Source organism: Garra rufa, chromosome 19, assembly GCF_049309525.1.
Source record: "Garra rufa chromosome 19, GarRuf1.0, whole genome shotgun sequence".
NCBI classification, from domain to species: domain Eukaryota; kingdom Metazoa; phylum Chordata; class Actinopteri; order Cypriniformes; family Cyprinidae; genus Garra; species Garra rufa.
The window spans coordinates 41,438,606-41,510,694 of NC_133379.1; the positions used below are offsets into that span (position 1 = coordinate 41,438,606).

Consider the following 72,089-nt stretch of genomic DNA (forward strand, 5'->3'; position numbering starts at 1 on the left):
ATTTCCAAAACACGAGTGAAGAAGAAACCGAAACAACAGATCCATGTAATCTAACACAATCGTCAGACATTAAACCATAGATTTGTAAAACTGTGTAACATTACGGGATTAAATGTCGACCCATGAAGAGGTAATAATGACTGTCAAGTAAGGATGCACCAAAATGAAAATTCCTGGCTGAAGCTGAAGCTTTTTGGTCATATAAAGTTCACATAAATACAACTTACAGATATACTTGTATAAAATACTATGCTATACTATAAACTAGTATAAAACTACAAAACTAGTTTACTGAGACTATACTTAAGTTTACTTTATACATAAAAAAGTATTTAATTAGTAAACTGTCAATATACCTATAAGTTCACTTTTAGTATACTTGCAGTATAAACTGAAAACTTAGACGTAAACTGTTGTACTCAAAGTTTACTATATTATACTTAAAATTAAAGTATAATTTTATGTATTAGAAAGTGGGCCAGTTAAGTCCCAAGGAGTATTGAAATATTATACTTAAAAGTATACTACTATACACTGATATTTGTATTTATACTACATGAAGTATACTTAAAATATACTTCACCTTTACTTAAGTATGCTTAATAAAATAAACTTGAAGTATAATTTTGGTCAGGGAAACAACAGAACTAAAGGTGATAGTAATATAAAGGTTCCTTCAAACAAAACATTTGTTTTCAATATGACTGAAATCTGAATCGGTTTAGTAATAAGTGAAACTAGAACTGCTTTTTGTGGAGTCTCTTAAAATATGTCAGTGCCATTGATTTGTCTTAAGATGACTTAGTAGAAACAATGAAGTTGTTAGAAAGACTTCCGGCCAAGGCTGTAACTGGTGAGATTTATGGGTCTTTTATTATGTAAAGGTACTCCACCTGTCTGTTTCACCTCAGTTGACTCTTGACTCTGACGTCAGAGTTCCCACGGTCCTGACATTTTCATTGCTGGTGGGCTGGAGATTTGGTCTTTCAAAGCGAATGAATAACCGCATGTTTACTTTTGGACTTTCCAAATGCTTGTTGACTAGTAAGACTAGTTGCTACATTATGAATTAGTTACACAGCTTTCTTTAAAAAAATAAACACTTAGCTCACAGAATATCCCACGGTCCTCGCTGATATGCGTCAACTCAATAACCACAACAAGAACAACTCTTTACTGCTCCAAAATGATAAAAACATAACGTCTCGGTTACGTATTGTAACCCTCGTTCCCTGAAGACCGACGAATTGGGATATCGCCTGGATAGACCAATCTACTTCGTGTGTATACAAACGAGCCAATGAATATTGGCATGCATGATTGCAGCCAGCTGCGGCTGATCACAGCGTGAGCATATAATGCGCAGCAGGTGCATGCATCATCAAGGTTTCGCTGAGGAGCTGGGACAGGCCCGGCCGTACAGCGGTGGTACAGGAGCCGCGGCGACGGGACGAGACGTCTCCGTTCCCTCCTTCAGGGAACGAGGGTTACAATATGTAACCGAGACGTTCCCTATCAGTCGGTCTCTTCGACGTCTCGTCGAGACCGACGAATTGGGATCCCTAACAAAGCGCCGTGGCTGCTGTCCCTTCCAGTGTCCTGAGCGGGCCCCCCTGGGTCCCGTTACTGGCTTTGGCCAGGGGCTCGCATCAAGGAGAGCCAGTCACTGTATAACTCAGCACCATCCATTTCAGTGAAACTGGAGCACTGGGAATATGCGGAGCTCACATCCTTCCGATAGGAGGTTCGGAGCAATACACATATAACTCAATTCAGGTTTATATGGAAGATTGGAGGTGATTGAACCCTCATATACTGGTAGAAGTACTACCGGGAAAACACACAGCCTCTGGGGCGCAATGTGGACTTTGTAAGAGATGCAATTAAGTCTCTACGTAGAGCCTAGCCCTCTACCGGTTCTGAAGGATTCATCGAGTGAGGGCCTGACGCCTGAGGTTCCGCTACGTCACCTGTCAAGCTCAGCGGAGAAGCTCGACAGAGCTACTCTTAGGTTACTCTGGAGCAGTATAGCAAGCCGACCCGAGGCCTCTCTGTGCCTACCCGTTTGAGGTGAGAACACAGGAGGAGACTGTGTCTACACGAAGGCTATAGAACCTCGTGAACGTGTTAGGGGTCGCCCAGCCCGCCGCTCTACAAATGTCATTTAGCGAGGCGCCGCGAGCCAGTGCCCAGGAGGATGCAACACTCCTAGTCGAGTGTGCTCTCAGCCTGAGGGGGCAGGGCACACCCTGAACCTGATAGGCCAGGGTAATGGCATCCACTATCCAGTGGGCCATCCTCTGCTTGGAGACGGCATTCCCCTTCTGCCTGCCTCCATGACACACAAAGAGCTGGTCTGAGGTCCTGAAGCTTTGTGTCCGGTCAACGTAGCATCTTAGTGCTCGAACGGGACAAAGCAAAGCCAGGGCTGGGTCTGCCTCCTCCGAGGGCAGCGCTTGCAGGCTCACCACTTGGTCCCGGAAGGGAGTCGTGGGAACCTTGGGCACATAACCAGGCCGGGGCCTCAGTGTTACCAGGGAATCCGCCGGGCCAAACTCTAGGCACGAATCGTCGACCGAAAATGCGTGCAGGTCTCCTACCCTCTTGATGGAAGCCATTGCAAGCAGGAGCAGAGTTTTCATTGAGAGAAACTTCAGCTCAACTGACTGCAAAGGCTCAAAGGGAGCCTGCTGCAGTGCTGTGAGCACTAGCGACAGGTCCCAAGAGGGCACGGAAGGGGGCCTAGTGGGATTCAACCTCCTGGCGCCCCTAAGAAACCTGGTGACCAGGTCGTGCTTCCCTACCGACCTTCCTTCTATGAGGTCATGGTTGGCAGCTATAGCAGCCACATAGACTTTAAGGGTTGAGGGGGACAGCCTACGCTCCAACCCTTGCTGCAAAAAGGAGAGCACGGCTCTGATCGGGCATCTTCGGGGGTCCTCTCCCCGGGAGGAACACCAATCAACGAACAGGTTCCATTTAAGGGCGTAGGCATGTCTAGTAGACTGCGCTCGCGCCGAAGTAATAGTGTCAACTACCCCTTGGGGTAGGTCACTTAGAACCTCCGCGTCCCGTCCAGGGACCAGACATGTAATTTCCAGAGGTCTGGACGCGGGTGCCATAAGGTGCCCCGTCTCTGAGTCAGAAGATCCTTCCTCAGAGGGATTTGCCAGGGAGGGGCTGTCGCGAGGAGCATGAGTTCGGGGAACCAGGTCCGAGTGGGCCAGTAAGGGGCTACCAGAAGGACCTGCTCCTCGTCCTCCCTGATCTTGCACAATGTCTGTGCGAGAAGGCTCACTGGGGGAAACGCATATTTGCGGAGGCCCCGCGGCCAGCTGCATGCCAGTGCGTCCGTGCCGAGTGTGCCCTCGGTCAGGGAGAAAAAGAGCTGGCAGTGGGCTGTCTCCGGGGAGGCGAACAGATCTACTTGAGCCTCGCCGAAGCGTCTCCAAATCAGCTGAACCGACTGGGGGTGGAGTCTCCACTCTCCGGGAAGCGCAGCTCGTGAGCGCTCGTCGGCCGCACGGTTGAGCAACCCGGGAATGTGAATGGCACGAAGCGACCTCAGATGCTTCTGACTCCACAAGAGGAGATGATGGGCGAGTTGCGACATGCGACGGGAGCGTAGACCGCCTTGCCGGTTGATGTACGCAACGGTCGCAATATTGTCCGTACGGACCAGCACGTGTTTGCCACGTAGGTGCCCCTTGAGGCGGAGCAGGGCGAGACGTACTGCAAGCAACTCGAGGCAGTTGATGTGCCAAGTCAGCTGGGGGCCCGTCCAAACCCCTGAAACTGCCTGTCCGTCGTACGTGGCTCCCCACCCGGTGGCGGAGGCATCTGTGTGTAGCACAGCATGCCTGGAGACCTGTTCCATGGGTACTCCTGCCCGTAGAAATGAGAGGTCTGACCACGGGGTGAAAGTCTGGCGGCAAGCCGGTGTTATTTGAACCCGGTGAGAGCCGCGAAGCCACGCTCTCCTCGGGACTCGGCCATGAAGCCAGTGTTGAAGCGGTCTCATATGGAGCAGCCCCAGCGGTGTAACCGCCGCTGCTGCTGCCATATGCCCCAGGAGCCTCTGAAATTGTTTCAGTGGGACCGCTGTCCTGCTCTTGAACGTGTCTAGGCAGTTCAACACTGACCGAGCACGTTCCTGCGTGAGGCGTGCTGTCTGGCTGTATAAAGTTTGAAATATATCAAACTTTAATATTTGATTAGTAATAAGCATTGCTAAGAACTTAATTCGGATTCGGATTTTCTCAATAGATAGATTTTTTTGCACCCTCAGATTTCAGATTTGTATATCTGGGCCAAATATTGTCCTATCCTAACAAATCATACATCAATGGAACGCTTATTTATTCAGCTTCCAGTTTCCAGAAATGGATCTATATGACTGGTTTTGTGGTCGAGGGTCACATGTGACATTCACTTATGACTGCCAAGATCATTTTTAGACACTGAAGCACATGTAGGTGAGTCCTTGTGAAAGTCTTGAGTGTTCATTTCTGTAATGCCTCTCGCAACTATAGCTTTAGATACATCTCCAGCAGTTTCTTATTAGACCTCTGCCCTTCACCTTTCACTCCTTTAAAGATGTTATTTCTCTTCCAGGTGTTGAGATCTGTATTTTTTGCAGGCATGAAGAGATGATCATGTACTATCCAGTACATCATCCTCATTGTAGTCAAACACCTGCACACTGTCCATGTGTCCTATATAGATTGATTGATCTACGGTTTGTCCTCTTTGATTGTCTGTGTATTAAACTATCAATGGGATGTTTAGGCCTACATCTTATATGACCTGATGAAATGTTCCTTTTAATATATTTCCCTTCCAAATGTGCATTTTGAATAAATAAATACATTTATTTCCCAGCTAACCTGCCACAATCAAGTTTTTCTCTTACTGATCAAATTTCATATTGGTTCACATTTTTTTTTTTATATTAATTTTACTGATAAACACCCTTACAAAAATGTATCATGATTTAACTACAGTAAATATGTAGTAGCCATGTTTTATTTTTGCTGATCTCCATTTATTGCCACAGTTACATACCATAGTTAAATGGATAGAAAGAAAGTGCAAGCGTTGCCTAAAAAGAAATGTAATAATGTTGAACATTTTGGCAAATGATCTTAAACATGTATAACATGTAGACAGTGTGACTTTAAATAGTAATTTATCATTTTGGCATAAATGAATTACATACAGTGAAATGACTGGCAATGAAAAATAACAGAATAACGACAATTTTTTACAGATTACTAAATTTGTTCATTCTGATCTTATTCATCAAGTCTCTTACACAATGCAGCATTGCAGTCTCTATTTAAATGAGCACTGACTTTCTTTGCACTTTCACTTTATAAAAACTTGGTCTGCACATCTTCAAGCTGTCTTCAGCAACATAGGACAATGATATGGGAGTTTTTCGAGTACGCATGCTCAATGCAGAGCTAGACAAGATGAGCATTTGAGGTTAAAAAGTATATAAATTGTATTTTTTTTAGAAAACAAATCAACCAAGTTTAGTGCCCTGAATTTAATCTGCATTTTGGAATTGCAAACTCATGTGTATACCATAGAACTCCACTATATGGAGAAAATTCCTGAAATGTTTTCTTCAAAACACAATTTCTTTATGACAAAAGAAAGAAAGAAATGAACAGCTTGCATGACAAGGGGGTGCATATTTTTTCTGTAAAATTGAGTTCCAGAAGTGAAGTACTCCTTTTAGAGGTTTATTTATTGCTGGTGTCGCTTTCTCATTTTCACTTTGTGTCACTGAGATCTACTGCTGGTATTTTAGATTCTTTTTGTCTCCAGTTTTGTTTGTGGTCATCCACCTTTCTTAGTCTATAGACTGATGTACTTGAATATAGGTTCTGCCATGCCTGACAAATACAACCACATCTTGGCCTTTGACAACAGTCTGCATGGAGGACCATGAACACTTATCCAGCATTGAATTAAATGTTTCACTGCCTCTTTTGATGAGTTTTGTGATGACAATACTTCTTGCACTGAAGTATGTGAAGTTGTCACTATACTCCCGGCTCAAACTTATGTTAGGTATGTCCAATCTTAACTGGAATGGTAACTTTTCTTTGTGGAGGGAACAACGTCACCGTCACCAAATCTGAAAGGTCTTGCACATTGTTTATTATCTATTTTCTGTAACCCACTCTGTGGCAGCTCACTTGTGTAAACCCCAAAAGAAGTCCAATCATGTTTTAAGGGGGGGGTCCCCTGTTACAAATTGTCTTCTGATAGGGATAAAATACACGTTTTTGGTGGGGTTGCCCTGCTTGCTAAATATTATGTCACTGGGGTCACTTCAAGCCGCTGTAATAGTGTTAAAGTAGCACAGACTTGGCAACACTGGCTTGTTGTGTGGTGTTTGCAGTGGTGTAACTTTTACTCCACTATATCTCCTAATTAAAATGTAGACTTTTACTCCAGTACATTTCCCCAAAGCATATTCATCACTTACCGCAAAATAGTCAGAATTTTCCACTCAAGTCGAGACTTGTATTGTAGACAGCAAAAAAATGCTTCTTTATGCTTTTTATATTTGTATAATTTAATATAATTCACTTTTTTAAAGGTTTTTCTGCAGAAGACATGTTATAACTATTTTATACAAGTTCAGTAAAGCAATATGTGACTTACATTTTAGACATAATGCTTGTTTTTGCTCAATTTTGCCTAAGAAAATAGTTTAAAAATTGTTTTTTTACGTCTCTGAGCAATGAAACAGTGTTTTATTTTATTAAATTAATCAGCTTTTTGAATTAATCGGTTGATAAAAATGATTCAGTGTTTCACTTATTAACAGTTAACTGCTTTGTTCCTGAATAAATCAGCGGTTTGAATTAATGGGTTGAATCTCAATGACTCACCAATTAACAGTCACTTGATGCCACTTACTGGCGTTATTTTTTTATTTCATTTCTTAAATTCTTTCAAAAATCAGTATTCAATGTTTTGTTAAAAACAACACATTAGGCCTATTTATGCATCTGCAACTGCAATTTAAATGGATCCATGTCCCCTCTGAGATACATTACAATATAAATAAAACTCAATGCCATTTAAGTTGCAGATTTCAGAAATGTACCAGATGAAGTGCTTCTTATGCTTTCCCAAAAATATAACACACACACTGTCAGGGGTGCGTGCAAGACGAGACGAGAGACGAGATTAACAAGATATTTAATATAATTCTTCAAGAGGAACAAGGCAGGAACAGGCAGGAACACTTACACACACAACGTTAAGGACCGACAATACACTGAACTCAAAGACAGACTTATAAAGGGTAACTCATGATTAAACACAGGTGACTGTGATTACACAAACGAGGACTAAACCAAATGATCACAAAATGACAGGGGGAAGACAAATGGGAAAAACCAATGACAAAACTGTGACACACACACACACACACACACACACACACACACACACACACACACACACACACACACACACACACACACACACACACACACACACACACACACACACACACACACACACACACACACACACACATACATACATACATACATAGATAGATGCTTCTTTTCCATTTTGCATTTACTTGTACTTTTACTTTCAATACTTAATTACGTTTAAGAGTAATTAAATAATTTTTTGTACACTCAAGTTCAATACATATCACATACTTTATGATTTTTACTCAAGTGAGATTTTAAGTCATTTTCTGGTAAGATATCTGTACTTTCAGGTACTTTATACAGCTCTGGGTGTTTGACTCATTTATTTCCCTGTTTGCCTGTGTGTCTCTTGTAGACAGTATCACTATCTGCGCTCTGTACTCTACTGTCGCCATCTTGTGGTGATATAACGTTATCTCCAAAAATTATTTTCAAAGCTGATTTCATATCAGTGCAAGAGAAGGCTAGAAATCGCTAATACAACCTTTAACAGTAAATGTATTAGGTAACAATGAACAATATATTTGTAACAGTATTAATTAATTTTGTTAATGTTAGTTTTGAAAAATTAACTTTATTTTAAATTGTTTTTCTGTGAAACTATAAAAATTTAAGTGCTGGCTAAGTCACATTATAAACAAAACACAAACAGCAAGAATAATTACATCTGGTATTCCTGCACAAAACTAATACAGTCTTGACTGAACACTTCACTATCATTTAGTAACATTACTATTTAATCTTCAAAATTAATTTGATGCGTTCATTTCCCAGTAGATGGCAGCACATTTTTTAAATTGAATTTCAATATTTACTGTATTTTGTATGTGTGTGTGTGTGTACCTGGTATTCATCACGTTGTGGGGACCAAATGTCCCCACAAGGATACCAGTAGATTTTGACCTTGTGGGGACATTTCTCAGGTCCCCATGAGGAAACAGGCTTATAAATCATGCACAATGAGTTTTTTTGAGGAAGTAAAAGTGTGCACAATCTCCTGTGAGGGCTAGGTTTAGGTGTAGGGTAGGTGTAGGGCAATAGAAAGTACGGTTTGTACAGTATAAAAACCATTACGCCTATGGAATGTCCCCATAAAACATGTAAACCAGTGTGTGTGTGTGTGTGTGTGTGTGTGTGTGTGTGTGTGTGTGTGTGTGTGTGTGTGTGTGTGTGTGTGTGTTTAAAGGCAATTCAAATGAACCATCACAAAGGACAGTAGCAGGCCAGCTACACTGAGATAATTCATGATAAGAGAACATCTTCACTATGATTTTGAGAGGTTTGTGTATTCCATATGGGGGTTTGTCTTTTACAAACGTGTAATTTCTTTTTTTTTTTTTCAGGGAACAAATCAGACCAGTTAAGCTCAAACTGGAATTTGTAACATTTTTTGAATATTTCCCTTTTGCTAACCCTCTTTCTCTAGTGATGCTTTCAAATTCTGGGTATTGTTGATCTTTATCTTTTTACAAACAGAACATTCCATTAATTTGGTTTCACTGGAATTTGCATTCCAGTGCATCCCGCTTTCGGTTTAACTGGTTACCGTGTTATCTGGTGACCAACTTCCTGGTTCCTTGTAAACACAGGTCACAAGTTAACACGGGCACATTTCTTTGATTTAGTCAGCTGCATATCACGCCGAGAGTAAAATTCTGATTTGTTTGCAACAATCAGAGACTGAATTAAAGTCGCTCCATAGCTCAGTGCTTTCATTGCTGTCACTTCACAATGCTACTATTTTTAGCGCGTGTTCGAAACCCGTGCCAAACAGACTTATTATTATTATTTTTATTATTATTTCAGCCGCTACGGGCGATCATATCAATAATTTGTCATCTTTACAAGAATATCAAAAACATCTAATGAGCAAGTGTGCGTTTATTAGACACGTCAATTTGTGCTTTCAGAATCGGCGAATCTGCAGCGTTCGGCCCATCACATCTGGCGCTGAGGACCTGAACCAGGAAGTTGGTCACCAGATAACACGGTAACCAGTAGTGATGGGAAAATGAAGCTTTTCGAAGGACCGAGGCTTTCCCATCAACTGTTTCATAAAAAGGTTCGTTACTCGAAGCTTTTCAACATGTTGCACACTAATGACATCTTGTGGACAAAGGTGGAAAAAGTTGCTTTCGCGTCCCAGATCTTAAAGCGATTTCGGACAGTTTCATCAAACACATCAATTTGTGCTATGTCAGAAAAACAGTAATTTTACTCGAATTGATCTGTAAATAAACGTTTTAATAAAATGATACAAGTATAAGCATGGTTCATGTAGGCATATATGTTCAAAGTAAATTAAGAATAATTTTGACTAATATTAGTATTAATTAGAAGTGCTTGTGAAGCAAGGATAACTACAAAATGAATATGCACAACACTACACATGTAGCCTACATATTTATTCGTATTATGATATATTCTTAACAAAAAGTGAATGACACTTGATACTTGCACAAGGGGTTCGCGTTATTTGAATCAGAATATGAAGCAGTCACGTGGTTGTGCGCGAAAACGAAGCTTCGGACGTCACAGGTCACGTGGTTATGGACAGAACGAATCAAGCTCCGGTACAGTGCTTCACTGTGAGATGTTTCGTTTTTTTGATACAAGCTTCGAAGCTTCGGTGTCAAATGTCACATCACTAGTAACCAGTTAAACCGTAACACCGGCAACAGCATGACACACTGTCTGCTGTGTTAACTCACGTTAGTTTTTTTTTTACTGAATTGTTAAAACACTAGAGAATTGTGTGGTGTTAATATTCATCTTTCAGCATAAACACACTCCATAGCTGCCTGGGACGCAAGCGGCGCGACCCGACGCAACAAATGACAAAAGAACCTATTATGCTGTCTACACTGGATGCGGCGCGACACGGCAAATCCCCGACAGTAATCTGCTGCCGCGTTCTATTTATGATGTGCTCACACAAAGTTTAAATGATTTGCAACGGTCGCCTTGTCGCGTCCAGTGTAGGTAGGCAGACTTTAGCCGTTGCGGCGCGGCAACTGTCGCGTCCTAAGTAGTTTAGAACGCAAGTTTATTTTGAAAAAATACCAAGATTTTGGCGTTCCCTCTACATACCTCATCCGGTATAATTGAAACGATTGGCTATGAGCTACGCACAGGCGCTTTTGATAGACATTCGTATCGCCCAATAAACGGCTCTGGGTATTCGTAAACCACGCCTTAAATACGAGAAAATGAACATGTGGTTCCCAGACCACGAATCATGACGAAGTCATAACGTGGTCTGGCGTTAGCCAGGCTATGTGTTTGGACTTAAAGGTCCACTGAAGTGCCTTGAAACACGCAGCGTTATTCTATGTGGTGACGTACTTTTAACTGAAACAAAAACATATCGCCCAGCCCCGCCCACTAATTTTGAATAGCCAATAGCGTTCCATTAATATCTGCTCGGGCCAAAGCCGTTGAGCTCGGTAAAGCCGCATTTGTAAGCTTATGACCGCCACAGACTAATAAATTACCCCACAGATTCAATATGAAACTTGCTAAAACGAAATAGTGATCATTATCATGCTGAGGCTGTGTAGTTTAATACATGCTGACCGCACATATGAGCGCTTATGATCTGCTCCGAGTCTCTGTGTAGGGGGCGGGACATTACGGACTCTAGAGAGCATTTGATTGGACAGAACGTTTGATGAGAAACTGAAGTGCACGGTGATATCATCCAAATCCTTGATTCATATTGGCGGAAGTGACGAGACTGTAAGTTTTGAATGCCCATATCTTGTAAACGCGAATTTTGTCGTTGTTTTGAAGCACACTAGACTATAGATAATCTTAAGGCTAATATATTCATACTAAAAGCCAAAAAACTTTAATTTTGATTTCAGGGGGACTTTAAAAAGCATGAAGTGCCCCAGAACTAGAATGACTGGTTTTGTTAAATCTAGTGCAAAAAATTTGGGATTTGTTCTGGATAGCAATTTAAAGCTGGACAGGCAAATTAATACTGTGCTGAGATCTGTTAGCTAAGACTAAACCATTTCTATCTAGTTCAGATTTTGAGAAAGCTATCACTGCTATTTTCTTTTCTCGAATGGATTACTGCAATTCCCTTTATTATGGTGTTGATGCTTGAGCAATTATACGTCTACAGAATTTTTTTTTTCTCTTTTATTAGTTTCATTAAAGTGGTTGCCAGTACGACTTGGAATAATTGATAAGATCCTCACACTTGTTTTTAAGGCCTTGCACAATCTGGCTCCTGTGTATTTATCCGGTGAGGTGCAATCTATACCCCCTCTAGATCTTTAAGATCAGGAAGTCAACATTTACTTTGTGCTACTAGGACGAAATACAAACATAGAGGTGAATAGATTGAGATATATATATATATATACACACACATACAGTCAAGTGAAAAAGTTAGGACATCCAACTGAATTCCATTGTTTTCTGTATGGGGATCTAATAAAACATCTTGTCCTTGGCAGGTCATACAAATATGAAAAATAAAACTTTACATGAACAATAACACATTGCATATTGCACTGTTTTATTATTTATTTAACAAAAATAAGGACAAAATGGAAAAGCCATGAGTGACAAGAGTGTAAGTAACAGTCAGTCACTGCTAATCAAATGCCATTTTTTAACTGATCATCAGCACCTCCATTAAAGCAGAAGTTTTGACATTTTGGCTGGTCTGGAGCGCTCATGTGTGTGTTAACACAATGCCAAGGAGGTAAGACATCAGCAATTGTTGCCGTCATTAATCTGGGAAGGGTAATACAGCCAACGTACCAGTCCCATCAAATTCTAACTGCAGGGCTGAAATCAGTCATGACTCATAACAAAATAGTTTTACAAAAGTAACAAAGCAGTTTGGCATGGCGAACTGATTTGAAAGCACAAACCAAATATTTTGCATACCAAACACACAACTAAACCCGCCCTCAAGTGGAGTGGAGTCTTTATATTCACTGGACGGATTCAATGTTGAAACACTCACACGTACTGGCAGCTTTCTTGGCAAAAGTCACTCCACCGCTGACTGAAATTTTCACTGTGGAGCTTTATTCCCCATTCACATTCTGGATATTTCCACATCTCTTTTCATCACAGGTCAGATACTTTTACTTTATTTCATGTACATTCCTGTAGTTCAAGCAGTGGAGCTAAAGGAACATCTGCACATCATTAGTGCTTGTGTTAATGAAGGCTTTCATTTCTAACTAACATAACGTAAAAACATCAACATGAGTGAATCACCTGGAAAGTATGTGATTTTTTGCTTTTAGGTTTGGTGGTGCCTGTAGTTGTGCACATGATCTAAATCTATAGGGCCTAGGCAATCATACTCATCACAAACACACAGTTTTATTTAGATTTACTATCTAAATAAATTTAAATTAATATAGCTTGACTTTAATGACTAATTAAACTGTCTGTGTGATTTAACAGATACAAATGGAGTACAGAAAGGAATAATGCAGACAAAAAACTGTTGGACCATTAGGAATAACAGACAAGCAAAAACCAACAGGACAGAGAGAAAAATGGAGGCCAGAAATGAGACACAAACTACTGGACCACAAGAGAAAAGCAGACAGAGGCTTGTTAGATGTGACAGTATGGAGAAAACAAAGCCAAATTGTAAGTGTTTGTTCATTATGAAACTTACTTTGATCCTACTTTTAGTATATATTTTAATCATTCTGGTCTTAAAGTGGCACATTCCGTCAGAATTATCAAACCTTTTGGAGTCACAGCAGATATATTATTGATTGAGAATTTGAAAATGTCATACATTCAAAGCAATGAGGATAATCTGATATGTATTTGTGATTTTTAGTCTCACATAATTCAGACGGGCCTGTGAACATCACTGAAGTCCAGCTACCAGATACCAAGACTAAACATCATCTTCATCATCATCTTCATCATCATCATCATCCAGACTACAGCCTGTTTGGCTCCTGAATTCTGTCAGCTTTTACTGACTCTTCCGAGCACAAAAAAACAGACTAATAAGCTGATTTTAGGGGTGTGCAATATCCTCTGTCCAAATTTCACATCAGAGTTAACCCAGCTGTGGAGTTACACTTACAGGACACTGCACTTATTCACAATCACAAAAGTGCATTATTTGCTTTAAAATCTTGGCGGTTAAACCTTTTATATGCGTGCTGCTCTGACATGAGCTTCTAAATTGCACGTGGGAAGTGTGCGCATACTAAAAGCCAAATGTCAAATAGCATCTAATAAACATTACTGTGAACTTAAAGGTTAAAAACTGTTAAAATGCTACAGTTAAAACCTGTGAAATAGTGATGGTAAGTTCCCCTTCTATATACAGTGAAAAACTGGACATTGCATGTAATTTTACAGTAGTATACCATTTTTTGAAGTAAAAAAAACCTGTAAATTGACATTTCCAGAATTCCCTGTGTTAAATTTTTTTATTTGATGTTTTTTTATTGAAATGACTTTTTCTTCTTATTTTTTTCTTTGCAGTTCTGTACATTAGGCTTGTATGTTACATCTAATGTTGTTAAATTAATGTTTTTCTTTTTGCAATATTTCGTGATGGTGTTTAGTGTTTGTGTGAATGACTCTGTGCACCTTCTATAAATGCCATTATTTAAAGTCTCCTTGTGATGGGCTTTGTTTCAACATGTTAAGGTCATCACCACCTGCTTTTGGTGGTTATCAGTGTATTACAAATGTACAAAACAGATTTCAGTACTTCAAATGGTTGATACATTATAATTATATCATTTAATGAAATTATGGTATTTGCCTGTAAATTTAAGTGAAAACTGTAAAAACCTTGCTTCCGTATTTTTAACATTAAAATTCTGGCAACCAAAGCTGCAATTTTAGGGTTAGGGTTTGGGTTAGGCAAGTTTTACGCCTTTTTTTTTTAAGTGTAAATTATGATTACAGAATTTTCATTTTTGGGTGAACTATTATTTTAATGTTAATAAAAAAAACTGAGGAAAATCACTCACTGCTCTTGACGGAAGAACTGTTGCTTTAATAAGAATCAGTATACAATTGATGTAAATAGTTTAAAAGTATATAGTGTTTTACTTTTTATATTAGTTAATTCAGTTTCTTGAATGCTGCTACATACATCCATACTGTACCTGAAAAATAAAGCACTTTTTAAAGCATTTTTATCTTTGCTCACTTTGGCCTAAATTTCTGACATTCTCTTTTATTTCATACTGTGTTACCTTAACAGGCTTTGGGTTTTTTTAAAAGTGGAAATTAGTTTGGCTGTTCTGCTCAGACAACTTGCTAAATAGTAAAACCAACATGACAAAGAATCGTGATCAAATCGTGATATTTCTGCCATTTGGTCCACCCCTATCTTTGTCTCAATACTGCACTGACACTGTGTCACTGCCAATCTGGGCCAAGATGCTCTTGTAAAAAGAGATTTTTAATCTCAGTGTGCTTTTCCTGGATACACGAAGCTAATGAACAAACATAGTAATGTAGCTTTGTAAAAAATCTTATTTCATGTGATTTATTTATTTTTATTATTATTATTATTATTATTTTTTTTTTTGCTCTTCAAACTGGTTGAACATTTAGAACCTCAGACTGGAGAAGGCTTACCTTCCAACAAAACTATGACCCTAATCACACCACTGAGACAATGCAAGAGTGGCTTATTGACAGCTCTGTGAATGTCCTCTAGTGGCCTGGGCTTCAACCAAATTGAAACATTTCTAAACAAATCTAAAATGTCTGTTGGCATCTAACCTGACAGAGCTTGACAAGTGAGGAGAAGAATTGGCAGATAATTGCCAAATACTGATGTGCAAAGCTTGTTGTATCATACCCAAAAAGACTTGTAAAGGTGCTTTGAACTATTTGTTTCAGTTTTGTTTTGTAAGGTCATTATGGTGTATGAAGTGCAGATTGATACTGTATATATTTGTTTACACATACTGTACATAACTCCATAGCAATGTTTAGTTTTGTCAAGAAAGGACTTTTAGGTATAAATAGGAAGACAGCACCAGTGGTTAGGTTATGGGTTTTGCTAGAGAGCAATGGTAACAGTCCGTTTACATCCAGTTTCACTTTGCATGTGGAACTGATCAAACATTCTCTCCATTTAAATGAGACACTCAGAACCGCATTATCATATATGCAAATACAATGTGGTTTTGCAGAAACCTCACACACAAAGGGGTTTATGCAAATTTTGAATTCAAGATGTTGAACTTTAAGTTTACATCACACTTTAAGTATACTACTATGTCCCCATTTAGGTATTAATTTTTATATATTTTGTTATATGAATATCTGAACATACAAAACATCAAAAGAAAGAACAGGGTATCTGCTTGTAAACAAAAAAAATATTTTAGCTTCATGTATTCTTGTTTATAAATACCTGAATGTGGGTAAGTTCCATAAGTAAAAAATAAAATAAACAACATTTTGAACCAAAACTAAAAAAGACTATTCATGTTAATCAAAATGTAGGCTACATGAGTTGATCAATACCCCAAAGCTTGGCAGTCATTATTACCTCTTCATGGGTCAACATTTTATTCCATAACGTTACACAGTTGTCCATATCTATGGTTTTGATGGTGTTTTATGTCTCACAATTGTGTTAGATTACATGTGGAAACATGTTATTCCAAGTACTGCTCACTGCAGAGCCATAGCTCCAGCTCCACCTCTGTGTGAACAAATGGGTGAAGTTATGTTTAGTTATAGAGTAAGGGGTAGGGTTAAAGTGTGGTTAGGTGTCTATCTCCACCCATTACCTCCAGCGAGGAGGAACTAGAGCTCCAGATCCTCCCATATGTCTCTGCACTTGTGTTTTGGAAATTCTGTCCAGAATATGAATAGCGCCCCCTAGCGTATAACAATGAAAACACGGATTCTCAGAGCTCAAATATACTGACACCGTGTCTACACCAGACTTGTCTTCTTCATGGGCAGATGTAATTTAAAAAAGACCATCAAGCCATTTGATATACTGGTCCAGACACCAGAGAAACAAACAATGCATGACCTGCTTTTTTCTGGAGATTTTTTTTTTTTATTGACTGCCGTTAAATCTGTTTTATAAGTGAAATATTGGTTTAAAAAAAAACAAATAAGTTTGTTTCACATTGTAGTGTTGTAGGCTATACTATGTTGTATGTGTTTGAATTGCTGAATCAATATATTCAGCAACCATAACATCTCAGAAATAAACCAAATAGAGATTTATGTGAAAAAAATACAAACATTTCTCAAATAATCAAATGAACATAATAAACAAACTCAATATGCATAGTTACTGTATGCAGTCAGATAAGTGCATGGACCGACCCTGTAATACAGTGATGTGTCTCCCTCTACAGGCAATTATCAGAATCACAACAGAGTTAAGGATCTACAAATATATAGGAAAGTATTTTACAGCAACAGCAATGAAAACACACATTCAGATTTCACTTCATCAGCTGATATGGATGATATCGTCTGAATTAATTTAATATAAGTAACAAGAGTTTTTGAGAAATCACTAAACAGACAGAAAAGTTTGAAACATTATTGAAATGAAACACAAAAGATGTGAAATGTGATTCTAATCAGTTTTGTCATTTTCATCTATTCTAATAGTTTGAATGGTTTGATCAGAATCGCGACTTTTTTCATTTCCAGTCAATTCTGTGTTAATGATTCACTCCAAAATATTTGCTGAATATTTCATCTATTTTTTTTTATATTTCATCTAAAACATGCCTGAGCTTTTGCTTTTGTATATTGATGCCATTTTAAGAATAATCACTTTTATTCTCTTTCTCATGTGCTTTAGGTCTCATTTCACACACAACATCTGTTTCTACAGATTTACAGGAAATGAAGAGAATGATTTCTGTTCTTACCAGAGACTCTTTTTGGATTCATCTGTCAGCTGACGGTGATGACGATGATAGTTTCATATCTAGCAAATCTCCATAGACTCCTAATTGGAGAATATGCATAAAAAAACATGTATCAGTCATACATGCATCACAAGAAGTCTCATTTATAGTTGTGTTTTTCTCATTTAAAAGCTACAGAAATTAGTAAAATAATTATTTCTCTACAGAAGATGTGTGAGAGAAATCCAGTTGGATGATAATAAATTGATGCATTCGTATAGAATGTACCTTTTAATCACAAAGTTATTACTTGTTCAAGAAAAGCACCTGCTATTTTTGTAGAGTTTGTCTGTGTCACGGGTGTGTGTGTGTGTGTATATAGAAAGCACATGAAGACGAGAATTTAACAACAGATCTTTTTAAAAAAAACCAAACAGGTATGGAAAAACACACACACAATGCAACTGTATTTGCAAAACACACTAAACTGAACTCAACTTAAATACACAGGATAATGACAAAAGAGACAGGTGTTGGTGATTGACATAACGACAGGAATAACCAAATATGGGCAAGAGGGAGAAACCAAACTAAACAAGAGGGAGAAACCAAACTAAACAGTCCAAAGGGGTGTGACAGACGGCTGAAAGTTTGTTTGCTATTAATTGTGACATTTGAAATTCATACAAAATGCAAAATCACCATTAGTATTATTATTTGTGAGCTGATAACTGAATGAATTGACCTGAAATGATATCACTTGTATTAAATAGAATTTAAGGCTTTATATCTGAAGTTATCATCTTTGTCCACCAGATGGCAGAACTAGATTTTCAAACTCAAAGGCCTTTAGTTTCAGGTTCAAAAAAATTCTTAATGGCTTCCAGTGGAGATGCAATGACATAATAATGTAGTTCTTAGCCTAACAAAACATATTTTGCAAGTGACATGTATAGCTCAGATGACAGGCCTCAATAAATTATAATAATATGTGACCCTGGACCACAAATCCAGTCATAAGGTTAAATTTGACAAAACTGAGATTTATACATCATATGAAAGCTCAATAAATAAGCTTTCTATTGATGTATGGTTTGTTAGGATAGGACAATATTTGACTGAGATACATCTATTTGAAATCAGAAATCTGAGGATGCAAAAAAATCAAAAAGACTGAGAAAATCACCTTTAAAGTTGTACAAATTAGGTTCTTAATGCATATTACAAATCAAAAATTACATTTTAATATGTTTACAGTAGGAATTTTACAAAAAATCTTCATGGAACATGAACTTTACTTAATTTCTTAATGATTTTTGGCATAAAAGAAAAATCAAAAATTTTGACCCATACTATGTATTTTTGGCTATTGCTACAAATATACCCCAGCGACTTAAGACTGGTTTTGTGGTCCAGGGTCACATATATAAAATGCATGTACTATTTAACATAAAAGTTTTACACAACATTATATATACTTGTATTACCACTGTATTTGCCATTTTATCATATTTTGAGTAATATTTTATTCTAGTATTGTTGTGATAATTATTAAATTATTTATTACTAGGAAATTATTATTATATATATATATATTTTTTTTTTTTTTGGATGTGGATGTCACGGAATGGTCAGGTTCTTCACCAGCAATCACACCACGTTCACTGTCACCTGAGTTTTAACAAGCCACACCTGCACGCAATCACCCAGGCACCTTCAAATACACTCCACTCAATGTCCGAGCTCGTCTTGACCTAGCGGACTCAACGCGGAAGCTTTATACAGCGAACGCTACTCTTCTACACGCCTGTATCGTCTAATCCTTCGGTAAAAGATTCTTACCTGTGTCTACTCACCTGTCTGTATCCTCTTCCAAGTCTTCTGTCCAGATCCAATCGTCGAGGACGATCGTGCCGTAAGCCTGTCCCGATCTGCGGAGTGTGTGCCATAAGCCCTCTGGTCCAGGCACGTGCACACATAGACATCAAAGGGGGCTTGAGCACCTGCCCTTTTTATTCCTGGAGAGAAAGTGCCCTTTTTTCTGGGGTGCTTTTTTTTTTTCTTTTTTTTTTTGAAAAATAATATATATTCCTGTTTGCGCACAGCTTCCCTGACAAACAAATATATTTATTAAAGAATAGTATATCTAAATATCAGGTCAGGAGTTCTGAAGCCAGAGCATGCGCAGTAGAGGTTCGTTTGGAGCCAGAGCATGCGCAGTAGTGTCGTGAGGCGGAGCCGCGGTGTCAAAAGTCCCGCCCAAACTCCCGCAGACCCAATCGCACGATCACAATCATGACACCACACCCCGTTTTTATAGCATCAAATAACTACTTAAAAGCAAACTTATTAGAAAAACGAACACCTAAGCACGAATCAGCATTATAAGAACTACCTCACACGATGGAAATCATCTTTGGAAAAAAATTATTTGAAATGTAATTCGATTAATTAGTTTGGCTCACGTTCCATTATATTACATGGAGAGGGCGGGGTTTATGACCTATACTGTTGCCAGCCACCGGGGGGCGATCGAAAACTTTTGGCTTTACTTTTCAGGACACCTACGGCACACCTGGGTACATTAATCAATAAAACTGAGTAGAAATAAGTTATTTTGGTTATTCTAATCTAAATATATACTTGAAACTAGTAGCATAGAAATTTTTTTCAAAACATGCACATTGTGGAATGGTTTCCTTTGCTGCTCTATAAACCCAGTGAATACTAAGGAGACCATGGTTTCTGTGTGAACTGATTATTTTGTAGACATCTTTTGAAAATTAAACAATTGCATGAGTTTGAGGGAGATAAAATTAACTTTTTTTAAGGAAGTCAGTGTTGCGTTAATATATATACTTTTTTGTAAAAAAAAAAAAAAAAAACTAATTATGAGAAGTGCCCTTTATTTCACTTGAGCCCCTGCCCCTCAAAATGTCTGTGCACGTCCCTGCTCTGGTCAGTCGCCACATCAGCGTGGCCGTTGCTGTCTGTCATCCGTCCATCCTGCAAAAGGAGAGAACCAGTAACCATCACCAGTGTGAACGCCATTACTCACCTGATCCACCAACCTGCTTCACGTCTTGCACTGCTGTTGTTAAATAAACATACTTACCGTCACTTACCTTGCTGTCCGTTTGCTTCCCTGACAGAGGACTGGTTATTGTATTAACTGCCACTTGGGGTTGACACAAGTAACAAGAGGAATTTCATTGTTACACAATGACAATAGAGTACTTGTTCTTGAACTGATATTGTTATTATTCAAAAAAAATGATATACTTATTTTTATTTCAAATTACCACTTAGGCATGTTGACGATACCATTTTCAACACTATGATATAAAATCAAATTTTATCTGTTAAGCATCTTCAAAAACACAGCATGTACCAAAGTGCTGTACAACTCCATGAACGTCCAACACCAGAATGTAAATGATATTACAAAGATATTCCAACACACGCACACAAGGAAAGCATCAAATACATGGGTTTTCTTTAAATGCCTCTATATAATATTTTAGGAATGTTAATGGTTTTTTATTCTTTATAAAATGAAGAGATTTTAGAAGTGAGTTTAGTTCAATTTTAAAAAGGGAATAAGATTTACCACATAAAAATGCATGTTCCAGGGGTTTATTTTAAATATTTTTAGTTTATTTTTGATGATAATATCCCTGTTATTCTATAAAAATGTTCTAAGGGGTGGAAAAATATGAACATGGCAAGGCTTCCAAGCAAGGAGACACTGCTGATGACATTTGGACTAAGCTATAGGTAGCTTAGAGGGTAGATAATTAGCTACATTTTAAAATGAAGAAAACGCTACCAGATGGATTTAGGATTATCTAGACATCTTTTAAGCCGATTTATTTAAAAAATGTTTATTGTGTCAGAAAATCATCTGCTCTACTATTGGAAAGAACTTCCTTTTTTAATTTATGAGGTTTATTTTTTCAAATAAATTTTAATAAAATATTAATTTCTTTGGCCACTTTATTCAACAAATAATTATAGAGATGGATATACAACAAGAGAAACACCTTCAGCCTTAGACAATAGAACTCTTATCCTTGACAAAAAATTTAAATGCTGTATTGCCAGAAGATTTTTTTTTTTTTGGTAATATAAATGCCTAAATATTTAACTGTGGATTTAATTGAAATACTTCCAATAGAGTCATAATTTAAATCATGAACAGGCAATATGTCACCTTTTGAGATATTCAATTTTAGACCAGAAGCAAAAGATAAAATGTAAATTAAGTCTACAGCCTTTGACACTTCTGTAAAACAATGTGGTGTCATCTGGCAATTGTGAAATCTTAATTTCCCTCCCTAAAACAGATATTCCTTTTAATTCTTGATTTTGAACAATACTTGGGGATAACAGCTCTGTAACTAATAATTATATATTATTTATTATTTAATAATTATAATTTATTTTAATAAATTAAAAAGGAGAAATTGGGCAGCCCTGCCTAACAACACACAGTATATCAAATCTTTTAGAGGTATTAAAATTAATAACAACAGAACTATTAATTCCATTATAAAACATAGCAATGGTGTCAACAAAGGCATCCCCAAATCCGAACAACTTTAGAGATTTTAAAAGAAACTGGTGCTCAATCATGTCAAAGGCTTTGTAAAAATCGATAAAAAGAATATTTGAGTGCACAGAATCAGCATAATCAAGCAACTCCAAGACCAGGGGCGGAGCCAGACGATGTAAACATTCGGGGCTTAGCCCAAACCTAGGGGGGTCCGGGGGCATGCTCCCCCGTGTAGATTTTTTCCCAATTACGTCAGCTAAATGCACAATTTTTCAGGCTGTTTGAGATAATAGAATGCCTAAAAATCTATACACTATCTGGGAAAATGTTGATAGTTAGGGTACTCAGTAAAAAAAAAAAAAAAAAAAATCAACCAGTAGAGCCTACAGGAGGAAATGAAACAAAGTTGAAGTTATTTTAAACAAGTAATAAAAACTCAGTGAGTGTTTTAGCGCAATTTTCTCACGTCATGGGATCACAACACTAAGAGATAGTAAATGTTTTCCTGGATTTTTTTTGTGCGTTCCCGAGATTAGACCTTCCTTAACATAATGCCGAAAACCCGAAGTCTCTAGGTGGTCTGGTTGAGGAGTAGATAGAAGTGCAAGATTGGTGCGCACAGACAGAACAGAAATCATGAGTTAACAATCGCAATTTTGTCCGGTGGAAAATTGCGCTAAAAACCTAAAAGATTCGGGGCTTTCGACAAAACAAAGCCCAATTACCCCCCACCCCCCCTCAGATATATGACGGCCCTTTAAAAAAACAGAAATTGTAGTACCAGGAATTCATCTGTATGCAAACACCACCACGAAACACCTCCATGTTAAACTCCACCCCAACTGCTCTCTCTAATGTTGTTGACACCTAAAAATCACAAAACGGCGGTGTGAGTAATAAGGTGTGGTGGACTCACACACACAGGGAGTTCTGCAAGTCTCAACAATCATAAAAGCACCATGAGTTACTGTAAAGACATATTAATTGCTCAGAAGAAAGTTGTGCAATCGAGCATTGTGCACTGCTGTTCAGTCAGGCTCATTTGGGGCCAAATTTCTTTTTATTTTTGATACACTTGTATTTTTTTTATACAATCTGATGTGTATCTGCTTACCCCCAGGGCATCCAAGATGTAGGTGACTCTGTTTCTTCAGTAGAACACAAACCAAGATTTTTTATCAAAACCGTCTGCCAGCCATATAATGGCAGTGGATGGGCAGCAAACCTTTAAAAGTAAAAAAAAAAAAAAAAAAATTGCACAGACAAATCCAATTTACACCCTGCGGCTTGTAACGATACATTGATGTCCTAAGACACGAATCGATCGGTTTTTGCAATATTTACTTTTTTTTTTTTTACCTTTGATACACAGCCATGTCCAATTGTCATGAGCACGTGCACAGCATCAGGCACGTTACACGTGTACGCACTCTGGCGTAGTATACGCAAACAACGGAAGGAGAAATCAGTGCATAGTCAACAGTCCCGGATGAGTTTGCGCAAGCAAACGTAATTTTTTAGCTTTGAATGGGTTTGAACAATCAGGATACGTGCAAGTAATTACCATTTTGAATAGCCGCAATACCCACAATCTCTGTGCTCTGTGTAAACAATGAGTGTCGTATACATGCGACAAATTGCTTCCGTTGTTTGCGTATACTACGCCAGAGTGCGTACACGTGTAACGTGCCTGATGCTGTGCACATGCTCATGACAATTGGACATGGCTGTGTATCAAAGGTCAAAAAAAAAATTTGTAAATACTGTTCAGTTTCTCTCAAAAACCGATCTTTTCGTGTCTTAAGACATCAATGTATCGTCACGAGCCGCAGAATGTAATTTGGATTTGTCTGTGCATGTTTTTTTTTTTTTTTTTACTTTTAAAGGTCCGGTGCCCATCCACTGCCATTATATGACTGACTGACTATAACGGTTTGAGTTAAAAATCTTGGTTTGTGTTCTGCTGAAGAAACAAAGTCACCTACATCTTGGATGGCCTGGGGTAAGCATATAAACATCACATTTTCATTTTTGGGTGAACTATCCCTTTAAGAAAAAAAAAACCAGTTATTTACATAACTTAGGCTACATACAAATAAGATAATTTTCATACCTAACATGCAAATAACCCACAGCAGCAAATTAGCTATCCAACAGAATAATGCATCTTCAATTTGAAACTATTCTTTTAAAGCTTGGGCTATTTTACTCCAATAGGTAACAGTTTGTATTCTAGCCGCATTAATCCTTGCAGTGGCTGCTTTCATTTCAATATTATGCAAGATAATTAATAGATGACTGACCTTTCCAAATGTCGACATGACATGGTTAGATTAAGATGTTAAATATCATATTTTATTATGTTGGTTGTCCACCTGCACTTTCATTTATAATGAAACCATCATGTTTATTATTTGTTGTTACTACTGCTAATTGTTGCTATGCAACAGACAGTAGTGACTTCACCTTTTTAGGTGGTGCTGTGGGCGGGATTTGAGTTGTTAGTATGGGTGTCTTCTGAGTATATGAATATTGTCAGATGTCAGATCTGCAGCAGATATTTCCTTGGTTCAGCTCATCATAAGGTGATTAATACAGTTCATCTTTATTTATTTTTGGTGAGTTTTGTTATTTATTCATTTAATCATTGATGATGTGTGTACAGTATTATACTATGAAACTGAAATCTCAAAATACACATTTCTGACCCTCAGCAACAAGGCTGAATACTACTTCTGAATACTACAAATACTACTTCTAATGCTGACAATAATTTGTCAGGTTAGGGATTTGGTAGTTATTGGCAGGGCTGCACATGAGTTTTTTAGCCTGGTTCTCAGAAGAGTACCTGGAGATTTGGCTTGGTCCTCACACTACACATAGTGTGACCTATGAAATATAAATAAATATAAAATTAGTAATAGTGATAATATCATTGAACTTTTTTATTTTTTTAATAAAATAAAATAATAAAGTGTGGTAGTAGTATTATGTTTTAAAATAAAAAAGGGGAATGAAAGAAAAATACAATTATTTTATAGTAAACTTAAAAATAAAATGATAGTTTTTTTTAATGTGAATTTTCATCATTTTCAAACCTAAATTAGCTAATTTTTATTTCGGCGGGTTGCCTGCAAGTAGGGGAGAGTGGGGACGGTTGCAACACTTTTATACACTTTTATTATTGCATTTTCTTTAGTTTCTCAGAGACGGTTTGTATTAGAAAGCTGAAATTTTACTACAATAAAGCCACATCTGTCAGCTACTCACCCATATTGCTGCAACATGTGTACATATGATAATATACATACAACTTACACTTTAATAGACAAAGTGAAATGTGCCAACTGTCCCCACAGTATAGGGGAGTTGTATCATTCAATAAAATGTAATTAAATCATTCTTAAATATCATTTTCAATTTCTTTATTTTATTTGTGCACAGTCAGGGTCTTTAATAAGGTAAATTGGCTGTAAAAAAACAAAGTATATTAAATGAAAAACATTTAACAAAAAAAACATTAAATGTTAAAAACATTTAACATTTAAACAAGTAGATTTTTGCCTATTCACTTAAAAAAAGGAGATATAACAAACTATTTAAGAGGTTTATTATTATTATTATAAAATTACAATTATGTAATGTTAATTGCAGGCTTTTAAATCAATATTGTGGTAAGGGACAGCATGTTGGGATGCAACTGTGCAACAATGTGTTGCAGCTGTCCCCGCAGTGATAGCCATGAGAAGAATTGGTATATTAGCTTGACACAGTTTCATTGACACAGACTAGCTATGCCTATCAGAAGCTCAGAAAGCACTGATTAAAATGTTATGTTTTTACAATGCTTGACACAAAGAACTTAGACACTATGACCAATAATCTCATCTTTAAAAAAAAATACTTCTTTACCATGAAATTGATTTTTTGTAGAAGGAATGATCACACGTGTCTGATTTCTTCCAGGAAGAATGAGGGGCTGATAAAGCATGTGCAGTATGAATATCATCACTGTATCTTATTCCTGCTTAAAGAAATAAGCTATGTTGCAACTGTCTCCACTCTCCCTAATGCGCACGCGGACGGCCTTCAGTATACGCGCTCCCGATTAAAGAGCTTTCAGTGAAGAGCGTCAGTGAATAAAATGTCACTTTTTTGCATTGTGCTTTGAAAACGGCAGCAAATAGCCTAGAATAGAAATCGTACGCAGTATTACAGTTTGTAGATCTAAAATGGTAATTCTACATTAAAAGCTGCAATCATATCGGTACTCACGCTCTCAACTTATTTACACATTTAGCTCATTTTCTTATTTTGGTCCACTTATGTGCACCCCTGGTTATTGGGCTAATTTCATATGTGGAGAAAAGCTGTTTTGTGCTTTTGAAGGATAAGTTCACTTCCAGAAAAAAAAAAAGACACATTTTCTCCATATAATGGACTTCACTGGTGGCCAACGATTTGAACTTCCAAAATGCAGCTTCAAAGGTCTCCAAACGATCCCAGCCAAAGAAGAAGGGTCTTATCTAAAGAAATGATCCGTCATTTTTTTAAAATAAAGAAATAAATAAACAAACTTATCCTATAACTTATCCTTTAAGAGCCAAATAAAATACATTTCTGAGCAAATATGTGCTTTAAAGTGATGCTGGATGCGGATGACTTTACAAAAATACTTAACAGGACAGGAGGAACAGTCAATGCTGTTAATTTAATAGTTTACTGCACTTTCATTTTGCTCTCTACTGCCATTTTCTTCATCTGGCAAGTTTAATGTGCTTTGATACTACAAACTGAATAATTAAATGTTTTTTTGTTGATGTGATGTGCAAAATTTGTTGAAATGGTTGCACTTTACTCACACTGATTCTTCTTGGTTACTGACACTGTCATCGGGACTTGCTCTTTAACTAAAATGACTGGCTTTAACTAAACAGTTGATGTTTGTGTGATTAAACAGATACATGAAAATGAAAAGATTGAAATGAAATGATGCATGCATTAAACTGCTGGAGCATCAGAATCCACAGAAGAGAAAAAACCAACAGGACAAAGAGAAACATGGAGGATAGAAATGAGACACAAAGCAGTGGATCGCAAGAGAAAAGCAGACAAAAACTTGTTAGACGAGAGAGTTTGGAGATAAAGCCAAACTGTAAGTGTTTGCTCCTTGTGGAACTTCTAGTCTTGCTAGAGATTTACTTTCTGTCTATTTACTCCTGTCATAAAGTGTCACATTAAGACAGATTCAAGACTTTCTGCAGTTACAGATAAATGTTTCCAGATGTGTGATTGTGTGTAATAGACAGATAGATTGAGAAGATTAAAATCAAGTCCAAAACAATGAGGATAATCTGACTTTTGTGATTTCTAGTCTCAGGTGATCCAGACGGACCTGTGAAGCTTCATTCAGATGTTCTTAAAAACACACAACATCAGTGACGTTCAGATACAGACTGAACATCTTCATCATCATCCAGACTACAGTCTTTCATCTTTTACAGACTCATCTGATCACAAACAAACTACTAATGAACAGTTTGTTTCTCAGATCTGTCTCAATACTGCACTTTACTGACAATGTTCTACATCAGTTTCCCTGCATTTGAGAGTGAACATTTGCACATGCTTTCAGTTTAGATAATACAAGAAAACACCTGGACAGACGGCGGTCCACTGCAGAGCAAAACACACATTAATAAAACAGCTCAGTGTCTTCAGTTCACTGGACAACAGCTGCTGCTTGTCTGGACAGATGTTAAAATATTCATCCACTTTAAAACACAGAGCTCTATAAACTCAGTCAATAATCACAAATGTGTTCAGCATTCCTCAAATATTTGTAGGTGTTTCTTATGAAGTGAATATTGAAGTTAAGCACATAGCGCCACCCTCAGGCTGATGAACTCAATGCTGCTGAAGCTTTATCTGCATGTGTTCAGAATCAGTAAACAGACATTTCACCAGACTAAAGATTGAATCCAGCCTCTTATGAATACTTCAGATGAACACAACACGATGCTGACTCCTCAATCAACAGAAAAACTGACCAATATTCCTCATATCGTCATCATCAAGATCACATCATTTAATCAGTTCTTTATGTGATGTTAACTATCTGTATATATTTCTGCCATATGGACGTTACTTTGACACTGTTACAAATCATTCTTATTTCAAATATAGAAATATACATTTTCTATGAAGCTGCTTTGAAACAAAATGTATTGTCATTCAAATAAACGTAAATGTAAAAAAATAAACCAAATGTGAAGGAACTCAAACATTTCTAAAATAAACAACTGAATATGATAAATATAGAATAATGCGAATATTTTATGCAGTGATCATCATTAAAATGTAATAAAATCAGGGAATATCAGGGGATACTGCAGAATTGATAGCAATCCTTCTTGCTTTTCAGTGGTTAGAAATACAACCAACTTGATCTGTGATATATGTATGATAGATGCCGCCTACAAGGTTGATCCTAGATCAACATTACTGTCCAAAAATATAGACTAAACCCAATCCCTACCTAGTGAATAGGTTTTAAGAGAAAACTTGTACTGCTATATAGGAGAACTCTTAGTGGTAAGATCAAATGTTTTGTGTATACGAGCCTAGACATAAAGCTGAATGAGGATCATCATTTCACAGACTCTAATTGGCACTGTCATGTAACGGATCAGAGTTTTTTCGGAGGGAAATCCAAAGAACATGATCAACAGCCTTCGAATAGTCAGATTTCTGACCTGAGAGACAACAGACCTTGAAACACATGATGAGACACGCTTCTCACTGAGAGGAAAAGTACAGGTATGTGCCAAAAAAATTTAATTTCAAGGAAAAGTCCATTTATTTCAATAATTTGTTTCAAAAAGTGAAACTTGTATGTTATATTAGTTCACTACATACAAAGTGAAATATTTCAAGCCGCCTTTATTTGTTTCAGTTTTAATGATTATGGATTAAATATTAAAAAAAAAAATCAATAAAAAAGTGAGGCTGGTGTCAGTGCATCAAGAAGCATCACATACGGACATCTGCATGACAGCGGCTACATCTGGAGAATACCATGCGTCAAGCCACCCCTGAACCTACATCAGAAGCGTCTGTGCTGGGCTAAGGAGAAAAAGTACTGGTCTGTTGCCCAGTGGTCCCAAGTCCTGTTTTCAGATGAAAACAAATTTTGCATTTCATTTGAAAAATCAAGGTCCCAGAGTCTGGAGGAAGACCGGAGAGGCAGAAAAGTCAAGCTGCTTAAAGTCCAGTGTGAAGTTTCCACAGTCAGTGAAGGTTTGGGGAGCATGTGTTGCTGTGGGTCCATTGTCTTATATCAAGTCCACAGTCAATGCAGCTGAATACCATGACATTGTAGTAAACGGGGCTCACGTCACCAATGACGCTGTGATTTTGGGTCACACGTCACTCAAGGTGCATTTGTGAGTCTATCAGATGACCAATTCCCACCTCGCTGGGTTCGGTGTATCAGTCAAAGACTGTTAATTTGGCAATAGGTCAATAAATTGAGATGTGCACCCTGGAGGGAGTTGGTCAACTGATTTATCTGAAAGTTTGGTGGTTTAGCTAGCTAGTAGAGCCTTGAATCATCAACACAATGAAAACACAATTGTAATAAAATTAATGAAATTTATTAACAATAGATATGCAAGAGTAAATACAATAACTAGTGATAAACCAATAAATGAATACACACTGCTAATAGATAATAGGTAACTAAATGTGAAAGAACATACCAAATAAAGTGTAGAAACTAACAAAATGGAATGAACACAGAATGGCAGAATGCAATGCTGTTGAGTTGAATGTAGCAATGGAAGAGATTTCTATGGTAATGCTGTCTATGGGAAACCCACTTAATGGTTCTGGTAGGTTTAATGATAAATAACTGCGTATTTATCTTGGAACAAACAATATAGCTATCATTTGTAATGCTGACCACACATAAATGTTATCTAAACAGGTTAGAAAAGATAGGCTGCAGGTATAAACTAAGCCAAGGTCTTTAGGAAAGAGGTTTGGTAAGTTTATAGTTACGTTCCACTTGGTCGGGTGATCAGTCCGGCGGCAGAGACGTCTTCCACTGGTGATGCAGGTTGCGTACAGTGGGGAGGGCACAGAGTTGCGTTCCAGTAGCCGTCGATGCGCTGACCTGGAGGTTGCTGAACTTCTGTTGTGCCGAGGTGGTCCTTAGAGCATGGACCAGGCAGCTAGGTCAGATGGATTCTCACAGGGTCCTTTGCAGCAGGGCTGCGTCGTTGAGGAACCGTGTGTTCAAGGCAGTGTCTGCCAATGTGGAGGTCCTTTGCGGACTGGGCTGCTTTCGGAGTGGCAGGAGTCAGACGGGGTCCGTCACTGCTGGGTCCTTTGCAACTGAAGGGCAGCCAAATTCGGTATAGAAGGTTTACTGAAGGTTTAGCTGAGTGGAACCTTAGCTGTCTTGAAGTTTCTTTCCTCATCAGGCCAGAAACTCAGGACCTTGTATCTGCTAATGTCTTAACCTAGCGGGGCTCAGACTCAGAACGGTGTAGCTGTTAATGTCTCTTCCCTTACGGGACTTAGACGCAGTACAAGGAGTGTCTTTTCGGAGGGTACCTTTATCTCTTTTTGATGAGGAGGAGATTGGAATCTAGCGCCTCTCCATTCCAGGAATGTGATTGGCCACTTGTGTCTGAGGTGGCCATGGTGTTACCCGCCCTAGTGTGGAACTCATTTGCATATAGTAGAGTACGAAGTTAGACAGTGTCTTTTACAATTTAACCAATGCAACATTTCTTTACCAAACCTCTTTCAAATTGTTACCCACATTATGAGAAGCAAAAAGAGTCCAAACATGATAGGAAACTGTTTAACAATCACTTATTCATATCATAATATGTTAATAGGCCTGCTTCCGTGAACTGTTAGGTTAACAGTCAATGGCCATCAACATACACTGTACTTTATCGAAGGGTGAAGTGCATCTGTTGCAGTTTACACCAATTTAAGGTCTCCAAACATATGTATGAATGGATTTGGATGGATCTTTGGATGGCCACTGCTGTCGCATCCAGAGTTCATAAGGAATTTTTATGGCAGTCATTCCCAAACCTTTGGATTGTAGAGGGTCAACCCGTTGTCCAATGAGAAGTTCTCTCTTAGGTGGTTGTGGTTGCAGAAGGTCTCCCTTCCTGTTCTGTTAGAGGTGTCTGGTAGTTGTCTTGGCATCTTATCTGATGTTTCTGAACATTTGTTTATGTTCTTCAACCAAGATCCAATCACAGTGTGGCACATCTACCTCCACCCTGGCAGTTAGAGAAGGGGGCCTGCCATAAACTGATCTTTGGAATGTCATTGTTCCAGCGGCTATAATATTCCTATGTGGGCACAGGCCTCCGTACACAGACAATACATGACTATAATAGTAGAATAACTTGATACCTAAATGGTTTGCTTAGTTCAGGGTTTGACCTAAAAAAAAAAAAAAAAAAAAAACTTCAACAGTAGCAATAGTCTGAGAAATCACTAAACACAAACATAACATGTGAAGTGAGTCATTATATGGAATGGGTTCCATTTCCACTTTGCAATTTTCAAAAAATAAACTTTCTATAAAAAAAGGACTACAACTTGAAAGACAGATTAATCCTCCAAAAAACATATTTTCCAACCTCAGACACAAACTCATTAATATTATCCTATTTCTTCAGGCAAGGGCACCTTTATTGTACCACCCCTTTACGCACTATTTGTATGCCATTACAGTACTAAAACATGAAAGATGCTTTTAAAATTGTATGTTTTCCTAACAATCTCTTTTTTGCAAACCATCATTAGAGAGTCTGTAATTTAATAAATAAATATATATATATTGTTAGATTTGTGGCACCCATTTGGTAGAATGACTCTTGTGCTGTCTGAGCTTTAGAATGACAGGTCTGAAGTGTGGTTAATCAACGTCCGACATCTGATTTATGTCTTTGATTCCTTCATTGTATGGGGAGGGTGAGGCTGAGCTTTCCCAGTTATAGTTCCCAGATAGGGTTGCCTGATTGCATCATCAAAAAGACAGCTTACTTGATACTATAAATAGGTTTAGACTAGAGAGGCAGATCACCCTATAAAGGGTGACACTCGCCCTGCCCACAGTGTAGTAGTTCACGTCTGTCCTCCAGCCATTAAAAGGGCTCTTTACCAGCTGAGAGCGACAACACTCCACTCAGAGAAGAGCATCACAACACGCGCATTTTGTTCAGTCAAAACAAGGTGAGTAACAACACTGTTTCACTTGTTATTGATGGGGTTTGTTGTGGGCTGACTGTTCTACAACACACTGAGGAAAAATGTCTACGTTGTGTTCTAATACATTTTTATAGCCACAATGTAATCATTTATGCTGTTTATATTTTATTGTATTTAATTTTAACATTCCCTCATCATAAACCAATTCATCAAGAATAGTTGCAAAACGTTATAGCCAGCTGTAAAAAAAAAAAAAAAAAGAAATCAATAAAAAGCTTATTTTAACAACCCACACATTCAGTGTAACCAGATTAAACATTTTAACACATTTTTTCTCAATTGCTTAAACACATTTATTGAAATGATGCCTCTTATTTGCAAAACTCTAAATTCAAATCCATAACTTTTAACTCAATTTCCGAAGCGTCCAATATTCCGGTCAAAATGAGGCTCTTCACTCAAATCTTGCGGAAAAACCAAACTTTGCTCTCAGACATGTCACACAAACCCTCAAACACACACTTATACAGTATACACTGAGTAGATACATTCAAAACAATGCTACAAAAAGGGTGAAAGTGTCCACCCAAAGTGACTGAGAAAAACTGTAAGATGACTTTGGCCCTTTTATCTCCATCAAAGGTTCTGATTGGTGTGTGATACATTTTGATTCCTAGTGTTTCCACTTTGGTAATTGTGTGCTAATTGAGTTCAAACTTTGCAGACTTGAGTGAACGATATTGAATGCTAGTACTTTCTGAATGACTACATGGTGTAAGCACTGAGAAATGTAGGGATTTGTGTCTAGAAAATTGGAGATAGATAGACAGATAGACAGATAGATAATAACTGTAACTGTATATTTAATTGTATAGTTTCTATCTGTATGTGTCATTACATTGTATTATTTTAATATACTAATTCGAGCTATTAAAATCTACTATGTACCTCAATATACTGAGAATAGGTTGGACAGTACAAGGTTTTGACACTACAAACTGAATGAATAAATGTGCCTTGAATTTTTTTGGAACGGTTGCACGTTACTGACACTGACTCTTATCAGAACTTGCCCTTGAACTAAAATGATTGGCTTTAACTAAACAGCTGATGTTGTTTGTGTGATTCAACAGATACATGAAAATTAAAAGAATGAAGTGAAAGGATGCGTACAGTAAACTGCTGGAGCATCAGAATCTACAGAAGAGAAAAAACCAACAGGACAAAGAGAAACATGGAGGATAAAAATGAGACACAAAGCAGTGGATCGCAAGAGAAAAGCAGACAGAGACTAGTTAGACGAGAGAGTTTGGAGATAAAGCCAAACTGTAAGTGTTTGCTCCTTGTGGAACTTCTAGTCTTGCTAGAGATTTACTTTCTTTCTGTCTATTTACTCCTGTCATAAAGTGTCACATTAAGACAGATTCAAGACTTCCTGCTGTCACAGATAAATGTTTACAGATAGCATGTAATAGACAGAATGTAATATAGATTGAGAAGAATAAAGCAATGAGGATAATCAGATTTTTGTGATTTCTAGTCTCAGGTGATCCAGACGGACCTGTGAAGTTTCATTCAGATGTTCTTAAAAACACACAACATCAGTGACGTTCAGATACAGACTGAACATCTTCATCCTCATCCAGACTACAGTCTTTCATCTTTTACAGACTCATCTGATCACAAACAAACTACTAATGAACAGTTTGTTTCTCAGATCTGTGTCTCAATACTGCACTTTACTGACAATGTTCTTCACATCAGTTTACCTGCATTTGAGAGTGAACATTTGCACATGCTTTCAGTTTAGATAATACAAGAAAACACCTGGACAGACGGCGGTCCACTGCAGAGCAAAACACACATTAATAAAACTCAGTGTCTTCAGTTCACTGGACAACAGCTGCTGCTTGTCTGGACAGATGTTAAAATATTCATCCACTTTAAAACACAGAGCTCTATAAACTCAGTCAATAATCATAAAGTAAGGATTAAAGTTAAGCACAGAGCGCCACCCTCAGGCTGATGAACTCAAATGTGTAAGCAGACATTACACCAGACTAAAGACTGAATCCAGCCTCTTATGAATACTTCAGATGAACACAACACTGAAGACATGCTGACTCAAACATTTCTAATATAAACAACTGAATATGATAAATATTCAGAATAATGAGAATATTTATCAGTCAGAAAGTGCCTGGACCTTTGATTCCTGTAATGCAGTGATCATCAGAATCACAACAGAGTTAAAGATCTACAAATATATATTTAGTTCATTAACCAACCAAGAAAATAAGCTGTCTTGCCAGTTTCTGTTTGTCTACACTTTTAAAAATAAAGGTTCTTTATTGGCATCGATGGTTCCATGAAGAACCTTGAACATCCATGGAATCTTTCAAATGCAGAAGAGGTTCTTTAGTGGAAAAGGGTTCTTTAGATTTTTAAAGGTCAAGGTTTTTATCGTTCATCAATTGGAGAAAAAAAAAAAACATTCTGAATGTGATTTCAACGATATCGTTTCTCTGTGCCTTTATCTTTACAGATATCTTCTGGCCCTTAGAGTTGAGAACATATTGTCTGATCACAACAAACTGATGCAAAAATGTTTGCCTTGTTGCTAGGAGATGCGTGACAAATAAAAACAATACATGTTCACTCAAAAAAATAAGTCATTGGATGAACTCAATTTAATTGAGGGCAGGATTTCCATCCAATAAATATGTGTGACCCCAACTCATAAAAAACAAATTCATGCAATAAAATGTAATTGAGTTGGGCCAAATATAGTTTCAATGAAATTGATACGTTTATGAAGTAATTATTTTATGCTTGTTGAACTCAATCTAAAACATTTAACTGGAAAACAAATAACTAGGCAGAAATTCTTCTACACTCAAAAAATGATACATTGGATTTACTTAACTTTAGGCATTAACCAACTTATTAGGCATTAGCCATAAGATGGCTTTGTTACATCCATGGCATGCCCAAAGTAGTTGTTTATTTTATTATTAAAACAACTTTAACTTATGTTATCAGGTCCTCAACCCAAGCACATGCTCTATGCATTCACCACAATGGTAACCCCCAAAAACACTACCATACCAGAAACTGTTTTAAATACAAACATAAAAGAACATTAAACATTAACAAGTCTCCCAATTTTATCATTTTATTAAAAAAATGCATAAAATAAAATTTTATTTCAACATTTACTCTCCTTATCCAGCCGTGTGCAAAGCATGATGGGAAGGGGAATCCACTTCCTAGTTACACAAGTAAAATAATTTATCTACTCTCAACTCTACTTAATTGAAATACGTTCTTTCAAAATGAAAATATTTAGTTGAACCAAAACGAAACTGTTTCAAATCAGTTTAACACAATGCAATTGTTTAAATGGGAAACCTAACACAATGGTGTTAAATGAAAAAGATTTTTTTAAATTAACTCTACAGTGTGGTAGAATCATTTTTTTGAGTGTTCAAAATATCAAACGTTTGATCTCCTCCAACTCTGTAATCTGTCAACTCAAATCTGCTCACTGGCTTGTTGCCTTTTTAGAATCGGTGGGAAGTCGGGGAAACAATCACGTAGTGTTTTTCAGATTTTAAACACTGACACATTACTGAATTTAAACTAATGGGATTCAGAAAGCTGTTGCTGTATCTGGCTTCCATTTCTGTCTCAAAACAGAAAATTTTAATTTACTGTAGATCAGATATGACTTGAGCTGTAGACATTTAGTGGAAAAACTACAAACATGCAGTACTAAAGATGAACAACTGAGTAAATAACAGCTATATATGAATGTGTGTGTGTGTGTGTGTGTGTGTGAGAGAGAGAGAAAAAATGGTCAAAAATAAAAACAACTTAAATCATAAATTATTGTTTAATTATAGAATGTTTTCTGTGATTGTTGCATTTAAGACTAGAGAGTGGAATATTTGTACAGTATAAAATGTTGATATCTACTATCGAGTCTATGGAAGACAATTCTGTAACTTTAATAACTTAACACTGAATTCAACTGATTCTTTTAATGGTATTATTGAGTATACTTGAACACTTAAAGGGGACATCGATGCTTATTTACCACAAGCTGGTATGATTTTTTTCAGGGTCTTGATGAAATGTCTGCAACGTATTTGGATAAAACTCCTCAATGCATGTAAAACTAAAGACCGTTTTACCTGGTCAAAAACAGCTCTGTTCACACTCACAGCAACTGTGTTTTGGTGCATGCCTCTATAAATGATAATTGAGTTTTTCCAGGGGGATTTAAAAAAAATAAGAGGAGTGAATGGATTTTTAGCATTGTTTGGTGGTTGTGTCCACACACTGCTAAAACACATTTATATGCAAACACCATTTAAAAGAGAATTTTGCATCTGATGTCCCTTTTAAAATTAAATCTTGATCCGTATAGAAGTGAGTGCATTAAAGTTTGAAAATGTTGTATCACAATACTGTCTATATAGTATATATAGATATAGTTTATATAGTATATATATATATATATATATATATATATATATATATATATATATATATATATATATATATATATATAGTCTAAGCCAAGACAATCAACCGTCATCCTGCATCTTAGTGTTCATTTTCAAAAGTAACAAAATAGAAATATGAATTAGAGGTTCAATTAATCATTCATTTATAACTCAGTGATCTGTTTATTTATAGATAATTGTTTGGTTTGTAGATAACAACAGGTTTGATGGACGGTTGTCAATTCGATAAACTTCAAAGTATGTATCACTGAAAAGCGACTGAATAGACAGGACAAGAGAGGCATTCTGCATCAAAAGGGTGCTGTCAGACAGGAAGTATAAACACGGCTAAAGGCGATAAAAGCGTTTCAATTGAGTGAGTCATTTACGTTTAAACCACTCCGTTTCATTCAAATTCAAACTTGTGACTTCGATCATTCATTGCAAGCAATTCATGAGTAAAAACCAGATCAACAACAAATGTTTAAAAGCACGTACAGTCTAGTGAAGGCCAGGGGCGGACCTAACCAATAAGCCAGGTTTCTGATTTTGCCGAAACATATTTGCAGTGTTGAACAATGCAGCCAATCACAGACATATCTGTTAATTTCTTGAAGCAATGGCCAGAAGTGTTTATGTTGGAACCCACTCACTGCTCAAAATGCTGAGTTTGTCCACTTTTTTAATAAATGTTAACAAAAGTAATCGACATTTACAAAATAGAAATGACGGAGTTTCCATTAACCGATGTTATGCGACTGAAACATAATTTCTAGTAGCTGCGTTTCCATTACCCCTTTAAATTTCCGCATTTAACGGTCACATTCCATTAAATATAGGCCAAATCCCACAAAAATAGTTGCCATGGCTTATCACGAGAGAAAAAATTACACTTCAGTCGCATAATATCGGTTAATGAAAACGGCGTCATTTCGCAATACTTTTAAATTGACACTAGCTGCGTTTATTAAAGATTTGCGCAATATTATGCGACTGAAGTGTAATTTTTTCCTCTATAAAATTATATATATATATATATATTTTTTTTTTGATCCGAAAAAAGGTAGCTTAATACGGCTTTAGAACAGCATCTGGTTGACTAATAACTGGTTGCGAAGGGATAAATAAACTATAAACTATGAGAACAAGCGAGCAAAATAAGAGCATAACAGAACACATTTATTTTGTTGGGGTCCCATACCTGGAATTTACTTAGAGCCTCCAAATCACTAAGTCTGCCCGTTCCCCCAACATCTGCCTATATCACTGTATGGGCCATAAAAACATATTTTTTTGACTTTTATATTTTGTCTAAATGCAAAAAAAAAAACTACAATCTGAATTCGTATAAAAACTTCTCTGGTGGTTTGATAAACATACCAAAATCTGAATGGCTTTTAAAACATGTAAATCTTGTTTGACTTCCTTTCTTATCTATGATGTGTCTTATCACAGTGATAGTAGTAACTACCAGCAGCACACCTTCCACGGTATACAAGAGAAAACACACGTATCAGTTTCAGTGCAGACAGAGTTCTCTTCAGCTGCGGTTGAGCAGGATTCTCACTGTGGATCTTTATTTCTGCATGACTTTATATATATATATATTGAGCACGATTTTATAAACATTCTGGATCGTTCTGCTTTCTTCTCTTCTCACAGGTACATTGTTTTGTTTGTTTTTGCTTTACTGAGCAGCTTTATTTTCATACGAATGACTGGATTATTTGCAATTTTATCAGAAATGCTTTAATAGCAGCCACATTATTGAATGTTTGCAATTATGTTATATAACATAGTTTGTCTTTATTCCTTGTTTTATTGTTTAAATTAGACAGAAATTATGAAAATGAATGAGAACACAGAGCAGTGAAAAACTGAACCTTGTAAAGCTTGTCAGATTGAGTTGCAGTGAAATAGAGTGAACAGATAAACATCAGTCAAGATCCAATTAATGTTTTAGGGATTCTTCTAATTGCACGGAGGTCAGACAGCTGCTTCACTTAGAGGACTGTAATTAAACTCTCTGTGATTTAACAGATTTAAATGGAATGTAGAATGGAAAAAAAAACACAAAGCTGCCAGAAACCACAGATGAGCAAAACCAACATGACAGAGCGAGAAATGGAGGCCAAAAATGAAACACAAACCAGTGGAGAGAAAAGCAGACAGAAACATGTTAAACAGGACAGTATGAGGAAGAAAAAAACATTGTGTAAGTGTTGGTTTATTATTGAACTTTATTCCTTCATCTATAGTCTTGCTTACATACATTATATACATATATAAACACACAGTTGTGCTCCTAAATTTACATACCCCTTGCAGAATATGCAATATGTTAATAATTTTAACAAAATAAGAGGGATCATGAAAATTGATATACTGTCCTGAATAAACTATTTCACATTACAGATGTTTATATACTCCACAAGACAAAACAATAACTGATTTTATAAATGATTAAAATGGTACACCAATGCATTCATAAAATATAGCATTTTCACTGGGTAGCATTCGACTCAGCATGATGCACCCAATCTAAAGAGACCAGTTTTGTGATTTTTGGCCAAACCATTCAGAAGCATAAGCTAAAAAAGCAATTTTTCATATCTCCTGACCACTAGGTGGCACTGTTCCTATGGAGCCAGAATGGTGACTTTAAAATTTGGCATCAAAGATTAAAACTGGCATTGAAAACAAAAGCAGAACTGAACAAGGAAACATTGGCATTGAAACATTTGTATTGAAACCAGTTGTATTGGCATTGAAACAAGTATTGGTACTGAAAAAAGAAAATAATTAAAATCTTACAATCTTATTCTTTCATTTTATTGGGATTTATTAGTATTTTTCAATGACAATCTTCAGATTTTTTCTTTATGTCACTCTTTTTCAGTGACAGATTTTTTTTACAATGTCAGTTTTTTTTCACTGTCACGGATTTCAGTTTCAACTTTCTGTCACTGTTTTGGCGTGGAGAGGGGAGGGGTCTGAGGGGAGGGGTAAGTAGAGCGTAATTTGCATATAATTTGCATGTCGGCATACTGAAGAAGTAGGCCTACGTCACTTTACTGGAACCTGCCGTCAGCTCTGAAGCTTCTGGCGCACTCAAAAAAGTCAACTAGCCACTTATTTGATTTGCAAAAATACAAATATACAATATATAATATATACAATAACAAATATGTCTGATTAATACGATTATAACGAGTTTACTTCTGTTAAATGATTGATTCTTGTTAGTTGTGTATCAACAACTCTCTCTGATGAGTCACTGCGCATGCTCAGCACTGCGACGGTCACGGAATCACGTGGGTACAGACGGCTGAAGAAGAGGAGTTGTGTGAGCGCCAGCGGTTTGAACTGCTGCGTTTAAACGTTCTTCATCCTTGATATTGAGGGTAAGTACTTTATTGATATAATGTACCAGTTTGCACTTAGTAACATGGGATAATAAGTAATTACACACTGTAGCGATGTTTCAAAGTAGGCTTATGTAAATTTCGTTGTTTTTGTCGATACAAGTTTCACCTTAACGTTAATATATCCGCTACAATTTGTGCATTTCTGTCACAATTCAATGCTAACCACGCCTAACTATTAACTACATAACCTACGTTAAACCTGAAGTCTACCCCAACGTTGGGAGAGGAAAACTGGAGGAAAGAATGCACAGTCGAACACACTATGCACTCGTTTTTTTTCTGTTTGTACGTTAATGTATACTAATGCTATTTATACGCTTTACTTTTACGTAACTTAAATTGTAAGTCTTAAATCCCCAGTTGTAAGTCGCTTTGGATAAAAGCGTCTGCTAAATGAATAAATGTAAATGTAATGTAACTTGTCCTCTGTTGAATCAGTGTGCACTTCTCATCGCTCTTTTCTGTCTAGCTAACGTTAATAGAGCTGTTTTGGTTTGTTTTTCTTGAGTTCCGAAATGTTACATATTGCTACCCAGTTTATTGAATACAGTTTGCAAAAAATTGTCAAGTACAATCTATAATGCAGTCGACCATATATATTAAATGTCCTAACAAATTGCAATTAAAGTTATGATTGAATAGGTTTGCATGGTTTTATTCGGGAAATATAGTATATAACTTGTATACACTTTGTTTGTTTTGTTTTTCACAGCAGAAAAAAAAATACATCACAATGTATAGCTGTCCCCATTCTCTTCTGGTGTGAACCTCAGCTTTACATGGTAAGTCGTTTTTTTTTTTTAACACTCACATACACTAATGTATAACTAACTATCCTTGAATACTGAACTTATCTTTTCTTTCTCTTTCAGTGACATGTACTGTATGTGGCAGTGCAGGAAGTGTTGCAAAGGAGAGTTTTAGGTACAAATTACTTAAGCATTATAAACTAAACATTGCTTTGGAAGCGGCAGTCATTATGTTTGTGTACAGTAGTCAACATTTGAAGTGGAATAAAACCTTTAATAAAATTTGGGTCACACTTTATATTAGGTGGCCTTCACTACTATGTACTTGCATTATAAAATAAGTACAATGTACTTATTGTGGTCATTGTATTGCAAAACACTTGCTTCTATTAAGGTGGGATATGGGTAAGGTTAGGGACAGGTTTGGTGTTAAGGTTGAAATTTTGCATGCACATTGAAGACATGGGCAGGACTTAAAACCCATGTGTATAGAGTTCACCTGTTACATTCTACACAGACAGTAACATGTTCAGTACTCTTAAGCTGTGCTGCCACTGAAGTTGATGTAATCTTGTCTCCTCCCTACAGGACGACACTGTACCATACCAGAGAAGCCTGTGTTATCAAGTCTCTGTGCATCTACTTGAATGAAGACCCTGAAAAACTAATCAAGGGGTATTTGGTGAGTCTTTGAGAAAATAATTTCAAAAGCCATTCTGTACTTGGGTCATGTTTTTCCCTGTTTGCTACAACAAAAATGTGACATGAGAGAACACTTAACTTTGTCAAATAATTGACCTGGACAGAAAACTATACTTGCATGTTTTTTTTTTTTTCATTGGAGTGCTTTATATTCTATGGTGGTTATAATGTTTTAGCCGCCTAAGTAATTTTAAATATGGTTGGCAGATAAATTATAACTTTTTTTTAATATAATGCACTGCAATAACACACCAGCACCCACTGTGACCTCAATAATAAACAGAAGAATTATCACTTTTCTGACAGTTTCAACTTAAAAACTGAGAAATTATAACCTCTGATTCACATCAGAGCTCCTGTATTGGATTTAAGTTTACTTTAAAGGTGTCATTAATAAAGTGGCCAGTAAGTGTATAAGCAATTCTTGTAATAATTATTTTTGTTTGTGATCTTTTATGTGTTTCGCCCCACAGGATTCAGACATCGAGTCAAAATGTACCATGGAGCAAACTGTAGCAGGAGTGTTTGTCATACTGAAGGAGGGAACACCTCCTAACAATGACCCACAGGACATTGGTCTCCTAACTGAAGGTGTGGAAGTCGGGCTTGTGCTGTTATTTGGACTGATATGCTGTTTGAATCCTGTTTTACAAACACTCAAATTGGAGACTTAAAGTGAAGAAAGCAGTTTAAACTTATTTGTATGTGTATGTTAAAACTGAATGAAAAAATAAAAATGTTAAATTGTTTGCATGTTTTATGTGGTTCTTCTGTAGATGTAATGTTTTGGTTCTTAGATCTTTCACTTAAAACAAATCTAATTGAAACAACAAGATGGGTATTAATGAAAGTACCAAAACTATACATGAACAAGACATTAACTAGTAGATGTAACAAGGCAGAATTTTGTTGAATTGAAGTGCTTTTATTGACATATTTGACTAACACCATTCATTTTGATTCAATTCATTGGAAATAAGCTACACTGACATGGTAAAACAATGTTCAATCTACAAGTTTAAATGACATTCATATAACATATTCAAACCTTTCCAAGTTTATTAGATTGGTTTAGATGCATAATGGGTGCTACGATTAAATCATGTTCACTGAACAATTTATTTTTTTGAGTGGGTGGCGTGACGAAAATGTCTAGTTTACCGGGAACTTCCAAGCCACAAGTAAGTCTGTTTTTTTCTCTCTGCCATTTACATGTTTATTCACGTGCAACCTGGGCGGTTTTGTAAACTTTTAATGGCCGTTATGCTAAGTTACCTGCGTTGAAGCCGAACTAGCAGCTCAAAGAGGAGAGGCTCTCCGGTGTGCGTGCGCGCGCGTGCGGTTGGGGATGTCAGTAGCTTAACTTACACAGCCGAAGTCCTGCTGTTGATCATGTCAGTGTTAACGTTACAGGCCATGTTACTGTTAGCCGCTGTTGTGATGTATTCATACTTAGCGGCAACAACTAGCCTACATACCGACAGACACCTAGTGTTAACCTCTTTTTTTTTTTTTTTTGTAAAACCGGACTTTTAGCCTTGTTCGGTGCATATGGTGCTTGTGGCGTGTGTTTATTTTTGACCCTGCATTAACCACAGGTTAAGTTAGCCAACACGGCTAATGTTAGTAACTTAAATGTTCCAGTCGACGGCGAAAAAAAACAGCATAACGGCCATTAAAAGTTTACAAAACCGCCCAGGTTGCACGTGAATAAACATGTAAATGGCAGAGAGAAAAAAAACAGACTTACTTGTGACTTGGAAGTTCCCGGTAAACTAGACATTTTCGTCACGCCACCATGCCAGAAGCTTCAGAGCTGACGGCAGGTTCCAGTAAAAGTGACGTAGGTCTACTTCTTCAGTATGCCGACATGCAAATTATATGCAAATTACGCTCTACTTACCCCTCCCCTCAGACCCCTCCCCTCTCCACGCCAAAACAGTGACAGAAAGTTGAAACTGAAATCCGTGACAGTGAAAAAAAACTGACATTGTAAAAAAAAATCTGTCACTGAAAAAGAGTGACATGAAGAAAAAATCTGAAGATTGTCATTGAAAAATACTAATAAATCCCAATAAAATGAAAGAATAAGATTGTAAGATTTTAATTATTTTCTTTTTTCAGTACCAATACTTGTTTCAATGCCAATACAACTGGTTTCAATACAAATGTTTCAATGCCAATGTTTCCTTGTTCAGTTCTGCTTTTGTTTTCAATGCCAGTTTTAATCTTTGATGCCAAATTTTAAAGTCACCATTCTGGCTCCATATGTTCCGAAACTATGCAAGAAGCCTCAGGTCATACTTATTATAAAACACGCCAAGTTTGGTCTCTCAATACACCAAATCACTGCAGAGATATAGCCTCACATCCATTTTTGCATGCTTTTCGTAGAATTCGTTTGTGTGTTATTCGAGAACAGTTTAACTAATCAACTTGAATTCCATAACTTTTTGCCAGCATGGTCTGAAGATGATTTGAGCCAATTTTGGTGAAAATCAGACAAGCCAACTAGGACAAATTTGAAGTAATGTTTTATGAAGTATAAAAAATAAATAAACCCTACGATTTCATTTCTACGATTCATTCAACTAGGCATGAGCCAAGGATTCAGAAAAAATTATTCTGTGCCTGTTCCTTACGGTTCAAAAGTTATAAGCATAAACATGAGTGAAACTTTGGACAAGTGGTGGCGCTAGAGAGTTGGAGGAAGAGACTCCAAATTTGCTATGGTTAATGTCGACACTGCCCTCTATCAGTGTGCCAAATTATACAACTTTCCCACAAACAGTTCTATAGGCTGCCATAGACTTAAGAATGGAAGAAATGGAGGAGAATGGATACAATAAGTGCCATTACACCTTATGTGCTTGGCCCCCAAAAATAAAATACAGTTTTTATGATCCCTGTATTTTTGTTAAAGTGATTATCATTTAGCATATTCTGCAAGGGGTATGTACAAATATGAGCACAACTGTATATATTTGTGATTTCTAGTTTCAGACGTTCCAGATGAGCCTGCAAAGCTTCATTTTGACATAAAAGCTGAGGTCAGATTCTCAGGAACACACAACATCCCTGACACACCAGCTGCTGAAGGCTGAACATCATCACAGACTCCATCCATCAGGATGCTTTTTCAGACTCATCTGATCACAAACAAACAGACTAATGAACAGATTCCTTCTCAGATGTCTGATAGCTGCTGCACTTTACTGTGATTATTTTCACCCAATAAACGTTTGATCTGCATCTGCGTCACATAGAGACTTGATTTTGTTTGTCAAAATATTCGTTTTATTTTGCACTGCCTCGTATATATAATGCGTTTTTGTATTCTTGTATATTGTGATTAATGTCATAGTTTCTAGCCACCTTATTTCTTAAATTGAATGTATCTTTCATTAACTTCCAGTTATATTTAACTGTTTGCTGCATTACAAAAACTGCTATATTGCAGAGGTTCTCAACCCTTAACTCTGCTAAAGTTAAGAAACCAGTGCTGTATTGCTTGCCATGTTAATGTATTGTCACAATTATAAACACACGGTTTTACCGTTTACTGCACTTTAATCTGAGTAATTTCCATATTGCAGCTGATGAAACTGAAGTCTCAGTAAATCAAAAGTATAAGGTAGACATTTCTCTGTATATTTTTGTATCCTTCATATGGTTTACTGTACATGCATTCATTACTCATCTTTTCACCCGATTCTAAATGAATGCAACAACCATGTTGTTTGTATGACTGACTTAGTTATGCAAAACTTATTTGCACATTTTTATCTATTCTCAAACCACTTGTCATATGTAGTATAATGGTGATGCTGGAAAGGCAGGGAAACAATCTGAACAGACGGCAGCCCAAAACATGCATGTTCATGCAATTTGTTATGTGTTTTTGCCATTTATAGTTTATGTGACTGCCCTCAATTAATTGCAAACATATATGCTGAAATAACACTATTTGTCATCATATTTGCATGTTGTTTGTATGTGAAGATTCTGTTTAGTGTTAAATGTACAGTTCTGCCTAAAGGCTGGTTCTGGTGTTTACTTGTCTTTCTTTTCACAATGACATTGTACTGTAATTTGCTACTGTAACAGACTAACAGTAAAAGCTTAATGTGAATCATGTCCAGTCTCTTGCTATCAGTTTCCCACAAACTGTAGTTTATACTGTTGAAACTGATAAACCACAGGAAAACCACAGAAAAGAAGTCCAGCATTTATTTCAATTATTGTAGTAGACAACCATCTGTAGTCTACTTCGTATTATGGTGTTTTTTTTTTTTTTTACAATATTTTTGGATATTGTAATTTCCTATTTACTTATCCTATTTTTTATTATTTTTATCATCTGTGTCTTGTCTTGTCTTGTCTTGTCTTGTATGTGTAAACATGGCAATAAAGCTCTTTCTGATTCTGATTTATCTCGAGATGCTCAAAAAGGCTAGTAGCCACATGAAGTTGTCACAAAGATTTCTCAATAACTAGCCTATAACTCACATTAAATATTTCAAGTCAAAGCTGTAACTAATCAAAAGTTTTCAAAAAAGCAAAAGTTTTTGTTTTTATTTATTTATTTGCCACCACACCCCTGCATGTTGGCACTGACAGAATGACATCTGACGTCAGATTTTCTATGGTCCTCAGTTTTACTGGTCTGGTTTTTTTCTTCTGCTTTACAGACACCAAACAGACTGTAGAACTGTTGCAGAAGAAATCTTAGGTTATATTAAGAGCTGTGCATATTATAGTTCTGAGAGTGTTTTCACTTTTTATTATATTTATTACTTATACATCTCAAAGAATGAGAATTATCTTCGCTCCACTTAAAACAAGCCTTAAAAAATTAGGAAGAACAACACCTTGTATCAAATATAGTCACTATGATCTGTTTTTGATTACTTCATTACACCTTTAACTGACCAGGGCATCCTAACATTGTGTTTTCAGATGCATTAAGAACCCAAACTCATTAGCCCAGAGTATCCATTCTGATAACTATTAAAAGGGATAATAAAGTTGTGCTTTAATTTATATTGATTTAAATTAAAAACTTTGTTTATAAAAAAAAGATGTATATTACATTCATGGGTTAAATAGTTACTGAAAAGTTTTATATTTATAATAGTTATAGTATGTATAAAATAAGTTTACCAGTATATAAACACAAACAAGTCTAAATTTATTTATTAAAATCAAGACAGGATATCCATTGGATGAAATAGAATTGAGGCACTATAAATAAAATAAATGCATTAACGTGTTCTATATTTATTATAGAATTACACACTGAAGATCTATAGTCGTCCACTAGATGGCAGAAGTAGATTTTCTCCAAGGCCTTAGGTTTCAGGTTTCACATCATGAAGCATAAACTAAACTCACTGACCCCCATCACACACATCTAATCTGTGCCTGAATCTGGATCTTATTCTATTACAGAACCAGTGATATTATGATTATACAAACAGCTTCATGATGAAACCGGTTTTAGAGAAGGGGAAAGAGAGCGATGCAGATCCCAGATGAGTTATATGATGTACAAAGGCCATGTAAGACAGTTATGACAGTTTTAGCAAATACATAAGTTTATAACCAGCTCTGGGGGAAGGGCAGCTCAGTGTGTGCAGAGAGCCGAGACAGAGCGCGTTATTCTAGGTTTTGTGTTCTGTTTGTTATGTACGGCATGGGTTACGGCCAGATTGTTTTAGATAGTAGTATTTTTTTTTTTAACCATTCAGTTCATTCCTAGGTTTCTAAGTATTCCTTTGTTTGTCTCCATAGGTACTGATTCTGCTCCACAGCTGTTTCTAGTTCAGTTTGTTGTCAGATTTACACTCCTGAGTTTCTACTGTTCATTGTCCGGATTATCTCTTTATTTTACAAAGGTGTGCTTGGTGTTATATATAGATTTCATGGTTATCAACTTCTTTGTGTGTGTGTGTGTGTGTGTGTGTGTGTGTGTGTGTGTGTGTGTTTAAGCCTTGTTCAGACTGTCATCCCAAATCCGATTTTTATGCAAATCCAATTGAAATCAGATTATATTTAGGTAGTCTGAATAGCAACGAACTACATGAAATCCATTTTGTGCAAATCCGTTTCAAGCTACATTCATATCAAGTCAGCTGCCTAGGCTTTCGGACGCAGCCTATATTGACTATAGGGTGAAGTCAGCTAAAATGGGCTATTAGGTCAAATGGGCCAAATAAAGTTGTAGCATTATATCCCTTTACATTTTTACTATCAGTCACAATAACCGATCTTGCATTGTTGCTTCAACGCTTGTTCACATGTAACATTTTTGATTGGAAGTTTTTTTAAGGTGGGCTGGGCAGAGTGTTGCATAAAGCTTGTCAGAGAAATTGTAAGGTAAATGAGCCTGACACAGTAAATTTCATTCATCACTAATAAGGGTTCTAAAGCAATTACTTTGATTTCATGTAAAAAAGGTCATATTAGGTAAAAATGGCTGATTAGGATAAAATGGGTCACAATTTTTAGCTAAAATGGGCTGCATACACACTTCTACACAGAAATTGAGGGTGAAAATAGGTCTAGATATGCATTCATACAAATAGTTAATTGACAATAGTGTCAGTTTACCGTTACTGTTAAAAAAATAAAATGATTTCAGCCCAAATTACCAGTGTTCTCTTTTTATATTTGCCCATTTCACCTGAATATTTTGCCATGGCTCAGGAAGGTATTCTAATACTCTAACTCTCATTATTTTACATTTACATTTAGCAGACACTTTTATTCAAAGCGACTTACAAAAGAGGACAATGGAAGCAATCAAAATCAACAAAAGAGCAATAACATGCAAGTGCCATGACAAGTCTCATTTAGCCTAACACAGCACACATAGCAAGATTTTTTTTGAATTATATAATAAATAAAAAGAAAATAGATAGAATAAAAAAGAAAAAGCTAGCTAGTTTTAGAGGCCTAAAAATAGATAGATAGAATACAACAAGAACAGAGAAGCTTGTGTTAGTTTTTTTTTTTTAAACAATTATGTGTGTGTTTGTGTTTGTGAAGGTAGGCTATGTGTGGTATGTTGAAGGTGTGTGCTTGTTTATCACTGAATCTGGAATCTATCACTGAAGTGGGACAAAACAAGGTGCAATTTTGAAAAAATAAAACCTTGTAAAAAAAATGAAACTACATTTATCTATTTTACTTGTAGAAGCCACTGAGCCGTGAGCAACCTTCCAACTGTTCTCTTATTTATCAAAATGTGCTTTATACCTTGGATATCATAATAAAATATTATCAAAATATTCATCTGACTCTGCCTCCTTTGCGCATGCGCATGAAAACCAGCACTTCTCATCCACCGCGAGATACACTGTTCTAAAAGTGAAATGACGTGTAGCGGCACCACGAACACGTGATATAAGCAAAACACATTAACCCTTTCATGTCCACTACATGACGTTTCATATAGCCTACAATACAGTCACACACATCAGATAAACATCGGACATTCAACATATGTTTACAAAAGACAAAGTGCTCATTTGTGAATGAAGATTTATGATTTGTATACATATACCTTAATTAATCTATTACAGTTATCCACTGTTTATGTTTTTATTCGTACAGTAGGCGAACTGCATGTTTCAACAATACTTTCGTTGACAGTATTAATTTTGAAGCAGGTAACGTTAATGATTTGTTCGTTAAATGAATAATTAATTCAACATATACACACCATTTACTCACATGGAAACGGAAACGTTAGTAAATCATTACTTGATGATCTGAGGAGTCTGAAATAGATGTTGCTCAATCAGGCACTTTAAAAATATACTCGAAGAATATACCGCTGACTACATAGCTATGGTACGCAAAGATTTGAATTTCTGTCCCCACAAACAAGTGTACTGGTGATCCGAAAGAAACCGGTTCTCGTTCAGTGTTTTGGTGATCCGAAAGAAACCGGTTCTCGTTCAGTGTTCTGGTGATCCGAAAGAAACCGGTTCTCGTTCAGTGTACTGGTGAGCCGAAAGAAACCGGTTCTCGTTCAGTGTTCTGGTGATCCGAAAGAAACCGGTTCTCGTTCAGTGTTCTGGTGATCCGAAAGAAACCGGTTCTCGTTCAGTGTTCTGGTGATCCGAAAGAAACCGGTTCTCGTTCAGTGTTCTGGTGATCCGAAAGAAACCGGTTCTCGTTCAGTGTACTGGTGATCCGAAAGAAACCGGTTCTCGTTCAGTGTTCTGGTGATCCGAAAGAAACCGGTTCTCGTTCAGTGTACTGGTGATCCGAAAGAAACCGGTTCTCGTTCAGTGTACTGGTGATCCGAAAGAAACCGGTTCTCGTTCAGTGTACTGGTGATCCGAAAGAAACCGGTTCTCGTTCAGTGCTCTGGTGATCCGAAAGAAACCGGTTCTCGTTCAGTGTTCTGGTGATCCGAAAGAAACCGGTTCTCGTTCAGTGCTCTGGTGATCCGAAAGAAACCGGTTCTCGTTCAGTGTTCTGGTGATCCGAAAGAAACCGGTTCTCGTTCAGTGCTCTGGTGATCCGAAAGAAACCGGTTCTCGTTCAGTGTTCTGGTGATCCGAAAGAAACCGGTTCTCGTTCAGTGCACTGGTGATCCGAAAGAAACCGGTTCTCGTTCAGTGTTCTGGTGATCCGAAAGAAACCGGTTCTCGTTCAGTGTACTGGTGATCCGAAAGAAACCGGTTCTCGTTCAGTGTACTGGTGATCCGAAAGAAACCGGTTCTCGTTCAGTGTTCTGGTGATCCGAAAGAAACCGGTTCTCGTTCAGTGTACTGGTGATCCGAAAGAAACCGGTTCTCGTTCAGTGTTCTGGTGATCCGAAAGAAACCGGTTCTCGTTCAGTGTACTGGTGATCCGAAAGAAACCGGTTCTCGTTCAGTGCTCTGGTGATCCGAAAGAAACCGGTTCTCGTTCAGTGTTCTGGTGATCCGAAAGAAACCGGTTCTCGTTCAGTGCTCTGGTGATCCGAAAGAAACCGGTTCTCGTTCAGTGTTCTGGTGATCCGAAAGAAACCGGTTCTCGTTCAGTGCTCTGGTGATCCGAAAGAAACCGGTTCTCGTTCAGTGTTCTGGTGATCCGAAAGAAACCGGTTCTCGTTCAGTGTACTGGTGATCCGAAAGAAACCGGTTCTCGTTCAGTGTTCTGGTGATCCGAAAGAAACCGGTTCTCGTTCAGTGTACTGGTGATCCGAAAGAAACCGGTTCTCGTTCAGTGTTCTGGTGATCCGAAAGAAACCGGTTCTCGTTCAGTGTACTGGTGATCCGAAAGAAACCGGTTCTCGTTCAGTGTACTGGTGATCCGAAAGAAACCGGTTCTCGTTCAGTGCTCTGGTGATCCGAAAGAAACCGGTTCTCGTTCAGTGCTCTGGTGATCCGAAAGAAACCGGTTCTCGTTCAGTGCTCTGGTGATCCGAAAGAAACCGGTTCTCGTTCAGTGCTCTGGTGATCCGAAAGAAACCGGTTCTCGTTCAGTGCTCTGGTGATCCGAAAGAAACCGGTTCTCGTTCAGTGCTCTGGTGATCCGAAAGAAACAGCCGTTCAAACACTGTTTGAGTAACTGAATAAGGCTGCAGCCTCCCCCATATAGGTCTGGGCCGTAGATCTGCCTTGCTCCGAGAGAGGGCTGGCTCAAACTGCGGCATCGGCATCTCACAGCGGCATCTCACTCCGGCATGTCCAGCAGGCGTACTTTCTTCTTATTTAAAAAAAAAAATACATTTTAACAAAAAAACATAATATACCACATGACTGTCATTTATCAGAACAAGTATTTATCATATAATGTGTTTATACTGATGCTGGATCAGAGTGTGTGTGTGTGTGTGTGTGTGTGTGTGTGTGTGTAGGCTAGGCTATCTCCAGCAATATGTCTTAATATCACAGTTATGTTTCAGTGCCAACGAAGTTAGTAGATCACATTCATTAATAAAATATATATGATTTGTATTATAGCAAGCCATTTTGACATTTAATCAATAACCTGTACTAGTATCTATTTTTACGTTATAGTACCTATTTTTTTTAGTGCCTAATCTTTAGATAGTACTTTTTTAAAAGATTGTTTATTACATAGATACTAGCTCTTATTAGATACTAGTACTTAATTAATAGATACTAGTACCTATTTATTAGATAGGCCTACTAGTACTTTATTTAATAGGTACTAGTATCTATTCAATACGTACTAGTATCTATTAATTAAGTAGTATCTAATTAATAAGTACTAGTATCTATTTATAACTAAGTACTAGTAACATGAAAATAGATACTAGTACGGGTAACTCTGTACAAACAAAATATATGACAAAAACTTACAAATGACAGTCCTGTCTTATATTATGCTATTTTGTTGAATTATTTTTTTATTTCTAAAGTAAGAAGAAAGTTTATGGCCTCTGTGAGATGCCCCTGCGATATCTGTTTTGTGCAGCATAACAGAAACTCATTTCTGTATTTAGTTTATATTCATAAGTAGTAACAGTTCAAAGCAGTATGTAATACACTGCATTTTTAATTTATTATCGATTGTGATCTACTAACTTCGTTGCCACTGAAACATAACTGTGATATTAATACACACTTACTGCTGGAGCCTATACACACACACACACACACACACACACACACACACACACACACACACACACACGTTGGGTTTACATGTTTTATGGGGACATTCCATAGGCGTAATGGTTTTTATACTGTACAAACCGTATTTTCTATCGCTCTACACCTACCCTACACCTAAACCTAGCCCTCACAGGAGATTGTGCACACTTTTACTTCCTCAAAAAAAACTCATTGCGCATGATTTATAAGCCTGTTTCCTCATGGGGACCTAAGAAATGTCCCCACAAGGTCAAAATTTACTGGTATTACTATCCTTGTGGGGACATTTGGTCCCCACAACGTGATGAATACCAGGTACACACACACACACACACACACACACACACACACACACACACACACACACACACACACACACACACACACACACACACACACACACACACACACACACACTTTCAGCTTTCTCTGTAGCTAATGGTGCATCGAAAGTTTATTAACAAATTGATAAATGCTTACAAATGACACTAATGTTATTTTGTTAAAATGTAGTTCTTACAATAAAACAATATCACATCAAACTATGTAACTGGCCAGCAAAGAAATTCCCTGGCATCTGGAGATGACGCTGTAGCGGCACCTGCCGGAGAAAAACAGCGTCATCTCGAGATGCCGCCGGAAGTGCCGCTGCGAGATGCCGAATGCCGATGCCGCAGTTTGAGACAGACAGCCCGTGCTGCTTGCTCCAGGGCTGCAGCCTCACCGTATAGTGTCTGCATTAAGCTAGGTGCGTTCTATGCGACACACATCTATTGGCGCCGCAATGGATTTCACTGTGGGCTATTTTTTAATTTTATATCAGGAGGATAGCTACTTTTCTCTTCTTACAGGTAAAACAATATTTTCTAAACATGATTTCATTTATCATATTGCCTGCTGAGGAGCTTTATTTTCATATGGATGACTGATTATTTACTATTTTATTAGAAATGTTTTAATCGCTGCCGCTTGTAAATGATTGTTATTATGTTTGCAATATTGTAACTTTCTCTATTATTTCATTGTTTAATCTTAATAGTTATTGTTATTATGTTTTCAATATTGTAACTTTCTCTATTATTTCATTGTTTAATGTTATGAAAATACGAATGAAATTAAGACAAAGGAATGAAAACACGAAGCTCGTTCACATAGAGCAACTCAAGTAAAGATACAAACAGTAAATATTTTAGGGAAACTTATAAGTAAATAAGTGTTAATGAGTTGTGTTTTATGTGATTTATTATAAAATGAATGAGGAATAACGCGTTTATTAGTCTATGATCTGAATCCAAATGCGTCATTGACGGGTGGTTTTGGCGCTACAATCTGTTGTTTTTAAAGTCATGCTTGTGTATTGATACATATTTGTTCTGTAAACAGAAAAAATATTATTGCATTCTGTAATTGTTGTGATTTATGACGTCTCTTCCCATTGGTTGGTGGGCGGGGCAACTATAGAAAACGGAAGATGGAGAATCAAATGTGATGTGGTGTTTTGTTTATTTTGTAAGAGTTACATTTAGCTAATCATTAAAATAAAAGTACATCATTTCAGACTTTCTGGCAAGTAGGCTACATAAAATTGCAGAATGTTCGCTGCGACGTTTTTAGTGACATAATGCATAGATGAAAAGAAAGTATCTATGCATTAATTTACTGATGTGAAAAATATCGGGCCAAATAATGTCCTATAATAATAAAGGCAAAAACAGATGAAAAGACCACTTTTTTAAACAAACCACTGACTGAAGCACATGATTAGAATTTATAGCATTAATCCAGCCAACCATTTCCCCCTTCATTTGCAGTCTCTCTTGCTTCAGACAGAGAAACAAGGAGTCATTCTGATGCATCAAATATGATCAAACATGAGGTGAGAAGAGAAAACTGTGTCCAATCAACACCTGACACACACAACAAAATATGTATTATTAAAATTTTATATTTGTAATTTAAATAATAGGCAATCACTATCACATACTTATAAACAGATTTATTAAGATTTATGAGGGATATTTTAGTTCTAATAAGAAAACTTCTAAGCACCCCAAATTCATTCAGCTGATTGATCAGAAATTGATTTGATGTCACATGATATGATTTTATAATGTTGTAACACTGCTGGTGTATTTGTGTGATTTACCAGATACAGACTGGCTATGGAAACGAAAAAACAGAGAGGGAAAACTGCTGGAGCATCAGAAACCACAGGACAGAGAGAAAAATGGAGGACAAAAATGAAGAACAAAACAGACTTGTTAGATGGGAAAGTATGGGGAAACTAAAGCCAGACTGTAAGTCAGTGTTATTAATTATAAAACATTTAATCCATTATATTTTACTCTTGCTAGATTTACTTTTATTTCCTCTCCTGGCATTAAACATTTACAGATTGTGTTTAACTGACAAAATAGTTATTGATCAACTGCGTAATAAATGTTTAATTTCAAAAGATATATTTGAGGATAATCAGATGTTTGTTTTCTCTAGTCTAACATGATCCAGGTGCCTTCATTCTGATGTCAACAGCGGGGTGAGATTCTGCTATGACTGTCACTTTACCAGACCAAAAATGTTTTTCTCAGAAGCGCGCCCTCTTGTGACCATCACGCGCTCATACACCCATAAGCAAAATAATTGGTGACAGTTAACAATTTTATTACTGATGGATCATCGTAGTGATGAAAATAATGTTGGAATTGACATCAATGAAAAAACTTAAGATTTAAAAAAATGTCATGTACTTATTTAAACTCTTTCTGCGTCAGGACGTAATTATAATGCATTATCATAATGCCTTGATAATGCATGGAGCACGCAGTAATAATATGTGCCCTGAAAGTTCCATTTTTTAAAAAATGAGTGAAAAAAGAAAATTGTCAGGGGTACAAGGCAGGAAGTAATTCAAAGAACAATATAGAGGTAAGAATCACAATTAATCACTCTGTATTAGCCCCTGATGATTATGCAGTATTTTGAAATAGCCAGATCATCTTAACTGAGAGCACTGACACGTGGAGCATTTTTGCTTGAGTTAAATGCTTATTTAACTTTTTTTCATAAAATGTAAGCTTATGTTTCTGTTGTTTTAATTTGAGTTACAGTTGTATTTCTCTGTTTGGGAGTATAGCTTATGTCTGGTCTCTTCCAAGTTTTAACAGATTCAATCAGAAAATACCTGAAAGGGGCTTCAACATCTCCATCTCCATCATTCGCTACCAGTGACCAAAGTGATCCAACCTCTTCAACCACTTCATCTAAACTTCACACTTTGACTGCTACTGAAGAGCACCTCAGCAGCTCACCTACCACCACTGAGCCACTAACTGAGAGGTCCACAAGTTCTGCCTCTTCCCCTCATGAATCTCTCTCTGTTGCTGAGTCAAGTAACCCACTACCTGTGGATCCAGCAGACTGGCCTGACCTGTATGATAAAGTAAGGACTGAATTAGTCAACCGTGGCTTTTGCTTACTGCTCCGCGCTTTGCTCCCTGCTTTTGAACTTTTCTCCGATTTTTCAAATATTTAACTTCAGCAGATCAGCACAGTGCTCAGACAACACATTTTTGATACAAATATCACGAAAAAAGGAGACTTTTTGCCTCCCACTGCCAGCAGTTTACATTCCGGAGACGGGAAAACACAGCTGCCTACTTCCAAAACAGGCGGAACACACAGAAGATCATCATCACGGACCCCCTCAGCATAGAGCCGGTGAGTCCTGTGAATCTAGTCAATATCGACAGTTTAGAAATGTAGAGGAACAAGCCAAAACTGATCGACACACAAATCGATGGCAAAAACAGGGAGCGAGACCCAAAGGCACTCGAGACATCAGACTATCAAGAGTATCTCGTATTGCTGCGGTATCAGCCTCTACCCCAGATATAGCTATGACAAGGCTTGCAAAAACTGTTGTTTTACCACCCCCTATACAGCTAGAAAACAGATTTGATGCATTAATGAATGTGGGTGAGGAATCCCCAAATGTGACTGAACATGTATCATGTCAGCCAACTGCTAACATTGCTATAAACAGGCGTGCAAGGTCGAGCAGACAGCGGCACTCAGCTCAGAGCGCACCCGAGCCCAGGACTCTCATAGTGGGTGACTCCATTATCAGAAATATCAGTAGCAGAACTACAACTACATGCTGCTGTCCTCAAGCAACCGTCTCTGATGTGAACAAGGAACTTCGGAACATTCTAATGAAGCACAAGACTGCAAATCGAATCATCATCCATGTGGGAAAGAACGATATTCGGAAAGAGCAGTCAGAACTCCTAAAGAAGGATTTCGGTGAACTCATTGAAACACTTCGAAGACTTGAAATTCAGTCGTTCATCAGTGGACCACTCCCAGCAAGGGGAACTAACATGTTTTCACGGTTGCTCGGACTGAATACCTGGCTACAAAGAACCTGCAGTCTAAAAGGAGTCAACTTCATTGACAACTTCAATCTTTTCTGGGGCCATAGACAACTGTTCAAACTGGACGGCCTTCACCCAAACAAACTTCTACCCAACATGAATGGCACACACACACTTGGACAAAGTGATGACAGGACATCTTATCAGCTTCAGAGTCATCATGTGGCCAACACAACCAACAAGGACACTGACAACGCCACGCAGCCACAACAAGCACTGCTTATGGACACTTTCCTGGCTGAGCCCTGCGCACAGAGCTTATCACAGACAGACTCAACACAGAAGGATGACTTTCTGGTAAACAGTCAGAGAAGCCAGGACAACAACATTTTCCAGCCACCGGAAACTCCAGAGCCAGAGCTCCATTCAACAGACACATTATCCCTCTCTCCAGCATCTCCACTTCTAAGCTTCTCACAGAAAATGGAGGAACTGGTATATGCTGGAACCAGACTCTCGCACTCTTTTGCTGCAAGCCCCCAGTTATCAACTAAAAAACGGCAGGCGCCACAACCACCAAAGCCTGTGGGCCCAGTTCACCCTCCTCCTCCAGTGAGAGCTCTCCGGCCGCTGCCACAACGCCAGGGCTCAAACCCTCCTGCGTCTGCTGTGAGTGAAACAAAAACAACTAGTGATGCTCCGATTGATCGGCAACTGATCACGATCGGCCGATATTGGCTAAAAATAGCTTGATCGGCAAACCCCAAAAGCGCCGATCAAAAAAGCCGATCACTTGACGTAAATTACTCGCGCAACTTTTTCACACGTGCATGCACGGCGCCTAGGTAAACAACAGCAGAGCGGAGCTTACCAGTGGCAACATGCAACATGAGTACTAAATTCTTTATTAGTTTTGTAAGGGTAGTCTTGTTATTGGGACTATAAGTTGTGCTTGTACAGAGCACTGACTGTAGTTTTGCCGGAGAAGTTAAAGTATACTTTCGGTTTCATTCTGAGTGGTGAGTGCGTGCTTGAATGTAAATGAATGTATCTTTCTATACCCGTCATATTGCAATAATGTTACCGCTGTATGTCTGATTGTTGTCATCAGTTCATGTTGTAGTTCAGTCCATATAGAATGAGGAGAAACGGTGCGCGTGTAATTCACGTACATATGTTTAGCGCCATTTTATCGCATCGTAATTCTAATGAACGCATATAGATGTTACTGAGGTGAATGTTTATGTTTCCTATATACAGACAGATTCTGATATATCGTATTTAATTCAGCCTAAACCACATTTTACTACCTTTATCCTAATGACTGCAATGCTGGATAATATAATCCTTACATCATCTTAAAAAGCAGCTACAAATAACAAGCAAAGAACATTTACAATATCAAAGAACATAGCCTAGTCTAGTGCGAGGTGCACTTTAATATAAATAAATCTCTTCCCCATGCGGCGCGTTAAGGCGACGTGGCCACTCTATGCGTGTTTATATCGCGACAAGTTTCTGAAGCATCCTAGAACCGACTCTCTGCACTGCATCGCTAAAGTTAAGCGCCTTCTTGATGGATAATATTAATAATAGTCTTGCTATTGTCAAACCCTGGTGAAAAAAACAGCATATGCTGCTTAGGTGTGTTTTGGTGCTGGGATGCTGGTTTTAGCTGGTTTATGCTGGTCCTTTGCTGGTTCATGCTGGTTCTTTGGCTGGTTAATGCTGGTCCTTGACCAGCAACATGACCAGCATTAACCAGCTTAAACCAGCATCCCAGCACCAAAACACACCTAAGCAGAATATGCTGTTTTTTTCCGCAGGGAAGGCATCAGCAACTGGCGATATCTCTAACTATTGTCGATACACGATACTATCGTCTACAACCCTAACTTGGTGGTTCTTCAAGATCTTGACTGTAGCCTATTTCTAGAGTTTTTTTTCTTTCAATATAGTTAATTTAGAGTTAGTTTCATTTCTACAAATGGTGCAAACTCTGCTAGATTATAGATCAAAGATTCCCATTCCCCTGCCATTCTGTGATCGGCAGTGATCGGTAATCGGCAGATCATGATCTTGGTGATCGGTAATCGGTGATCGGCCCAAAAAATGCTGATCGGAGCATCTCTAAAAACAACTGATAACAGCTCTCAGTGATATGTGTCGGGGCCCCGCTACGGTAACAGCAACAATCAGGAATGTTTACAAAACAAGCGGGAACCCAGTGTGCCTGTAGCTTTCCCTATTTCTGTTTTAATATGTGATAGAAAGTGTCATGATCTGGGCTGTGGGGCTTCCCTCAGCCACCTGAGGTCGCTGTTTTCCCTTCCCTGCACTACACTTTCCTAAGTATTCACTCATGTCTTGTCATTAGCACTGATTACACTCACTCCTGCTCACAATTATCTTGTCTATAAGAACTCTCATTTCCCACTACTCTTTCTGGCTGCATTGTCTTTTGTCCTCTATGTTATTTTGTGTTTATCCCTGGACTTTGATCGTGCTCTTGATTTTGTTATTTTGTGTTTTTCCCTGGACTTTGATCGTGCTCTTGATTTTGTTATTTTGTGTTTTTCCCTGGACTTTGATCGTGCTCTTGATTTTGTTATTTTGTGTTTTTCCCTGGACTTTGATCGTGCTCTTGATTTTGTTATTTTGTGTTTAAGTTTACGTTCAGTTTGTGCCGTGTTGGCCTTTTGGTTTATGTTTATTTTGTTTGTTTAATTAAAAACCCTCTACCTGCATTTGGACCCAGACCTCATCCTTCATTTACGTGACAGAATGCAGCCAGCACAGATGGGTCCAGCGGGGAGTAATTTTTTTTTTCTTTCGGAGGAGGCGGCATCTTTTGAGGCGGCGTCGGCTGCTCGGTTCGAGGAGGTGATCTACCTCCAACTGGCCGAGATGGAGGCCTGTAGGGCCGAGACGGCGCGACGGCGTTCCCGCTTTGCGGTGGGGGCGGAGTGGCTCTTCCGTGGGAAGGCGGAAGTGTCCGTTGTCTCGGTTCCTGATGCGGCGGTGACCGCTCTCGCTGTTCCTGATGCGGCGGTGACCGCTCTCGCTGTTCCTGATGCGGTGGTGACCGCTCACTCTGTGCCTGATGCGGCGATGACCGCTCACTCTGTGCCCGATGCGGCGGTGACCGCTCTCGCTGTTCCTGATGCGGTGGTGACCGCTCTCACTGTTCCTGATGCGGTGGTGACCGCTCTCACTGTTCCTGATGCGGTGGTGACCGCTCACTCTGTGCCTGATGCGGCGATGACCGCTCACTCTGTGCCTGATGCGGTGGTGACCGCTCTCGCTGTTCCTGATGCGGTGGTGACCGCTCTCACTGTTCCTGATGCGGTGGTGACCGCTCTCACTGTTCCTGATGCGGTGGTGACCGCTCACTCTGTGCCTGATGCGGCGATGACCGCTCACTCTGTGCCCGATGCGGCGGTGACCGCTCTCGCTGTTCCTGATGCGGTGGTGACCGCTCTCGCTGTTCCTGATGCGGTGGTGACCGCTCTCACTGTTCCTGATGCGGTGGTGACCGCTCTCACTGTTCCTGATGCGGCGGTGACCGCTCTCACTGTTCCTGATGCGGCGGTGACCGCTCTCGCTGTTCCTGATGCGGTGGTGACCGCTCTCACTGTTCCTGATGCGGTGGTGACCGCTCTCACTGTTCCTGATGCGGCGGTGACCGCTCTCACTGTTCCTGATGCGGTGGTGACCGCTCACTCTGTGCCTGATGCGGCGATGACCGCTCACTCTGTGCCTGATGCGGTGGTGACCGCTCTCGCTGTTCCTGATGCGGTGGTGACTGCTCTCGCTGTTCCTGATGCGGCAGTGACCGCTCTCGCTGTTCCTGTTCCCCTGGCTGCAGGGCCAGCTCGCATTCCTCTGGCTGCGGGGCCTGCGGACGTTCCACTGGCGGCGAGGTCAGCTCACGTTCCTCTGGCGGCAGTGTTCACCCACGTTCCTCCGCTGCACGGGCCTGGCCCGCCATCCCTCCCCCTGAGACACCTTCCACCGTTCCTCCTCCCTCCAGATTTTTTGTTTTTGTTTTGGGAACGTCTGGAAGCCGTTCCCTTGAGAGGGGGTACTGTCATGATCTGGGCTGTGGGGCTTCCCTCAGCCACCTGAGGTCGCTGTTTTCCCTTCCCTGCACTACTCTTTCCTAAGTATTCACTCATGTCTTGTCATTAGCACTGATTACACTCACTCCTGCTCACAATTATCTTGTCTATAAGAACTCTCATTTCCCACTACTCTTTCTGGCTGCATTGTCTTTTGTCCTCTATGTTATTTTGTGTTTATCCCTGGACTTTGATCGTGCTCTTGATTTTGTTATTTTGTGTTTATCCCTGGACTTTGATCGTGCTCTTGATTTTGTTATTTTGTGTTTAAGTTTACGTTCAGTTTGTGCCGTGTTGGCCTTTTGGTTTATGTTTATTTTGTTTGTTTAATTAAAAACCCTCTACCTGCATTTGGACCCAGACCTCATCCTTCATTTACGTGACAGAAAGTCTAAGGCCCTCTCAAATCGTACAGTTCACACATCTAATCTGAGGCTTATTAGGCATCAAACTAAGATTGCTCTAGTGACAAAAAGTGATGCCATCAAGCTAGCATTTTTAAATGTTCGCTCACTAAAAAATAAATCACTTCTGATCAATGATTTTATAACCACAAACAACCTGGATTTTATGTTTTTAAATGAAACATGGTTAGAAGACAATTTTAGTGCAACAGTCCTCAATGAAGTAGCCCCTCCTAACTTTATTTTCATGAATGTCTGCAGAGCTGGCAAAAGGGGAGGTGGTGTAGCTGCCCTATTTAAAGATGTCTATGAATGCAAACAAGTGTCATTTGGTCAGTACTTGTCTTTTGAATATCTAGGGATTGTACTGAAAGGTGCTCGCATTCTGTTTATCATTATTTACAGGCCTCCAAAATACTGTCCAGTCTTTGTTGATGAGTTCACAGAACTGCTATCAATGATTTGTTCAGAGTTTGACTGTTTTGCTATTGCAGGGTATTTTAATGTTCACATAGACAATGCAGAAAGCAAAACTACAAAAGAAATTATAACGGTTTTGAACACGTTTGACCTGATTCAGCATGTGCATGGGCCCACACACAATCGTGGACACACTCTTGATTTACTCATCAGTAAGGGTCTAAACATTTCATCCACTGTTATCAAGGATGTAGCACCATCTGATCACTTCTGTATTTTCTTTGATATATTGATCTCTGCTACCACTGAATCTAGATCTGTCTCTGTCAGGAAGAGATGCATTAACGATAACACTAGTGTGCTATTTATGAAGGCTATATCTTTAATGCCAAGCATTTCTGCAGACTCTGTTGATTTTCTCCTGGACTCCTTTAACTCAAAAGTTAAGAATGTCATTGATGACATTGCACCTGTGAAGGTCAGACAGATGACCGGCAGACAGAAATCACCGTGGAGAAAATCAACAGCAGTACAGAGTATGAAAAGACAATGCAGGATAGCTGAGCGGATGTGGCGGAAGACAAAACTTGAAATTCACTATAGCATCTATAAAGACAGCCTTCATGCTTTCAATGTTGAACTAGGTAAAGCTAGACAAACATTCTTCTCGAACCTTATAAACAGCAACTTAAACAACACTCAATACTCTTTTTGCTACCGTCGAGAGACTAACGAACCCCCCTAGTCAGATCCCTAGTGAACTGCTCTCCGACAGAAAGTGCGATGAGTTTGCTTCCTTCTTTTCTGAGAAGATCAATAATATCAGAAAGACAATTAGCACACCCTCAAGTTATGCAGAGGTCAGACAGATTCGACCGCAATCTCAAAAAGAAGTCACTATGTCTACTTTTGAAGAAATCGATAGCAACATTTTGGAAGAAACAGTAAAGCACCTCAAATCGTCAACCTGCCACCTTGACACACTTCCCATATATTTTTTCAAAAGTGTGCTTAGCTGTTTAAGAGCAGATCTTTTAAAAGTGGTGAACACCTCACTTCTTTCTGGGACTTTTCCAAACTCCCTGAAAACTGCAGCCGTTAAGCCCCTTCTGAAAAATAAAAATCTTGATAACACCATACTGAGCAACTATAGACCAATTTCAAATCTTCCTTTCATAGGTAAGATTATTGAAAAGGTTGTTTTCAATCAGCTGAATCACTACATGAACTCAAATGGATACCAGGACCATTTCCAATCTGGCTTCAGACAACATCATAGCACAGAGACAGCGCTCATAAAGATAATAAATGATATTCGCCTAAATTCAGATTCTGGCAAAATATCAGTGCTGGTATTACTAGATCTCAGTGCTGCGTTCGACACTGTCGACCATAACATTCTTTTACAGTAGATAGACTGGAAAACTGGGTCGGGCTTTCTGGGATGGTTCTCAAATGGTTCAGGTCATACTTAGAAGGGAGAGGCTATTATGTGAGTATAGGAGAACATAAGTCTAAGTGGACGTCCATGACATGTGGAGTCCCACAAGGCTCAATTCTAGCGCCGCTGTTGTTCAGCCTGTATATGCTCCCACTAAGTCAAATAATGAGAAAGAACCAAATTGCATATCACAGCTACGCAGATGATACCCAGATTTACCTAGCCTTATCGCCAAATGACTACAGCCCCATTGACTCTCTCTGCCAATGCATTAATGAAATTAACAGTTGGATGTGCCAAAACTTTTTACAGTTAAACAAGGAGTAAACGGAAGTCATTGCATTTGGAAACAAAGATGAAGTTCATAAGGTAAATGCGTACCTTGACACTAGGGGTCAAAAAACTAAAAATCAAGTCAAGAATCTGGGTGTGATTCTGGAGTCAGACCTCAGTTTCAGTAGTCATGTCAAAGCAGTAACTAAATCAGCATACTATCATCTCAAAAACATTGCAAGAATTAGATGTTTTGTTTCGCGTCAAGATTTGGAGAAACTTGTTCATGCCTTTATCACCAGCAGGGTGGACTATTGTAATGGTCTCCTCACTGGCCTTCCCAAGAAGACCATTAGACAGCTGCAGCTCATACAGAACGCTGCTGCCAGGATTCTGACTAGAACCAAAAAATCAGAGCATATTACACCAGTCCTCAGGTCCTTACACTGGCTACCAGTTATGTTTAGGATAGATTTTAAAGTACTTTTACTTGTTTATAAAGCACTCAATGGCCTAGGACCTACATACATTGCAGATATGCTCACTTTATACAAACCTAACAGACAACTCAGATCACTAGGATCGAGTCAGTTAATATCAAGGGTTCACACAAAACAAGGGGAATCCGCTTTTAGCTATTATGCCGCCCGCAGTTGGAACCAGCTTCCAGAAGAGATCAGATGTGCTAATACATTAGCCACATTTAAATGCAGACTCAAAACTCACCTGTTCAGTTGTCCATTTATTGAATGAGCACTGTGCTACGTCCGAACAGTTTGCATTATTTTATGTATAACCATTTTACTGTATTAATTAATTTGAAATCATTTTCTTTTTTTAAAATCATCTTAAATGTTCTTAATTTTGTTTTTATTGTTGTGATTATTATTTTAAATTTTTATGATTTTTATGCTATTGTGATTTTAATTCCTTTTTATGTACAGCACTTTGAATTACCATTGTGTATGAAATGTGCTATATAAATAAACTTGCCTTGCCATGCCTTGCCTTGCCTTGCCAGGTTGAGAGGGATTTCATATTTCCTAAAAGAGAGGATGGACAAAGTTGCCATTATTACTTTTATTCTGCTTTAATCAATGGTGAGAAGATAAAAAGGAGCTGGCTTGTCTATTTTTAGGGAAAAAAATAGTTTATAGTAATAGTTGCTTCTGTTGCAAACTCTTCTCACAGAAGGACTTTAAGCTGATTTCCGATGGAAATCCAGGTTTTGAAATCTCATTAAAATAGCTTAGAAAATCAGGAAAACATGAAGGCATGGAAAGAACTGGAGTTACGACTTCAAAAAAGTGCCAGACAGTTGACAGCCAGGCAATGGCATTTATTGAGACAGAGAGAAAGAGGTGGCTATCTACTCTTGTCTTAAAGAGGCTTGAAGACCTGAACATACCTTTTGAGGACTGCAGGGGGCAGTCCTATGACAATGAGGCAAACATGAAAGGCAAAAGGAAAGGTGTCCAGGCTATATTCTTGGCAATAAACCCCAGAGCATTGAATGTGCCATGTGCAGCACACACCTTGAACTTGGTAGTGGCCGATGCTGCACGAAGCTCCAAAGATGCAACTAGCTATTTTGGTTACCTGCAGAAGATATTCAACCTGTTCTCATCTTTCACCAAAAGATGGTGTGTCTTGAAAAACATTGTCAAGATCACACTAAAGTCATGGTCAGAGATCAGGTGGGAGAGCCGTGTGAAGCAATTAGATACCAGACCTCGCAGGTAAGAGAAGCACTACTCGAAGTAAAAGAAAAATCAACCAATGCTGCCTTGAAAATTGAAGCTCAGTCTTTAGCAGAGGAAATTGGATCCTTTCTTTCTGTATCTGCTCAACTGTCTGGTATGACATGCTCAACAATATTGAAAATGTCAGTAAGCTGATGCAGTCAGTTTTCATGCAACTGGACATTGCAGTGGACCTGCTCGGGCAAATCCCGGGCAAAAAAAAAGCCTGGGCTGGCCCTGACTGGTTTTGTGGTCCAGGGTCACAAATACAGTCAGCAAGAGCTTCTTACCCAAAGCATCTGCTAATACTGCGCTGATATTGCGCTGATATTGCACATTGCCACACATGCAGAGGCTTGTTTTACACAAAAAAGTGTTTTGCATGGCTACACACATTCACTTTTTTCATGTGTTTATTATTTATGTGTATTGTTGTAGTGATAGATTTCCTAGACTGTAATTCTTTGTGTCCCTCTATGTACTTTTTTAATCCACCTTTTGGTGAACTTTTTTAGTAATTGAAAATAAAGTAGCTGGTATAGGGTTAGAGTAAGTAGGAAGGGTAGGAATATATAGGATACTATTTGAACTGAACTGAGCTGAATGTTGACGTCACTGAATTCAATGATGAACTGCCTTTAACTGAAAAGTCCTTTTAGAGTGTTTGACTGTTGTCCTTTTGCATCATGGACACAATTTTCCTGTTTAATACTTTAAAGCTGATATAAGGGAGAGCGGGGCACAACCTAACACTTTTTGAATTTCGAGGTTTGTGCAAATCCACGTGGGGTTCAGAGTACAATATTTATACATTATTTTCACACTTGTCTAGTACAAATATATTGCTTCGTTTAATTTTTACAGCGTATACGTGTTTCGTTATTTACCTCGAAAGAAAGGAAGTGAAATGTGACAACATGCCCCGTAGGTGGGGTACATTGTAACATGTGAGGGGCACGTTGTAACACGACCATATGACAGCTTAAAATATTATCTGATAGAATAAAAAAAATATACACAAACTAAAATATTTGGTTAATAAAATACACGTATTCACTTTTTCAAATAAGGTAAATAAACAAGGCATTTGTTGCATCCAGTGGGGACATAACTATACTGATTATGACTTATCTTTTTACACGTTGCGTCGTGCCGCGTAAACATAAAACGAATGTCAACATTTGTGATCGTAGAACGAGAAACAACGAACACTACTCTACACTGCTCAAAACTCGTGTTTGAATAGTCAGTGTTTTTAGTCAGTATTTGCATTGTACTGTTTCAGAACAGTGTTGTAAATATAACTTAAACACAGATTTCTAGTTGGGTCCTCATTTGGAAAGCCAAACAAAGTGCTTTCGCAATAAAACACACTGCGTCTCCACAACATGGCAGCTGCAACACTACTACCTCCGGTATAAGTTAGGCCTTCTTTCTTTCCATATACATATGGGCGATATGCTAATTTACTCGCCCTGTGACATGGACCAGTGTTTGAACGAGTCGTTTTAGGCTCGAGTCGTGTGGCTGAGTCTTAACTTTTATAATAAATATCTTTGTTTTTGGAACTTTAAGCTTTGCAACTCTACAGATCTTATCTATGCACAAACAGCGTGTAAATACTTGTCCAAAGCTTGTATAAAGAAATATATAAAGCTTGTAAATACTTTGAAATTGTATAAAGAAATTGTATAAAGCTTGTAAATACTTGTATAAAGCTTGTAATAAGCTTGTCCAAAGACAAAGGAAAACAAGAAACACATCATATGACCCCTTTACCAAGGCTCTCTTCAGAGTTGTCACGTGACAACTCATGATCATGTGATTCTGATCATCAGATAGTGAAGTGTTGCTCTCTACTGGAGATCATCAGTGTTACAGCAGATCAACAGCTGAGAGAAAATTACAAGAACACCTCAATATGAAGATATCAGAATTTAAAGATTTCCCCCATACAATCGTTTAAATAAAATCTATAAAGATACATATCTCAACATATCAGCCTGATTTTTTTTATTAAACCTTGTCCCTAGATTAACTAGCGTTAATACAGAGGTGATTAAACAACATTTAAAAAAAACAAAACAAAACAAAACGAAAACAACAAAAAAATCACAAAGAACAACATTACAACAAAAACACACACATTACAATAATAAAATAGAAATGAATGGTACTGAAAACATGCTTATTTTTCATGCAAATGAGCACCAGATGGCATAGATTTTCACTGCAAACCCAAAACAAAGCCTTTAGTTCACATTAAAGACAGTATGATGAGGAGGACAATGATGAAGCCATCATGTCACATATAAAGCATAAAGTGGCACTGATCATCTGTTATATGAGTGGAAAATACTTTTGACTGATTTTTAACATGTATTTCAATGAAAATTATGCTGCTATTTTGAATAAATAAAAAGAACAAAAAGCAGCTGAAGAAGTTAATCTGACTCCATTAAGGTTGTTGTTATTCTTTAAAGACAAAAGTCTTTTTTTTAGCACTGACAGGAAAACACAGAATTTAACCTGAACATTTAGATAAAGTAAGTTCACTTCAGCTTCCAAGTTAAGCGTCTCAAACTGAGCCAATGCACACAAAAAAACCCGGATCATAATCTGCTCATGTGTCACATAAAACGCTTGAGTTTTTGATGTCATTCGATTTGGTTTTGTAGATTTAAGATATTTTTATTACATTATTCCATATTAGTATTCAAAAGTGAATGTACTTTAATAGCAATGCCTTGAAGGAGGTCATTATTGTACTTCAGAACTGCCAAGTTCAAATAATATGAATGTGTATGAATGTATTTGATGTTTGTAAATACTAGTGTATGTTTATTTATGAATTTGATTGTTTTACTGATGTGATTACTGTAGCTACTGTATGTTATGATTGTTGTACATCTTTAAATTGTCATTGTTACGTATGTTTTGTCTGTCTGTCTTCCTTATTCAGAGTTTCTGATTTGTTCCTCTAATTTGTTGTATTCATTAGTCTTTTTTTGGTGTTAAAAACACAATTTGTAAGATTTGATTAAAATATCCAAAAAAAAAAAACCCACTAGAACAGTGCTATATATTTTGCTGACTTGCAGTCTTCATCCCCATAGCTGATGCAATCCTTTAAGACTCGTCTGTTTGGAAATCATGTTCTTAGGAGTTAGGAGTTTCTTATGTTTTACTATATTAAACCAGAAAATCCAAGCAGGCGATGCAAAGAGGACAAGGTCCGTGTCACTAGTTAAAATCGCAAATTTCTCTGGATTTAAACATTCTCCAAAACATTTGGGATAATAAGTACACAAGTCAGCAAAATGTGGTATGGTTCTAGTGGTTTTTGGATATTTCAATCAAAAAATCTTACATATTGTGCCTTTAACTAATTATCTCATTATTCACTTCTTTTTTTCATCCATGCATTCAAACCCCGAATTCCCCATTAGTCTCTGTCTGTCTTCATATACACATTACTTTGGGTGTGTTTCTTCCTGATATACAAGTATTTATCATTAAATTATATTGCAAAGTAATTTCCTTCATTGTGCTATTCCTTATTGCAACCAACTGTGACAGTCATTTATAAAGACTATACTGTTACAAAATATTGTAAAAATGTCTAAAATATTATCTGGCTAATCATTATCATTTTTGAAACTGACACTATGTTTCCCACCATTAGAGTTAATGCTAGATGTACAAGTATTCAATATTTTGAGTAAAAAAAAAAAAAAAAAAAACTATTACATTATTATTTACATAATACCCCATTTTATTTCTGAAACATCAATTTTCAATGCACAATTCAATGCACATTTTTAAAAGCAAAGCACAATACAGCTTCAACCAGCTAAGATCATAGTGCAGACCCTAAAAATATAACTTCGACTGCCAGACAAACTACATGCTGTTTTATGTTTAGCATTAGCTTTATCACATGTCTCAAACTTAGCTCCTGGAGGTCCAATATCTTTAAGAATTCAGCTCCAACCCCAATTTAACCCAGGTCTTTAATTTTGTTTTTTCCTGCTAGACACTACCAGACTGTTGTACTGGAGCTAAACTCTTTAAGACAGTGGCTCTTAATGAACTAGCTTTAATTTTTTAACTTTCTTAATAACATGTGAAATGGCCTTGCACCTGTCTTCTTCCTTAAAGTTGAAAAGTTTAAATTTGACAGTAAGTAGATATTTCAGAGGAGATATTTCAGAATGAATGCACCCTAGCTGACATTCGTCTACTAAGAGTATATGACACAGCTTGAAATATGCATGTCAGATAGCATTTTAGGTTCTAATATTTACTTTTAAAATACTAATATGTACATATAAGATAATAAAATGTAGCATTTAAGGGTAAATAAAGAACAAAAGTGTAGTTTTTCAAATCTGTAACTTTTCCTGAGAGTGTACTGTAATTCTAAAATAAAATGTATTATGCTGAAATAATATGCAATATCTAAAAAATAAGATCTGCTTGTTGTCCAAACATCCTACTTAAATAGACTGGTTATGCTGAATTTGTAATATTTTGAAGGTTTTAATCTTTTTTCTTTCTTTTTTTAGTAATTTGATTCAGGAACTTTAAGAAAACAGAAAAATCTGTTATCTGATGATGATGATGGTGGTGTTTTATATCAAGCAAATGTCCATAATCTACTGTTTAAAGAATTTGCATTAAATCATGGATCAGTCATAAATGCTTCACAAGGAGCCTCATATTAGTACATTTTATCTTAATAAACGGCTGCTGAAAGATGATGTAATTATTTCTGTGCATAAAATGTTCAATCTGAGATGAATTCAAATTACATGTAATTACTGTACAGTTAAAGAATACAGTTTGGTTTTTATCCATAATTAGAGTTACTGCTGGATGTATAAACCTGAAAATACACATTTAAAGTGTGATTAATGTGATTCATTTCTGAGCAGTGTTCATAATGAGTGATCATATAAAAAGCAAAATTTGACATTATATTTACATTTTTATTCATTGGAAGTGTCTACATTAAGTGCAAATAGCCCGCATTGTTGGCATATGTAAGCTAACTCCACCCACCAACATGTGTTTGGGCTAGTCAACACTACAAAAGACAACAGTCAAGGTTGCCAGGTTTTCACAAAAACCCACCCAATTGCTACTCAAAGTAAGCCCCAAAGTAGCCCAATCGTGCTCTGGGGGGGGGGGGGGTGTCTCCAATTACCATTAGCATTTCAGGGGCTAAATATTACGTAATTTGAGTCACTTCAACCCACGGACAGTAGTCATTTTTAATGTGATTGACTCGGGTTCGAATCCACCTTTTGCCATTTTTTTCTGCCTTTCAAATCTTATCCAGTTGGAAGACATATATATATATATATATATATATATATATATGCCAAAAAGTAGCAGAAATAGCAGAAAATCCTGCTGTTTTAACAGTGTAAAGAGAATCCATTGGTATTTGGCCTCTCTGTTTACACGTAGTACATTTTAACATGACTTTCATTGAAATGTATGTTAAACCTAGCAACAGACACCCTGAAACAGAAATCTCCTGGTTTGGGACACAGAAAGTGATTCTTGTGTAAACAAACAGACTGATGCTGATGATTCATTTGTTGGTCCATTTAAACATAAATTAATAAATCCATTTGGATTCATCACTCATATTCCCACATTCATGACTTTATATGATGAAGATTATACTGGAAAACTCAGTTTGATTGGTGGAGTTACTGATATTTCAGTATGAAACTGTGAAGTGTCGCTCTCTACTGGAGATCTGCAGTATTACAGCTCACAACATCACAGACTTTAGAAGAGATTAAATGAAATCAGTAAAATGTAGTGAATATTTGAGTAACATACATCAACCTGATTTTCATCAATTTTACCATTATTATACTGTGTCCTTAGATTAATTACTGCACCCCGGCTTTAATTTATACTGATTTTATTAAAAACCATTATATTTATTAAACAAAGTATATTACAATCATGAGAATCCTTAATATCTATAATAAAATCTCACATTCTGACACATTTCACCAAAGAGAATTTGGTTAAAGTAAAGATTATAAAATATAAAACATTTTATATCCCATAGTCCAATTCCTCTTCATAAGCATTTCTGACACTGAAATAAACGTGATATTTTGTGGCTGATGTAAGCCAGTGTCAAAAACATACACACATGTTATTAATTAAAAAGTAATTAGTGTTAAATAGCGCTACAAATAAAAGTATTGTATTGTTAGAGTAGAGACAGTATATTTAGGTCTATGAGTTCTACTCACGGCTACAGAATATTTTTTTATATAGACCTTTAAAAGTCAACTTTATAGACCTATTGTTCAGTAGCAATTTACAATAGGGCTCCTGCTTTGAAATAATGTATTGTAAAAAGTACTACACAAATGTGGAAAAAAAAGTAGTATTTACAGCAACGAAACACATGGACAGATCTCACTTCATCAGCTGATATGAATGTTATGTATGTTCATTCAATAAAGTTTCTTTTTTTTTTAAAAATCACTAAACACACATTTTAATTTTAAACATTATTGAAAAGTAAGATGTGAAAAAGATGTGAAATGTAAGTCAAATTGACGATTATGATCAATCAGTTCTGCTGTTCTATAATACTCTGAAGATTTGAATGGTTTGATCAGAATCCGGATCTCTTTCATTTCCAGTCAATTCTGTGTTAATGATTCCCTCCGAACCCTTGCTCAGTATTTCATCTCCTAAAACAGCCTGTGCTTTTGCTTTTGTGTATTGATGCCTTTCTGACAAGAATAATCACTTTGATTCTCAGCTTTCTCATGAGCTTTTTATCTCTCATTTCACACACAACATCTCTCTGTTTTTCCAGATTTACATTAAATGAAGAGAATGATTTGTTCTTACCAGAAACTCTTTCTGGATTCATCTGTCAGCTGATGATGATGATGATGATGATGATTTCATATCAAGCAAATCTCCATCATCTCCTAATTGAACAATATGCAAAAACAGATCAGTCATAAACTGCATTTTATTCCAATTTTTTTCTCATTTAAAATCTACAGAAAGATGTAAAATAGATAATGGCATTCAGTGAATTAACATGAAAGAATGCCACACATAAAATAGATTTTAAGGCATTGTAAATCAAATACTTCTCAGTAAATGT

General features: G+C 37.5%; 3 long non-coding RNA genes across 3 annotated transcripts; all 3 read left to right on the forward strand.

Annotated features, from left to right (window-relative positions):
• Positions 1 to 12,492: 12,492 nt before the first annotated feature.
• LOC141291904 (uncharacterized) lies at positions 12,493 to 13,508 on the forward strand. The gene is made up of 3 exons (XR_012340414.1): positions 12,493 to 12,572; positions 12,912 to 13,103; positions 13,303 to 13,508. It is a non-coding gene; the product is annotated as an uncharacterized lncRNA (long non-coding RNA).
• An 18,561-nt stretch (positions 13,509 to 32,069) lies between these two features.
• Positions 32,070 to 34,778, forward strand: LOC141291846 (uncharacterized). Its single transcript, XR_012340388.1, has 3 exons — positions 32,070 to 32,162; positions 33,272 to 33,466; positions 33,679 to 34,778. It is a non-coding gene; the product is annotated as an uncharacterized lncRNA (long non-coding RNA).
• A 5,030-nt stretch (positions 34,779 to 39,808) lies between these two features.
• Positions 39,809 to 42,277, forward strand: LOC141293184 (uncharacterized). Its single transcript, XR_012340661.1, has 5 exons — positions 39,809 to 40,053; positions 40,790 to 40,859; positions 40,950 to 41,001; positions 41,415 to 41,508; positions 42,002 to 42,277. It is a non-coding gene; the product is annotated as an uncharacterized lncRNA (long non-coding RNA).
• The last annotated feature ends 29,812 nt before the right edge of the window (positions 42,278 to 72,089 follow it).